The 72,089-nt window shown below is 39.6% G+C and overlaps 2 protein-coding genes across 2 annotated transcripts; one reads left to right on the top strand and one right to left on the bottom strand.

The window, feature by feature from the left end:
* Window positions 1-13,015: 13,015 nt before the first annotated feature.
* LOC131994702 (uncharacterized) lies at window positions 13,016-14,146 on the bottom strand. Its single transcript, XM_059361516.1, has one exon. It carries the CDS (start codon window positions 14,144-14,146, stop codon window positions 13,016-13,018), a length of 1,131 nt encoding a protein of 376 aa, XP_059217499.1.
* A 5,666-nt stretch (window positions 14,147-19,812) lies between these two features.
* On the top strand, window positions 19,813-28,072 carry LOC131995112 (uncharacterized). Its single transcript, XM_059363072.1, has 2 exons — window positions 19,813-19,863; window positions 27,029-28,072. The coding sequence occupies exons 1-2, from the start codon at window positions 19,841-19,843 to the stop codon at window positions 27,891-27,893; spliced, it is 888 nt and encodes a 295-aa protein (XP_059219055.1). The 5' UTR covers window positions 19,813-19,840; the 3' UTR covers window positions 27,894-28,072.
* Window positions 28,073-72,089: the final 44,017 nt, after the last annotated feature.

Genomic DNA, 72,089 nt, shown 5'->3' with positions numbered 1-72,089 from the left:
ACGAGGGTTGGTATAAATATATACATTATACTGGCCTAGGCAAAACTAAGTGTTGCCAGGTGCAATCTGATATTTCCATTGGAAAGTTTAACATTTTCTAGCATAATAGTTCCCAGACCTTTTTGACGCACGACCATCATTTGTGACTTGAAAAAATTTATTTGGCAAGAAATGAAATTACCTTGTGAACATTTTCGTGTGATCATTTCTCACAAATTTCGTCGTGGACTAACACAAGAAGAGTGCATTGATGAATTGAAATTTTATGTGGCCATGAAGCAACATCGTATAACACTGCGATGTCCTTGAGTGCGTCGCGACTGTAAAGTCAAACGCTGTCGGATCTGATGGCATTGATCCTAGATTTGTAAGACTCTTGCTCCCCCTTTATATTCCTCATGTAACCTATGTTTTCAATAGGATTTTGACCACGAGTTACTTTCCATTAGCGTGGAAACATGCCAAAGTCATCCCACTGCCTAAAAATTCCAAGGAATATAGACCAATTGCGATTCTTTGTTACTTGTCAAAGGTCTTTGAGAAATTGTTGTATTTGCAAATGCCGTCTTTTGTCAACAAGAACTCTTTCTTATATGTAAGACAGTCCGGGTTTTGACCTAACCACAGCTGCGTAACTGCCTTGGCAGAGCTCACAGAGAGGATCGGGGTCAATTTGGAGAATGACAAGATAAATTTCCTTGTTCTTCTTGACCATTCTAAGGCATTTGACACTGTGGATCATTCCATGTTATGTGATAAGATGAGACATCTTTACAATTTTTCTTCTACGTCCGTTCGTCTTATTTTGTCGTACCTGTCACACGGCACTCAGTCCGTCAGTTATAAGTCTTCTGTATCGGCACCTCTGCTTGTTCTGGGTCCTCTTCTCTTTTCATTGTACAGTAACGACTTGGCGAGTCAATTGTCTTATGTGTCTGAGATTGCTGAAAACATACGTCTGCTTAATCATGATCTGTCAAGGGTCAGCACGTGGGCGAATGCCAATGGCCTGTGTCTCAACCCTGTAAAGTCCAAGTGTGTGGTTATCAGAAACAGGCTGTCTCGTTTTTCATGTGATGTCGGTATATTCAATAACGACTCTAGATTGGAAATCTTTGCTCATGCAAAGAACTTAGACGTGGTTATTAACAGCACTCTGACTTGGAGTAATCATATCGACTCTGTCGTTGGTCAGGGATATTCACCGGATATTCATTCAGGGATATTCATTCTTATAATTAAGGTGCGGAAGATATTACCCGCACTTTAATTATTTTTGTTCTTTTTATGTTCTTGTTGTGCGGGCTTAAATAAATAATTTGCAAATTAAAAAAAAATTACAAATGTATAATGCAAGACCGTCATGTGATATACTGTGAGAAGCAGACATCATTTAGCATTTCTTTCACCAGCAATCAATAGATTTTGCATGAACACCTGGCCATACAAAATGCGTGTTCTCGTTGGATCAGGTACATGGAAAAGGCTCGTTTGTTTGTTGCAAAGAAATGTTGTCCATAAATATATATATACCGGCCCTCGTATAGCCTGTGGATATGTGAATCAGTATATATTTGTGAGCGTTTTGTGCCAAGATATTGTCGTCATACATAAATACACCACAAGTGTTATTCATTGAATTGTATCACAAGTACAGACCCTTTCTCCTCTGTTCCCTATGTATGTATATGTGAGTGTGTTTATGTATGTGTTTAATTTTTACTGAAATTTTGCCTTACCTAAGTGGATATTGATGAAAGCTTTTGTTGTGCTGTTTTGAGGATTTGAAGAATATTTCAAGTATTGTAAAATACACTTCATTCGTTCTCTTCAGTTATTCATCCATTCATTCATACATGCATACTTACTTAAAGGGGGAAACCAAAAACTAATTAAATTCATTCTAATGAATTCTATTTGGTTTTGGGCTTTGTTTGGCCAGGTAATTGTTTTGAGGCATATGTGTTGGGCTAACTGCTAATACAGGTCTTTGTGAATAGGAATTTACATATTTTTATTGTTTGCTTAATAAATAATTTACATTTTCAAATCATTGATTTCAGAAACGATAATTTGTATTTCTCTGGACAATGGACTGGATGGAATTACGCTTTCAATAATTGAGGTAAGTCAAATTGTACCAAATTTTCAGACTTTTTATATTGGAATTTGTAATTGTCATATCATATATCCTTCAAAATTCGTTTACTTTATGGAAGTTTAAATGGCTGAGATAATGTGTTTACGTGGGAGAAATTATTTCTATACCCTGCACCACTACTGAGGTACAGGTATTATAAGTTAGTGCATTTGTTTGTAAGGCCCAGAAGGAAGAGAGATAGACCCATTGATAAGTATACCGATCGACTTAGAATCACTTTCTGATTCGAGCTATGATAGTCTGTCTGTTTGTGCTTCTGTCTGTCCATATTAATTTGTATACAAACTAAAGATCGCAATTTTCATCCGATCGACTTCAAATTTGCCACATAAATGTTTTTGGTGTAGAGATTAAGCCTGTTGAAGTTGGACCATATATATGATTTGCTGTAATAATGCAATAATCAATGTACAGGTGAATTTCATAGAAATCGTTTCAGATTTAGATATATCTGTCATATATGTATCTCAGTTATTGTGTCCATCATGACAGGTCACTGTCTAATCGCAAACATGCTGACAGACTGAAGGTTGCCAGCAACGACTTTTGCAGAAGCTGTAAGGACAACGAAGTAGAAGAGACTATAGAACACCTTCTATATGTGTGTCCCGCACTGGTTGTCAGAAGAAATTCTACTTTAGGTTCTCATTTCTTTAAGAAACTGTCTGATTTAGCGGATGGGAACATTCGCAAGTTGTAGGGGTTTTAAAAACACAGATATTACTCCATTGACAGAGGCGTTTCTTGGATAGTTAATCGTTTATCAGAGCCTTTTGTAACGTATCTGTCCGTCTGACAGGCCCACCGTATGTAGAGGTAGCGATCCTCGTCAAGCTCCATAGGTGACCAAGCTCGTTCCGGTCCATAGGACCGTTCCCCACGGGAACATCAAGACCATTGGCTATTTAAAGGCGCCAATAACTCGCCTTGTCATATCTATCTTTATTGGCGCTCAGTATTTAAGCAAGAGCCGTTGCCGGCCGACCTCTCATTGATTCCGCTGATATCTCGATATCTCAGACAGCCAGGCAGCCATTAAATCCCTTTAGAGTGTATCTTTGATTTCAAAAACCGCGCTTGACTGTCGTAGATCTTTTCTTTCTTTGTCGAGATGGTTGAAAGTTAAATTTTCCCACGTTCGGGGTGCCGGGGCCCAGAGATATCCCACGAAATTGTAGAGCAGAAAAGATTGCGAGACTACGAACTACATACACATTCCACATTCCAGGGGTACTGGAATCTAGGACTTCAGGATCATGCCCGAAGGCCAACGAATGATAGAGGTTTACAAAGGGGTTCCAAAAAACGTTCCAGAATTATGTAGGCTAGTCTAGACTTCAAGAGGTCTACCGCCTTGCTGTCGTTATACAGAACGGACGTTTCAGTCATTGTGTCCGTCTTGACGGGTCACTGTCTGATCTGAAAACATGATGACAGTCTAAAGTTTGCCGGTAACGACTTTTGCCGAAGCTGTGAGGACATCGAGGAAGAAGAGACCATACACCATCTGCTGTGTCTGTGTCCCTCATTGGCAGTCAGAAGGAATTCCACTTTAGGTTTTTATTTCTAAGTTTTTGGGCTTTTTAACGCGATGAAAGGTAGGAATTAGATGACATCTTCCTTCTCCTGTTCCTGTGGTATCAATAGACGAAAACGTCTAATTGAGTCTGGTGGCAGACTGACTATTCTAACCTTTCTGATGTTTTCGCCAGGATTTGATCCCAGGCTTTCGGCAGACCGGTGACCTCTGTAAGCAAACTGCAGATTTTGCCTCACTAAGGAACAGGGGAAAACTTCTCACATATCAATGAGTGCTGTCCGATTCAAGTTTAAGCTTAATGATAAGGGGCCTCCTTTTTATAGCCAAGTCCTCCTTTTTATAGCCAAGTCCGAACGGCGTGCCGCAGTGCGACACCTCTTTGGAGAGAAGTTTTACATGGCATAATACCTCACAAATGTTGCCAGCATTAGGAGGGGAAAACCACCGCTGAAATTTTTTTCTGATGGTCTCGCCAGAATTCAAACCCAGGCGCTCAGCGTCATGCTAACCTAGGCGCTACGGTGGCCTCCGACCTCTGTAAACAACTAATTACAACATGCACAATTTACGGCAAATAGGACAAGAATTACGTTTTTCGGGCACTCATTAATTCAAATCGGAATATTGGTGTGCATGAGAGCTCAGCCATGCGATCGGTTGATTCGGAACACTCCTTTTATTATATTAACTGACTATTTTGTATCTTTTGTTGTATTTTTTTTAATAATATTTTCATAATGAATATTAGTTTCAAATCGAAATAACCCCTCCTCCCATGCCACAGTAACTTGAGATAAAATCAAAAGTAGAAGCAAGATCCTCAAGTCACTTGCCGGCATCTCTTGGGGTGCAGACAAAGAAACCTTGTTGACAACGTACAAAGCAATTGACCGGTCTGTGGTAAGTTATGCAGCGCCATTGAGGACTGAATATACAGTTCTGTCAGAATACCACCCTTCGAACTGCTACGGGCTATCTCCTCAGTTCTCACGTAAACCACCTCCATCAGGAGACAAAGATCCTACCCGTGCGAAGACATAACTACATGCTGTCTAAGCAATGCGTTCTGGGCTGTTTTCGCAAAGACCATCCAAATCATCATCTTGTGGATATGTATTCACCGCCCAGAAGCCTTAAGGTAGATCTACATGATCTAGAGCGTGAGCTTCAACGCTACAAGAGATCGGGCGGCGTATCATGCGGGCCTAGACAACATTCATGCAGACACGGTGGCAGATGCGGTAAATAGCTTCCGGGTGATATGATCCATGGAGAACGACGGTCCGATTGCATCTGAAGAAATTGACCTTCCCTGGAAAACCATAGTAGTTCTAGCTCAATTACTATCCGGCAGTTGCAGCCGCCTCTATTTCTACAGAGCAAGGATTGATGCTAAAGTGCAGGATGTATGTTCCAATTGTGACCAGGGACCACACGACATAGGTGACTTGTTTAACTGCCAAGCCAGACCCACTCTGCTCAGACCCAGATCCTTCTGGATGCACCCCATCTTAGTCGATGAGTTCCTGCATCTGGACACTCAACAGAATCAAACAGACGAAGAATGGAACACAAATACTGCTACAACAACAACCACATCTGTAATACAATAAATCCATCTTTCTAAGGTTTCAACATCCCACGAAATTCATTAACCTGAACACTGTCTTGTCTGCGAACATTGTCTGTCTGCGAAATTGGCTCATACTCTCGTCACACTTCGTGTTCATAAAATAATAGCAGACCTGCTTGCTCCCACTCGTTGAGGATAAGTTCGTGTCTCAGAATTAGCTCTGACGTTCCCCTTTTGTAAATCACCAACGCCATCTCAACTGATTAAAATCAAAAAAAAAAAAAAAATTAAAAAAGTTTACACTCCATTTGTTCTTGTGCTATGCTAATAGAAGGAGTTATCAATTTACAAATTTTCATAAAGCATCGCGACGTAGACTATTAAAAGTTTTATATTTTTTAATTTATTCCAAAGTTTGGAACTCTTTTCTTTATTTTTGTTTTGTTTCTGTTTTTATTAATTTCCAACGAACCGTTTGTTTTCGGAAGCACCTTCGAAATGCAACGGTGCATCTGAAGAAGCCAAGCATGGCCAAATGATTCGGCTGCTAAAGATGGTGAAAGAGCTGTGTTTGCAGTTACGAAATAAAAATCAGCAACAAACAGAGAACAATGCCATCTACCAAAAGCCTGATCGAAAGGAAATTAACGAGGACTTAAAGTTGTGAGGAATGGCAGCGTGTAGAGCGTAAAGAGAAGTAAAAGCAAAAGTTGAAGCTAAAGCAAAGGCAGAAGTAGAAGTGGCAACTAGTGCTAAACGATATTGTTTACTTGTTGTCATAAAATATCCAAAGTTTTAGTGGAAAGGAGTGAAGAATGCTAAAGTTGTTGAAATTGTTTTTTTATTTTTTTGTACAATTTCTTCCTTATGTCATTGTGCACCTCACTAGTGGTGCCTTACTCTTTACGCTGTGTGATAAGGTGGAGTCATGAACGACACAAATGAATGCTGCTGAATGTTGAAAAACAAGAGAAAAATTGGAACTCTAATGGAAAACTTATCTTCATACAAACAACATAAAGAATGAATTCTTAAAACATCGTCCAGGTTAAATGCTTCCATAAAGTTTTTTAGCTTCACTATTTCGAAAACAATTCCATCCTTGCTTTTTTTCTTTAATATGCAGCATGCAGAAGTACTTTATGGGGACAATAGTCCATGAAGTTGATAATCGTTGGAATGATGAGCTGTCAACTATAATGGAATTATTTATTACAAAACCAAGATGTCTAAGCCATTTCTATGTGTGTTTTCTCCTCGACTGAGAGTCTAAAAGAAATAGTTCTAGTACAGCTTCAAGCTATGATGCGTAAGTAGGAGTTTGTGATATATGGGAGTATGTGTGCTGCATGTACGATACAACCAATATTCGTTGAGGCAAAAATCTATCTTTGACATACGAATACGAGGTGCAGCTATTTAGTGTTCATAATGAACTCGATCTTTGTCAAAGATATCGATGATGCAAATGCAAAAATGAAAATTGGCCAATGAACGTTCTACTGAGGCTCAATGATAGGTTAGGGGAGGTTAGCTAAGAGTGGCAGTCCTTTACAGACTCACTTAGACAATTGTAGGTCCATTGTGATACCACAGCAGCGGCAGACCAAGGCTTCTGGCGGGAATCGAACCCACGACCCCTGCACTGGTAATCCAAGCACGTTACCTACTCGGCTACCGGGGCGCCCTACTCAATGATAAGGGACCTCCTTTTTATGCCACAGTGCGACATCTCTTTTGGGAGAAGTTTTTATATGACTGCCACACTATTTTTTCAAAATGGCATAGTACTTCACAAATGTCGCCTGCATTAAGAGCGGATAACTAACTACCGCTAAATTTTTTTATGTTCTTGCCAGAATTCGAATCCAGACGTTTGGTGGTATCGACAGGTTAGTTGGAAATAACTATTGTCCGGATTTTGTATTCACATAGCGGAAGACCTAGTGCAAATCAGAGTTAGGGTAATAGCCTGAGACCCGATATCAGCAAATTGTTATACATGAAAGCTACATCTTAATATGGTTCCATATGGGTCGTATCTATATATAAAAATGAATTTGTGTTAGTTTGTTTGTTTGTATGTTTGTTTGTTTGTTTGTTTGTTTGTGGGTTTGTACATTTGTTTGTTCTGTATAGACTCAAAAACGGCTAAACCGATTTCTTTGAAATTTTCACAGATTATGGGGTATGGTCCGGAAGGAACAATAGGCTATGTAAGTTTTTGATATCACAAGGGGGGCGGACCTTCCCCCTTACCCCAAAAGTAACAGCCAAAAATAAAAGTGGACCGATTGGGACAATGTGGGACTTAAATGAAAGGTTTTGAAGAGTAGAGTACAAATTCCATATTAAAAATTGGGTCCAAATAATTGGGGGCCGCACCGACCCCAAAAACCCCCCATAAAAAGGTTAATTGGACGATATTGACAAAATGGGAAGCGAATGATAGATATTCGGGTGTAGATTATGAATATGGTCCGGAAAAAGCAATAGGCTATATAAGTTTTTGATATCTGAAGGAGGGGGGGCGGACCCTCCCCCTTACCCCAGAAGTACCAGCCAAAAATAAAAGTGGACAGATTGGGACAATATGGGACTTAAATGAAAGTTATTCAAGAGTACAGTACAAATCCCTTTTTAAAAATTGAGTCCACGTAATTGGGGGCCGCCCCGACCCCAAAAACTCCCCAAAACTTTTATTGGACGATATTGACAAAATGGGAATCGAATGAAAGGTATTCGGGAGTAGATTACGAATATGGCCTGGAAGGAACAATAGGCTATATAATTTTTTGATATCGCATTGGGGGCGGACCCTCCCCCTTACCCCAAAAGTACCAGCCAATAATAAAAGTGGACCGATTGGGACAATGTGGGACTTAAGAGTAGAGTACAAATTCCATATTAAAAATTGGGTCCAAGTAATTGGGGGCCGCACCGACCCCAAAAACCCCCCAAAATAAGTTTATTGGACGATATTGACAAAATGGGAATCGAATGAAAGGTATTCGGGAGTAGATTACGAATATGGTCAGGAAGGAGGAATAAGCTATGTAATTTGTTGAAAGGGGGCGAATCCTGCCCCGTTACTTCAAAAACGCCACCATCTGGCAGTCTTCAACTGAAATTCTTTGATCCAATTGATTTTAGTTGATCCAATTAAAAACATGCCAACATGAACAGACCGAGGGCAGAGTGGTAAAAATTAATCGTCATCATGTATCTTTATTATGACAACCTATCTGTCCTTTGAATAAAGAAAAATAAAATATAGGAATATAAGAAGGATCTAAAAGCAAATTAAAGGTATTTGAGAGTAGAAAACGAATCTGATATCCAATTGCGGAACTAAGTGATTCGTGGGTCACCCCACCACCATAAAACCCCTCAAATCGGACATATTTACCGACCATGGCAATATGGGTCTTACATGAAAGGTCTTTGGGAATAGAGGATGCAATTGACTTTCACTTTTGGGACCAAGTCTCTGGGGGTCCACCACACCCCAAGAAGGACTTTTACTGACCATTGCAATGTGTTTAAATAAGAGGTACTTGAGTGTAGAAAAATCCAAAGGAAAATTGGAATACATTTTTTTTTTTTTTTTTTTTTTTTTTTTTTTTATTGACAATTATACTTATAACTAAATTACAAATATAATGCAAGCTCTGACTACATAGGTCCTAAGCTTGAGAAAAGTAAGAGTTTATTAGCATTATATAATAGGAAATTTAAACGGAACATTTATATAAATATTTAAAGAGAAAAAAAAAAAAATTAAGTTATATTACAAATTTTGCGTAATTCAAGAGAATTATGTGAGTATTTACAAAGGGGAGAATTTAAATAAGGTTATATAGGTTACATGATTTAAGAAAATTAATTAAGTCTAATTTGTTTGAAGGGGCATTGATATTGCTAAGAATCTCCAATAAACTTTTGTTTGGAAAATAATTTGATATAAGCAATTTAATATGTGGGCAGAATAAAAATATATGAGTCGTATCGGAAGTACTGGATCTACAGAACGGACAGTGTTTATCTAAAGTTCGGTCAATGACCTGGTCATGTGTCAAACGACAGTAACCTAATCTTAGCCTTATAATTTTGACTTGATCACTCCTGGACAGTAATTGGTCTTTGTGTAGATAGTCTTGCAGATTTAATTTATTTCTATTCAGATTCTTATACCAAAGCGAGGAGCTGTTCCATATCTCAATTTGTTTTAATGAAAAATCTTTTTGTATATGTTTCTTTATATCATTTGGGGATGTATTTGCGGTGGATATAAGAGGCATTTTATTGGCTTGTTTAGCTACTGCATCAGCAAATTCGTTTCCTAAAATATTAGAGTGACCTGGAACCCAAATTAATTTGATTTTTCTATTTTCTTGGATCAGCAGATCTCTTATTATGGAGGAATAAACCTCAGTACTGTTGTGGTTCGCTATAGAGTCCAAGGCAGATAATGAATCAGAGGCGATAGCAAAATTGCCTTTAGATCTCTTTGCGAACTTGATAGCTTCAAGAATTGCGATTATTTCAGCCGAGAAAACTGAGCTATATTCTGGAAGAAGAGATGTCTTGATAATTCTCTTGTCGGTAACTAGACTATAACTTGTAACATTGTTAATTTTAGAACCATCTGTGAAAATGAAACTATAGTTCTGCAGTTTGGTGCAAATATTCTGAAATTCAGCTACATAAAGATGTGGGATTGTATGCTCCTTTGAATACTTTCGTAGGGATGTATCTAATGTTGCTGGATTGAACCTCCAATAAGGGTTATTCGTCTTGGGAGCGGGGTAGTTGAAAGGTAGGTTGTAGGATTTACAGGCGGAAACAATACGCCCAATAGCGGAGTCTGTTTTATAAAATTTCTTAGTTTTCAAAGCTTTATTAAGCATTTGCATGAGGGGGGTTTTATCATTAAATAAAATTGTTTTAATCAGCTGGGCTGTAGCAATATCTCTATAGTCTTCAATAGTCTTCAGGTTAGCTTCGAATAGTAAATTAAAAATTTTTGTAGTGCGGTGTGCACCTAGCGATAAACGCACGGCAGAATTATATGTAGTTTTGATTTTATTGAGAAGGGCTTTGGAGGTGTATCCGTAAAGATATATACCATATGAGATTTTCGAAACAATGACAGAACGTGTTATAGTGATAAGTGTAGAGGTATCGCAAGAATAGTTTTTGTTTGACAAACATTTAATAATGTTAAGCCTTTTTGAGAGCGATGTGCTTAATTCCTCTATGTGGGAATCCCATTTGTACTTGCTGTTGAAGGTTATGCCTAGTATTTTTAATTTGTTCACTGGACATATAGAGTAGTTGTTGCAGTTTAGAACTGGACTGCAGTTTCGTTTTCTGCAAATGTGGAGATACTTACATTTGTCTATTGACAGTTCCGCTCCGGAATAGTTACACCAGTCTTCTATAGCGCATATCGTATTGTTAAGGTCGATGATCGGTTGGTTCAGCCTGCTAAGTTCCTTTATTATTACAAAATCATCGGCGTAGGATAAGAATTTCAGAGATTTGTCTGATTCGAGTAATTCTGAAAGCTTATTATAAGCGATTAGAAATAAAACTACAGAAAGGGGTGAACCCTGGGGTATACCATTGTGAAGGTTATTGAGTTCGGAGCTGTATGCTCCAACTTTTACTTTAATCTTCCTATTAGTTAAGTAGTTCTTAATGTATTTAAAAATTTTGGGTCCGATACCCCATTCCTCCAATTGATTGAGAATAGTGTGTAAGCCAATCTTATCAAAAGCTTTTGAAAAGTCAAGTGATATTATAGAAATGTGTTTTCTTGTTCTTAGGGAGTTATTTATTATATAATCTAGAAGTAAAAGTGGATCTGCTATACTTTTACCTTTTTTAAAACCAAATTGGTTATTGTTAAGTAGCTTATTAGAAGAGATAAACCACCATAGTCTATTGGCTACAATTTTGTCCAGTACTTTGGAGCAGCATATGTTTAGAGATATAGGCCGATAAGAAGAAACAGAAGTTTTGTCGCCTTTAGGTTTTAGTACTGGGATTATAAGACTGTTTTTATAGAACTGTGGGATTTGTGTGTTCAAGATGTCGTTGTATAATCGCACAATACGTTTCTTGGTATTTAAATCAAGATGTTTTAGCATTTTGTAATTGATTCTATCGATTCCAGGTGTCTTGCCCTTAAGCTTGTTAAGAGATATTGTGAATTCTAAAAAATCTATGTTAGTCTCTATAAGACTAGCATTTTTACTAGGAACTAAGTGTTTCGGGTTCTCTAAAAATTGGCTCTTTAACGATTGGAATAACGTCGGAAAATTAGAATCTTCTGAAAGCTGGGACCAGTATGAACAAAATCTATTTGCAATTCCCGTAGGATTTGAGATCATCCCATCATCGCCGGATATGTATGCAATAGGTGTTTTCGGCTTAACGCCGCAGAAACGTCTAATATTGGACCAAATCTGGCCCGTAGGATATGAATTGTTAATCACAGATGTAAATTTATCTATTGATTTCTGCTTGGAAAGTTTAAGTTCCCTCTTGTATACTGCATTAGCCCTACGATGTGCGACAAGGTTCTCGTCAGTAATATTTCTTCTGAATAAATTTAAAAAATGATTTCTCTCTCGCTTCAATTTATCTAATTTCTTGTTCCACCATGGAACAAAGGGTCTATACTTAGGGGTTTGATATTGCGGAATTGCTTCGTTAGAAGCCATCAAAATTATTTTTTGAATATTAGCAGCTTCTTTATTAATATTCTCACTACGTTGTCTTTCCAAGCAAAATTTCTCAGAAAGACTCTGAAAAAGGGGCCAGTTGGCCTTGCTTGTATTAAATAAAGGTTTGAGTCGAAACCCATTATCTGAAAACTTTTCCTGAAACAGCGTCGTCACTATAGGGAAGTGATCGCTACCATAGAGATCAGTCTCTATATGCCAGTTAGCATGAACTAATAGTGATGCTGAAATTAAAGTGAGATCTATATGGGTGAAAGTCTTGTGAGTAGAAAAATGAGTCGGCGAACCGTCATTTAATATAGCTAGATTTGATTGGGTAATAAACTTTGAAAGAATTTTGCCTCTTTTATTGGTCTTAGCAGATCCCCACTGGGGATGCCAACTATTCATATCTCCTGATATGAGCATGTCATGAGCAGAGAAAGAGAATAGATGTTCCAGGTCCTTGATCGTAAAGGTTTTTGACGGGTTAAGATATGTCGAGTATAAGTAGATATTTGATTTAGCGACAATTTTAACACATACTGTGTCCAAATGGTCATAACTTCCGATGTACTCATGTTGTATAGATTTATGGATTAGTATTGCAGAATTATTTGATGTATAGATACAAAAATTTATTGGTATTGGTATGCTATTTTTAGTTTTGAAGTGAGTTTCTTGAAGAGAAATAATATTGGGTGTGTGCTTCTTTATTAAAGTTAATAATTCATTATAGTTGTTGCAATAACCTTTAATATTCCATTGGAGTAACTTAAGTACCATGATATTAAATAAGAGAAAAAAAAAAATAAAGTGCAGCTGTTAGATAGAAGCAACGTATAAGAGTTTTTTCTAATTGGTATCCACGTTGAGTCGAGAGAAATCAAAACGGTAGCGATGACTCGAGATGAGACCAAAACAAGTCACCGATGACTTGAGTGGAAGCAAGACAAGTCAGACTCTCCCGAGTGACGTCAATCGACTCAACTGACTGTAGTGTTGTTCTTTTACTCGTCGGATAAGTTGTCACTCTCCGTTGAATTTTTGCACAATTTTTTTGGATTGTTGATAGCCGCACTTTTGCTCTTGAGCTCATTTCTTGTTCGTTTCGATATGTTCTTCGGCAGTATGTTGACAGTAGTTGGTTTGTCGCGAGCACTCACTAAAGGCTGCGGAGGTGCGGGGTCTGATGGTTTTGCCTGCTGTTGCTTCTTATTTTCACACATTGCGTAGTTTGTGTTGTTGTTGGAAGTAGTTGGGAGATCGTGATAGCTTACAGTGCTTCTTGTAACCTTGGAATAGACAGTGTCATTTGGATGACGTTGTTTGTATGTTGCGAGAGCAGTTTTGTGATCTACTTTGTCGAGTGTTTTAATGGCCTGTATCTCTTTGAATTTTAGAAAAACGGGGCATTTTTTACTGAGCACAGAGTGGGACTTATCATCTAATTTGTTCTCATCGCAGTTTATACATTTAGTGTTGTTTTGGCAGAGTTCATTTTCTTGTGTGTGAGCTATGTCACCACAGTTAATGCAAATTTTATTATTTTTACACCGTTTTGTTGGGTGTCCATAGTGGAAACACTGACGACACCTCATGGGCAAGGGAATATAAGGCCGCACGCACGTTTTCTCATATCCAATATTAATTTCATCAGGTAAATTGGGTAGAGAAAAAGTAATTATAATGAGACCAGTTTCGATGAGAGAGTCTTCATTTTTTTTTAGAATTTTTTGAACTTCGGTTACGTTTTGTTTTTTTAGTTCATTTAGAATTTCATTCTCAGGGATTCCACGTAGATCATTGCAGTAGATAACTCCCTTGGAATAGTTGAGAGAGTTATGTTCTTTCACTTCGACTTTTATTTCATTTGTGAGAGAAATGAGTTGGAACAATTTTGTGGCTTGAGTTGCAGTTTTTGTTTTAATTAGAATATCGCCACTTCTGAGTTTTTTGCACATTTCAATTTCTCCACATACACTATCAATGACTTTTTTAATTAAGAAAGGAGACACATTAATGAGAGTTTCTTCACTATCTCTTCTTGACATCATGAGGTATTTGGGACCAATAGTGTAATTTTTAAACAATTTCTTATTGTCAATTTCAAAATTGGGTTGTTTGGTATTAACACTCATTTTTTTGTTGTAAGTAGAGAGTTTTGGCTCTGCGGTTTTACAGACGTTCGTTCGTTTTCACAGTCAGAATACGACTGAGGAATACATTTTTAACTATTTACAAGTACGCAGAAATGTTCAAATTTAGAGTACTTCTCTCCAACTTAGCATAATCGGGCGCAGCTGAGCGGGCCAGGCTCAGCTAGTCTTATATATAAAATTCAATTTGTGTTTGTTTGTTTGTTCCGTATAGACTTAAAAACGGCTTAACCGATTACCTTGAAATTTTCACGGATTGTGTAGGTTGGTCTGGAAGGAAACAAAGGCTATATATTTTTTTGATATCGGGTGGGGGCGGACCTTCCCCTTACACCAAAAGTACTACCCAAAAATAAAAGTGGACCGATCGGGATAATATGGGATTCAAATGAAAGGTATTCAAGAGTATAGTACGAATTTCATAATAAAAGGGCGGTCCAAGTAGTATAGGGGGTCACGCCACCCCTTAAAAACGCCATTAGACCCATTATGCCTCTATGATACAAAGCTGAACCGAACTGGAAGGAAACATAGGCAATAAAATGTTTAGACATCGGGTGGAGGCGGATTCAATCATCCACCCCCGATGGGCACAAATGGGCACCAAATGAAAAGTTATGTTATGGAGACTAGAAACCGAATATCGCATTAAAATTTGAGTCCAAGTACCCAGCGGGCCCCCCAACCCCAAAACTCCTCTAAACCGATAACTTGAAGTTCATTCAGTATTAGGCAGTAGATTACAAATATGGCATAAAACATTAGATCCAAGTAAATGGAGTTCGCCCACCCCCAAGTACCCCTCAATGGGCATATTAGCCGACCATGGCTATATAGCACTCAAATGAAAGGTATTAGGGAGTACATTACGAATATGACATTAAAATTTGCGTTCAAGTCTAGGTAGCGCTTTTCCTCCTAAAGTTACGTCAAATGGGTTATTTAACCCATTATGACAATATGGGACTCATACGTATTTGAGATATGGGAAAGGTATTTGAGAGTAGAAAGCGAATTTGATATCCAATTTTGGAGCCAAGTGTTTTGGGGTTCGCCCTAAGCACCCCCTCAACTGAGCTTCGTTTCCGTTGGGAATAAAGGGCGAATTTGAAATCTATTTTCAGTGCAAAATACCGGTAGCCGCCCCAGCCCCAAAACACCCTTCAAACGGTTCATTTTTATCGGCCATGGGAATATGGGGCTCATATTAAAGGGATTTGGAAGTGAAGCACGAATTTGATATCCTTATTTGAGTCGAAATATCTGAGGTGCCATCCCTCCGAGGCCACCGTAGCGCAGAGGTTAGCATGTCCGCCTATGACGCTGAACGCCTGGGTTCGAATCCTGGCGAGACCATCAGAAATAATTTTCAGTGGTGGTGTTCCCCTCCTTATGCTGGCATCATTTGTGAGGTACTATGCCATGTAAAACTTCTCTCCAAAGAGGTATCGCACTGCGGCACGCCGTTCGGACTCGGCTATAAAAAGGAGGCACCTTATCATTGAGCTTAAACTTGAAACGGATTGCACTCATTGATATGTGAGAAGTTTGCCCCTGTTCCTTAATGAAATGTTCATGGGTAAAATTTGCATCCCTCCACTAATGAGAACTTTACCCTAGGAAGAACATTACCACCAGGAACCGAGAAGAGGCAAAATTCTCACACACCATTAGTGCTTTCCGATTCAAGTTTAAACTCAATGACAAGGAACCTTTTTTTATAGCCGAGTTCGAACGGCGTCCCGCAGTGCGACACCTCTTTGGGGAAAATTTTTTAAATGACCATGCATGGCATTGTACCTCGCAAATGTCGCCAACATTAAGAGGGGATAAACACCGCTTTGTCCTATGTTCTCGCCAGGATGCGAACGTGTTCTGCGTCATAGGCTACAATGGCACGAATTCGATATCCGCATTCAATATCTAAAAAGATATTAGAGAGTTAAAGAAGGCGCAGCGGAGCTGGCCCGGTTCACCTAGTTGTGACAATATAACACACTCACTTTAAAATTTTAGCGCAATTGGGTAATAAATTCTTATGGGGTAAAGACTCTTTTTCGGAAAATCGGTAATGTAGTTACAGCAAATATGGTCGAATTTTGCCTACTCAAGAACTAAACCTGTTTATAGAAAAAATACGAGTCTGTACCGAACTACAGCACATTATTTCAGTTTTTAAAGACAGTAGGGTGATTATAACTGTTGTACACATAAGCGGACGGGCAGACAGGCAGGCATACACCAGAATATCTCTAAATCGTATTAGAATTTTACGGTCAGGTTCCGAAATGGTTCGATGGTTTCTCTACTCATCTGAACACTTATGTCGAAGTTCTTCAAAATTGGCTCAGAGTGAAACATTACTTTCACACAATGATAGGTGTAAGGTATTGTATGTAATTAAAAAAAATTATTACAACTGTTTTAACGTGTTTGATGTGACAGCAGAAAATCTGCTGAAAATGGAACAGCAGTAGTTTTTTGCTAAAAAAGCAAAAACTTTTTGCGTTTCATTTCACCTTTAAATATTATTTAAATATATATATTTGAATATATTAAAATTGTATAGTATTTTTTATCGATTTTAAATCATATTAGACAAAATAACTATTTACACCATATTTATTCAGGCTTTAAATCAAAAAGCGTCCGCCCAAAATTGGAGTAATTTTATATTAAAATGAAGCAAGTATTACACTACCGAACTATCCACCCCTCGTTACTATTATTAGAAGATCCTCCTACAACGACTGCAACTCAACGCATCTTTGATACTTTGTTATTACAACTGAAAAGTTTTGACACCTTTTCGTTAGGTAATAGTTGCAAACTCTTGTTTATCCCATAGCTTTAGAGCCGTAAGCGAATGACAACACGGCAGCAACGACACAATAGCTCCTTAAAGTTCCTTCTTTGCTCTACCAAAACTAGGGGTCCTTTCGCAATACTAACATTGTTGTCATTTTGCAGCAACAAAATTGTTGTTGTCATTATTTTTATTATATTTATTATTGTTGTATTGTTGCGTTTAAGAGCTGCAGTTTGAGTTTCTGTTGCTGCTGCTGCTGTCGTCTTTGTCGTCGCTGCATGATTGTTAAAAGTTTGCACTTTCCAACGTTGTTTATGGTTAAGTGTAAGCAGAAAATAAAGCAGCGCCACAGATTTCATTGGAGTTTTACAGGACTAGCTGCAAAGGCCAAAGAAAAGACAACGAGAATGAGAAAGCGAATGAGACGACAACAGCATTAAAGCTAAAGTTTTTGTGAAAACACATTTGGTGTTATCGCCTTTTAAACGCTTGAATTGTAGCCATTATTGTAGGACTTTAGGCACAGTGGGAGTTTAACATAAAGAACAATCATTTTCGACAAAATTGTGGAAATCAAACTTGGAGGACATTTTCTATGAAAATGTGACTACTTTTTCTATAGGTTAAGTTTAAAAAAAAAACTGCGGATGTAAATACGCCCCATGCCACTATTGACGTGAACCTTAGCCAGATATCGGCTTGTTATGCGCTCTAAATACTAAATAGTAACCTCGAAAGAGAAAATAGAAGTCAGGAATTCCGTACTACTTACAAAATCCCTAATTGTTTTCCATAGCAAGTCCCTAAGTTGGTTTATGGCTAATATTATGTCCCCACCTAAGTGCCGATGTCTGTAAGCCGCGAAAACCGGACAATGACATAGGAAATGCTCTAACGTTTCATCATCTTCTCCACATGCCCTACACACGCTATCACCGATTTTGCAAAAGTGAGCTCGTTATCCTATGTGTCCTGTTATGATTGTGAATGCTATTCTGAACTCCTGCTTACTTCCTTTCAGCAATAGCCTCATCTTCTCACAATCTGGATTTCGCCATAAGATTTTCGTCGTCTTACTGTTAGGTTAGGCTGTTCCGGCGTTGGTCGACCACGCCTTTAACTCGGACTGCGTCGACACGAAAGGCTTAGGGTTAACCAAGTTTATTGATGACAGTTCTCTGGCTTTCACTGCCAAACTGCTCTTTCATTCCCCCTGACTCCGCTAGGACACGGCATCCAAACGATGCGGATTGTGCCATGCTCAAAGAAGGCGTTAATCTCCTTCTTACACCCCAAGACTGTTCGTGACCTAACCGTCCTGGTTGTTATTGCCCTGATGGTCAGTTTACTGTCGGTAATGATGTTCATACTCGACGTCCTCGCGTGACCAAAACACCACCTCATGCATTCCGTGATCGCCCGGATCTCTGCCTGCAGGATCGTATTATGGTCAGGCAGTCGAAACCAAATCCCAGTCCCTGGGTTCTCAATGAAGACACTTTGATCCATCTGTATAGCACGATCTCCATGTTGGCAATACCAGAGTTCCCTCAATGCAAGGCTCAAGTGTCAACTCAGGTACCCGATCGGAAACCCCTTCTAATTCATCTGGGTTTCCTATCGTCGCCTCGATTATATCGCGAAGGTATGATCTGCGCCTATCCTCTATCCATTCTCCCATTGCCTTAAGTCCACTAGCCTCAGTGCCTCACACTTAATCTGCATGTCAATGGGTCCGATATCTAGAATAGTCTCCAATGCCCTGGTGGACGTGGTTCGTTCGGCCTATGCCAAGACAACATGTTCTCTGAACCTGTTATATTATCTTTACATTTCACTTTTTATCCATCGCAGTCCAACAAACAACCAAGGCGTAAGTAAGTATTCGTCTTATTACGCTCTTGCAGAGCCACCGGACTACCCTCGAATTCAAGCCCCATTTCGAATATACGAACCGTCTACATAGTGCCCAACATTTATGACCCTTCTCGGTACGCTCTTGAATATGACATTTCCAATTCAGTTTCCTGTCCAAAATCAGACCTAAGTATTTAACCTTGTCAGATATGGAAATCGTTCTATTGGGGAAACCTGGTTCGTCAAATTGGCCCACCTTCGCCCGTTCCTATGAACAGCAGATTTCAGTCTTCTCTGGGTTAATATTGAGACCCCAGGGTCTGACCCAATCGTACGCTATCTACAAGACCCTTTCGGCACTTCTGCATAGCTGATTCGGATCGTTAAATTTTTGAGGTATTAAAGTACGTTATAGGTTATTAATGGTGGCCACCCATAGGTGGCGATAAAATGCCTCCCTATGACGTACCTTGTTTATGTCAGAATGTTAACGCCATCTGCATGTGAAATGGTGTTATCAACATTTTGACCCGTTTATCTATAAAATAGAAGTTAGCTGCAATTCTTGAAATGTCAAGAATCTTTTCCGAAACAAGCATATCCAAGGCTTTAAATAAGATTGGATGCGCAATTAACTTCTTCTTGTTATCCCAACCTTCGATGAACTAACTCTGTTCGTTTAGACTAAGCTCTATAAATCCGTCCACCAAAGCAGTTTTGTTATTTATTGGTAAGAAAACATAAAATCCAAATAAAAGTATATTTGCTATTTCTGCAAATTTATTCCAATTGTGTATGTTTCTATTTCTTTCCAAAACGGCAACGAGGAATTTGCGGTCATATTCTGTGCCTAAAATTCATCAACAATTCGTCTTTCAGAGGGCCTAACTACACCATCCTAGGATTAATTCCAACCTTCAATACAGTCCACCAGACCGAATTTGTTCATGGTCCTTCGAGCCGGATAAGGCAATCCCCGAAAGCGATTAATATTGAAGACCGTGATTCCAATGCCACCACTTCAAAGCTGCAGGTACGTTTGCATACAAGTTTTTGTAAAGTTCCAAATGTTAGGCAGTAAAATTATGAAATAGAACAAGTTGTTAATTAGCGTGCATTCGCTATAAGTTAGACACAGAAACCGATTTAAGGTTATGGATTCATTGCCATCAGATCGTACGTGGAAAACAACAACTAATATGAGTGAATAACCAGAGCATAGCCCGTCAATATTTCTACCGTCATTCCGAACTGTGTCCGTTGGGAAACAACATAAGACTATTTGTCGCAGGAATCTCCGTCATCATCTTATGCTTAGGTACAAGAATATTTCCATTGCGTTTCATTCCCATTGACTCCCACTCCAATCGCGAAACTGCAAGTTAAAGCGTACATGTGAAATTTATGCTAGAGAAGAATTTCATTTCTTTCCTACAATCATTTGCTTTTCGCATGTTCAAGTGATCAAATTTTGGCACAAGGCGCAGAATTGTTGAAGTGTTATTTCTAACTGTACGTTAAATCAATTTTTTTATGAGGAAGAAATATGACCGTGAAGGCTGGTGCCTGAAGTTTTATTGTATAGTGCATGTGCAGTAAGAAGGATCAATGATGTCACTAGTGGGATTATAGAGAAGACTACAAGAGGAGCCACGCCATAATTTTTAGTGATTGTTATCAGGTATGTTGTTCTTCAGTTCCAAATTTGATACAATATGATGAAAAGTGATATTTTTTTAAATGATATGCATGCATTTTGAATTCGTATTGAGATAAAGTGCTTGTAAACACTAATAAAGTGTATGAACTGGTTTCATCATAAAACTCAGACGAGAATATTTTCAGTGCGAATTTTCATTATTTTTTATTTGAAATCTTATATTAATCGAAGATAAAGTATCTTTGCTGTGAATTTTAACGCAGACGGACAAGTGTTTTCATTCGCCATTGATTTACTGTTTCAGAAATTCTACTGGTAACAACAAGTGTATACCCTCTAAAATAATTTCTATTCTGCGAGTTAGCCTTCTTTGACACTCATAGGCAAAGCATTACTTTTTTTGGCTGTGCTTCTGTCACCGCCTATTCTTTTGCTTAGTTACACATGAACGCATGCTACACATAAAAGCAACGTGCTTTACAAATTATATCTTTCCCCCTCGCCATTTCTGAATTTTGCCCTATTGTCATTTCAAGTTTTTTGTTGGGTGCTCTCTTTGATATTTCGCCCTGTTGAGAGTGATATTCTTAATGCTCTTCGCCTTAAGGCAATTTTGTTTCTATTTTTTTCGTACTCTCTCTTTGTATTTCGCTGAGAGTTATGTTATTCATTGCGCCTTAAGATTATGTTCCAGTTTTCGTTCACTCTCTTCAGTTCTGCTCCTACCAATGAGAGCGCATTTTATATTTCCACTTATTTTATAACAAGCATTACATTTTCCAGTCTGTTACATTCTTCTTGAGAATAGTTGAGAGTTTAACATTTTTGGACTGCGGGGAATTTACTTGCTATTAATGGTTTTAGTTCCGATTCCACTTGTTTCAACCTCTCTTCAGCTCACAGCAGTACCATTTTTTTTTTTTTTTGCTATTAATCCGCCTGGTCATCTGCATTCGAGAAGATACAATCTGTGGATTAGATTTATTTACGTTGCATCCATGGGATACATTTGTATATATTTTACATGGCATATTTATAACTGATGTTTTCATTAAGTTTATAAAGTTTTCGTTTACACTGCTATATAATTGATATTTTTCCAATTTTAATTTTAAGGAGAAAAGAGACAAATGAAGTAAATATATAAGTAAATATATACATACATATATTGATATTAATTTCTGCTTGAATTCCTCTCGCCTTTTATGTATCTCTGGTTTCTACGATCGACGATCAGATTGTGTTATTGGTTCTCCGACTGGCTTCATTATTTAATTTGATTGATACTTTATTTTCGAGACTACTCTCTTCCTACAATGACTTCCCTTTCCAATTTTATTTTGATTTCTGATGCGTTGATAGAGTTCAATGCAGATATTTGTGGCGAGACCCTATCCTCTTCAACAGTTCACTCTTTGGAGGTACACAAAGAGGAGTTAAGAAATCTATGGCTACGTGTTAGGCCAGTTTATGAGTCCAGTATGAGCGAGGTCTCAAGATCTGACGAAAATGCAAAGGTTGATATTGAGACGTTGAAAGCTCGATACCAGACTGCATACCAGACATATGTTTCCAGTATTTCTAGGATCTGCGAGCAGATTGAGCTCAAGAGGGCAATTTCGACAGCATCTTCCGCTCCAGTGGTGCAGAATTCCGACATAGGTCTCCATTCTAACGTTCATTTACCCCCTTGCGACATTGAGGCATTCTCCGGTGATTATTCCAGTTGGCCGTCATTTCGTGATTTATTCACCGCTCTTTATGTTCGGAATGCACGATTGTCTTCCGTGGAGAAGTTGTTTCACCTTAATAATAAGACTCGCGGTGAAGCACTGGAAATTGTTCGAAAGGCTCCACTTACGAATGAGGGGTTTGATGTCGCATGGGGGGCTTTACGAGCAAGATTTGAGAATAAGAGGCTGCTTATAAATACCCAGCTAAGGATTCTCTTTAGTCTTGAAAACGCTTCTGTCGAATCCAGTGATTCTATTAAGAGACTTCGAAGCGCCATTAATGGGGTTATATCTGCATTGAGGCTGTATGACGTTGATATTTCAAGTTGGGATCCTGTATTTGTGTATCATTGCAGCACGAGACTCTCAGAGACTACACTGTCACTGTGGGAACATTCGTTGCAGGATAAGAGGGAGATCCCCTCTTGGAATGAACTTGATTCATTTTTGACCAGCCGCTTTCAGACTTTAGAGACAGTATCCGATTTTAATAGGTCATTACCGTCCGCTAGTTCGAATGATAAGCCCAAGAATCAGGCCAAGAGTAACATTCCGAAACGTGTGGGCTCATATCAGAATAGTTTGGCTCCTCCAGTTTGCAAGCTTTGCCCAGATGAACGTCACACTATTCGATTGTGTCCACGCTTTATTTCTATGAATTATTCTGATCGATTGTCGTGTATAAAAAAGTACAAATTGTGCTTAAATTGCTTCTCGAAGGCTCATGGGGTTAGGGATTGCAAGAGTGCTTATAACTGTGGTGAGTGTCAGAGAAGACACAACACTCTTCTTCATAGAGATGTGCCTGAGCCGGTCCAAAATGCCCCTCCAGCCGAGGATCCCACCGTGGGGGACAATACATTGCAGGTTCAGTCTTGTGCCGCGACTCGCATTAACATGGTTCTCTTGGGAACGGTGGTAGTTAATATTGTCTATAATGACGAGATTTTCCCTGCACGGGCCTTGATAGATTCGGGTTCCGAGGCATCCTTCATCTCTGAGAAACTTTTTAATCAATTACGGTTACCCTCTAAATTCGCTTCCACCAAGATATTTGGTTTGAATGGGACTACTTCGGCTCAATCCAAAAGAATGTGTTCGTTGACCATCGGATCTCGATTTGATGCCGAGGTAGTCATTGAGGCAACGGCCATAGTTATTCCACATCTCACATCGGCTTTGCCCACTTTTGGTGTTGAACGGGGAATATTTTCATCACTTCCCGATTTGCGACTTGCTGACCCGGAGTTTTACAAGACCTCACATATAGATATGTTACTGGGTGCTGACTTGATTCCGTTTATCATGCTGGGTGGAGTTCGGCGTAACGTATGCGATTCACTTATAGCTCAGGAGACGGTGTTCGGATGGATTTTGACTGGCCCGGTCAAGTTGTCTCCGATTAGCTCCTTTAACGCCCGTGTCTCCTTTTTCAATGGGGCTTCCTTGGATAGGCAGATATCTAGGTTTTGGGAGGTGGAAGACCTTCCCAGACATAGAGAGATGAGTCCAGACGATTTCATATGCGAAGAGAATTACAAGAATACGACTAGAAGGGACTCCTCCGGACGTTATATTGTATCTCTTCCATTCAGAGAGGGGTTCCCCCACTCCCTTGGCTTGGGACACTCCCGAAAGTTGGCGGTAGCCCAGTTTCTTCGGAGTGAGAAGCGTCTTCTTGGAACGCCCGATGTTAAGGCTCAGTATGACGCTGTTGTTAATGAGTATCTTGAGCTGGGACATATGAGGGAGGTATGCCAGGATCCGGAATTAGGTTATTACCTTCCTCACCACGCGGTGTTTCGTCCAGAGAGTTCGTCTACGAAGATCCGAGTAGTGTTTAACGCTTCAAGCCCGACTAGCAATGGACGAAGCTTGAATGACGTTTTGCTCAGTGGGCCATCCTTGCAGCTCGATTTGACCCTGTTACTCCTACAGTGGCGTTTCTTCCGCTATGTTTTTAACTGTGACATCGAAAAGATGTACCGCCAAATTCTGGTGGATAATGAACACACACGCTTTCATAGGATTGTCTTTCGTGACTCGCCCTTGAATGCCATTAGAGAATACGAATTGAAGACAGTCACGTTTGGGGTCAATTGTGCTCCATATCTTGCGATACGCACGCTCCTGCAATTGGCTGAAGATGTGGGTGAGATCTATCCTATAGCCAGCCACATTTTGAGGACATGCATGTATGTCGATGACGTTTTGGCTGGCGCTCACGATATTGAGGAGGCTATGGAGGCTCAACGTCAACTGATAGGGGCACTTGAATCCGCAAAATTCTCCCTAAGAAAATGGACTTCGAATTCCGCTACCTTCCTACGAAACATTCCGAAGGAGCATCTTTTGAACGGAGACTTTCTTCAACTCGAGGATAGAAGCACTGCGAAGACTTTGGGAGTGCGCTGGAATGCCAAGTCCGATTCTTTTTATTTTTCCGTTGAGAGATTGAGTATTCCTTCCCATCCCACTAAACGGCAGGTCCTTTCGGAAATATCGAAGCTTTTCGACCCTGCGGGGTGGTTGTGTCCTTTTATTGTTTTGGCCAAGTTACTAATGCGGGACATTTGGGTTTCAGGAATTGACTGGGACGATAAGTTGTCCCCTTCACTTCTCGCGAAATGGCAGGACTTTTCCAATAATTATCCAAGTATAGAGCAGATTGTGATTCCACGTTGGATAGACTATTCTCCGGAGTTTGATGTCCAAATTCATGGGTTTTCCGACGCTTCCGAGAAAGCGTATGCCGCTGTGGTTTACATTCGTGTTGAATCACCATCCGGTGTGGTAACGACACATCTTCTGACGGCAAAATCTCGTGTATCTCCTCTCAAGACATTGTCGATTCCTAGATTGGAGCTTTGTGGGGCCGTTCTACTCGCTGAGACAATTTCTTCACTTGCAGGTCATATTCCAATTCAAGACTTTAAAGTCTTCTGCTGGACTGATTCGATGATAGTCCTTGCCTGGCTCAAGAAGCCGGCATTTCATTGGAAGACTTTTATTGCCAACCGAGTTTCGAAAATTTCTGAGCTTGTAAGTGTAGAGTATTGGTCTCATGTTGAATCCGGACAAAACCCAGCGGATATCGCCTCCCGCGGTTCAATCCCTTTGGATCTAATTCCCTCAGATTTATGGTGGTTTGGGCCTCCATGGTTAGTGACCTCGGCTAGTCTGTGGCCTCTTGAGTCTACTTTTTCCATAGACGAAGACATGCTGGAGGCAAAGGCTGTCGCATGTAACTTTTCTTATTTTCAAGACTACGATGACTTATTAGCGAGATTTTCTTCATTTCATCGAGCTTTGAGAGTATTTACTTATGTATTTCGTTTTATATGCCGTACCAGGAGACAGACAACCTTTCAATCCGAACAGCTGGCTTTAGATTCTCGTGAGGTTAAACTTACACAAAACAAACTTATTTTGCTTTCTCAAAAGCTGGTATATCCGGAGGAATACAGATGCTTATCAAGAAAGGAAGTCATTAAAACGTCCAGTTCTCTATCCAACCTCAATCCATTTTTGGACACAAATGGCGTTTTAAGAGTTTGTGGTCGTCTTTCAAATTCGGGGAGTCTTTCTTATAACGAAAGATATCCTATCATCCTCCCATATAGTTGCACATTCTCTCGGTTATTACTGAAGTTTATTCATACCATTACTTTACACGGGCCGAATAGTTTAATGCTTCGTACGCTAAGGCTTTGTTTTTGGGTTCCTAGAGCAAAGAACCTCATTAAGACAGTAATTCATCAGTGCAAGATTTGCGCGATTTCCAAACAAAAATTGCAGGAGCAGTTAATGGCCGCACTTCCTCCTGAAAGGACAACCTTTTCACGTCCATTCACTTATACGGGCCTCGATTTCGCGGGACCGTTTGATATTAAGACTTATACTTGCAGATCCTGCATAATAACAAAAGGTTATGTTTGTGTGTTCGTGTGCTTCTCCACACGAGCTATTCATTTAGAAGCCACGAGCACTCTGTCCACCCCTGCCTTTTTGGCAAGTTTCCATAGATTCGTATCTCGTCGAGGTTGTCCACGATCACTATACTCTGACAACGGCAAAACATTTATTGGTGCCTCTAGAGAGTTAGCGAGGAATTTTCTGCAAGAGTCCCGAAGGTCTATATTATACCAATTTGCTCACCAGGAAATCGTTTGGCATTTTATTCCTCCCGGATCCCCACATATGGGTGGATTATGGGAAGCGGGAGTTAAGAGCTTCAAAGCCCATTTCCGAAAAATGGCTGGAAGTCACAAATATACTTACGAGGAGTTTTCCACTATTTTATCCAGAATAGAGGCTTGTTTGAATTCAAGACCCATTTCGCCAATGTCTGAAGATCCGAATGACCTATTGGCTCTCACTCCTGGTCATTTTTTAGTTGGAGGACCAATCCTATCCATTGCTGAAAACTCTGAATCCGAAACCAACTTATCCATTTTAAACCGTTGGCGTCGAGTAAAGGCAATTTCCCAGCAATTCAGCACTCGTTGGAAACATGAGTACTTAAAAGAGCTCCACAAAAGACAAAAATGGCAAAACCCCCAAAAGAATATTGACGTAGGTGCTCTGGTTGTTATTAGGGACGAAGCTCTGGCTCCTACCGAATGGAGATTAGGACGAGTCTCAAAGATTTACAAAGGCAAAGATGGTTTAGTCCGGGTGGCAGATGTTATCACTCAAAGGGGTACTATTACGCGGCCTTTGGTAAAACTTGTTCTACTTCCTTAATTACCCTATATTTTACATTCATGACCTTTCGCGTATCACATCATGTATTCATATTTCAGAATGCCGTCTACGAAAAAAAGATTAACAGAACCCACAAAAGATCGAATAATTGATAATAATTTTTTATGTCGCGTATGTAAAGGAAAGCATGCTCTTCGAGACTGTCGCAATTTTTTAAGTAAACCGGTTGATGGGCGAATGCGTTTGGTTTTACTTCACGGTTACTGTCCCAATTGTTTGGCCCATAAGCATTCTGCAGGCTCTTGTTTTACCAAAAAGGGCTGCAAAACCTGCGGAAGTAATCATCATACATTACTTCATATAAACGGTGAGCAAAGATCTCCGAAAGCCAGTAAGATTAAAGGAAGATCTGCTAATAAGAAAAATGATACCAGCAAGTCAGTCATTCCAAAGTCAGTTTCCATAACTTCAATAACGACACCAAATGGGGTTGCACTTTTCCCAACGACTGTGGTTACTGTTCAAGCCGAAGCAAACCAGACCCACGTAAGAGCTGTACTGGACACCTGTAGCTCCGTAAGCAAAATTTCTATGTCATTGGTAGAGGAATTGAAACTACCCACTATAAAATTTGGAAATGACACTATCTGTTCGGTTGTTATTCGATCTCGAAAATCTCCTTACGTTACTATTGAGGCAACCATGGAAGTCAACAATCGGATGTCTTTGAAGATCCCAGCCAGAGAAGTGAATTCTGCGATTAGGACTAGGCTGAATAACATTGTATTGGCAGACCCAAATTTTTTTAAGCCTAGCTCAGTGGCTATTGTCTTTGGGGCAGATTTATATTCAAAAATTGTTTTACCTGGATTGATTCCAAGCCATGATGGCTTACCAGTAGCAATGAACACTATCTTCGGGTGGGTTTTATCTGGGTCGTGCAATACCTCTGATGCATCATAATTTTTGTCTTTCTGTTACGAAATCGGCAAAGCCAATTTACACAATCTTGCTCCAAACCGAAATAAGATAGTTTCTCGATTTTTTAGAATCTTAAGACTTTATCACTACAATTTGGAACTAATTGTATGCAAACGTATCACATATTTTATAATTTGAATTAAATAGAATAAGAATTGTACTACATATGAATTTCTTAGATTAACTTTAAAATGAATTCCTTAAAAAAAAAAAAAAAAAAATTTTGCAATCCTTGCAAAGTGGGCCGGAAATGTTTATGTCAGAATGTTAACGCCATCTGCATGTGAAATGGTGTTATCAACATTTTGACCCGTTTATCTATAAAATAGAAGTTAGCTGCAATTCTTGAAATGTCAAGAATCTTTTCCGAAACAAGCATATCCAAGGCTTTAAATAAGATTGGATGCGCAATTAACTTCTTCTTGTTATCCCAACCTTCGATGAACTAACTCTGTTCGTTTAGACTAAGCTCTATAAATCCGTCCACCAAAGCAGTTTTGTTATTTATTGGTAAGAAAACATAAAATCCAAATAAAAGTATATTTGCTATTTCTGCAAATTTATTCCAATTGTGTATGTTTCTATTTCTTTCCAAAACGGCAACGAGGAATTTGCGGTCATATTCTGTGCCTAAAATTCATCAACAATTCGTCTTTCAGAGGGCCTAACTACACCATCCTAGGATTAATTCCAACCTTCAATACAGTCCACCAGACCGAATTTGTTCATACCTTGTGCCACTTTCTTCCTTATTTTGTCATGGGACCCACAATTTATCCACCTGTTCCTTAGCATATAGTTATCTATTCTCTCAGGACCCGGTCCACCCGGTACTGGTCTAAGGATTGGATCAATGTGTTAGTCCGCACATTGTTAAAAACCCCCTCTATGTCAATGCATACCACCAATGTGTACCCCTTGGAATCGAAGGACTCTCCTATTTTATGCACAAACTCGTGCAGACAGTCTTCAACGACGCATGACATAGGCATGCTTTTTGTATTTGAGCAGTTCACTGGATGGCCTACTCTTTATCATGGTATCCACAATACGTTTCATGGTTTTGATTAGAAAGGACGTAAGGCTTATGGGTCTGTAGGCCTTTTTTGTCGCATAACTTGCCTTGTCTGACTTGGGTATAAATACCACCCTTGCCTCCTGCCAGGCTTTCGGCGAATATGTGTTAGGAATGCTGTGAAAATAGTGGCCAGATGGGGCGCCTGATAGTCAGCCTCTTTCTGTAGTAACGCCGGAAATATTCTACGGTTCGGGTGACTTAAATGATTTGAAGCTCCTCAAGGCTTCTTACCATGAATTTTGTAATGATAAGCCTAATTATTCCAAGATTCCGGTGTCTTCGTATGTCCCGTCATATCCTGTGAAAAATGGGTTTTCATGGAAAGCCTCATCACGTCCTCCGTCATCCCCGCTCTCACTCCCATGTCGTCTACTAACGTTTCAGTTTGGACATGGATTTTCGAGAGAAACTTTTTCATCTTGGCGGCGTCATTAAGGCTATCGACCTGTTGGCAGAAAAGCTTCTAGGAGGCACGTTTTGCCGCTCTGATAATTTTATTGTATTCCTTGAGCCGTTTACGATCTACTCTGTTGTAAAGTCTGCGGGCCTCTTTGCCAATATTGCGAATCTCCCCGAATTTCTTTTCTCGAAGAGGGCAACTATCTTCGAAATATCCTCCTATCCCCCTGTTGACATTTTCGTCAATATCTTCAATGCTTGGACAATCTAAATTATCTTTCCCAAGTGTTCTTTTGAATAGTCTTCTGAATTTTGACCAGTTGGTTTACAAATTATTACGAAAGCACATCGGATTCGGCATTGGTCGTTCTTTTCTAAACCCGATTAAGCGATGGTCTTAGAAAAATGCTCCTTGGAGACCCTCCAATGCGGAACCTCATCGATCAGATTTTCCGAACATATTGCCCTAATGCTGGCAACATTTGTGAGGTACTATGTCTTGTAAACATGTAAAACTTTTCTCCAAAAGAGGTGTCGCACTGCGGCACGCCGTTCGGACTCGGTTTTAAAAAGGGGGCCCCTTATCTTTGAGCTTAAACTTGAATTGGACTGCACTAATTGATATGTGAGAAGTTTGCTCCTGTTCCTTAGTGGAATAATCATGGGCAAAATTTGCATTTGCATTGTCACATCTAAAACCTCCTCCCCAATCCTATTAACAAAAGTAACGGTGTTGCCAATATTAAGTGTAATTAGGCCGTTAGTATTCAAGAATTCTGCCAGGGCTTGACCCGATTATTTATGTTGATACTATCCCACGAAATGTGGTGAAAGTTCGCATCGCACCCTATTTGTAACTCTTTTCCTGTATGTTTTGCTTCAAGGGCTGATGAGGAAACCTTTGTAGTTCTGTCGTTGATGGCAGTGTCAGAGAGTAGAAAGGCAGTTATAGTCATGCAATATATGCTCCACCGTCTCCCTGTCTCATCACTGTTGCATCCGTCGTTGACAACTCGAGAGAAAATATATAATTCAAATTTTTATGACAAATAACGCAGGTCTTCGGCCGAGTACCAGTGTTAGTATAGAATAATTGGAAGTTGACATGATTCAGTCCAGAAACTTTGTTCCGGGTCACCCATGGTTCCTGAATTAAGGCAATATGAATCTTGCCATTGCTAATTTTCTCCATCAGAGCGTTTGTAGCTATCTTGCTCCGGTATAGGTTTCCTGTTCGTTAGGCTGCATTGGGTTTCCTGTCACTGCGCTTATTCTAAAATCTCTGATACCAAGTTTCGAGGTGTCTCCCACCACTTTATCTTTTCATCGGGCTTTTGGTCTTTCCGGTTTGCGTATACTACCGTGCTTGCCTTCCAAAGTCTTCTTTGCTGGAGGATTTTCATTCATTCTGACAACATGACCTAGCCAATGCAGCCGTTGTATTTTGATGGTTGTAACTATGATATCGTCGTCATACAGCTCATACAGTTCGTGGTTCATACGTCGCCTATATTCTTCATTAACGCAAACTGGTCCATATATTTTACGAAGAATCTTTCTCTCAAATACTTCAAGTACTGCCTCATTTGCTTTCACAGGTTCCCATGCCTCTGAACCATATAACAACACGGTTAGTATCAGTGTCTTGCATAGTGTAATCTTCGTCTGTCGAGAGATGGCCTTGTTTCTAATCTGCTTACTTGGTCCAAAGTTGCATCTGTTTGCCAGTATTATTCTTCGCTTTATTTCAAAACTGGTGTCATTCGTTTCAGTTACAGCGGTACCGAGGTAGATAAAGTTACTGACTATCTCAAAGTAGTGGTTTCCAACTTTCTCCATTTTCTTTATTTGCTCGGTTGTACAAGGCATTTTGGGAGTTGAAACCATCTATTTCTGCCAGACCTATTTTCACTGACTCTCTATCGATTCTTTCAAAGGCTGCAGTTACTGCTTCCGGTGACCGACCTATGATGTCGATGTCGTCGGCATAGGCGAGTAGCATATCTTCTCTTTTGATTGGTGTGCCATACCTATTCACATCTGCATATCGTATTATCTTCTCCAGCATAACATTAAAGAGATCACACGATAGGATAGGAGAGATTCTTTCCTATTCTTACTGAGGAACGCGTATCAGCAAGTGTCATCCTGCAGAGTCTTATTAATTTTGCAGGGATACCAAACTCAGAAATGGCTTGAAATACCTTTGAACGGAACGGAAATACCTTTGGGGAGGAGACTTATTCCTCTGTAGTTGGCACATTCCGTCCTTTCTCCTTTCTTGTGTACGGGACATAGGATGCTGAGGTTCCAATCATCGGGTATGCATTCTTCTAACCAGATTGCGGATATAAGCTAATGCATACGCCTTATCATCGGGTCGCTTCCGGTGTTAAATATTTCAGCGGGTAACCCGTCGGCGCCTGCTGCCTTGCTGTTCTTTAGTCGGGTCACTGCTACTTGGACCTCATTCTGACTAGCAGGTAAACAATCTATACCATCATCATTGATTGGTTCTGCGCTTTAAGATTATGATCTCTATCTGTGCTAATCTTCCGCATCTTGAGAAAGTCGTTGTTGGTTCCATCGTCGGGTCCCTGTTCGTTGAGCTGTGTTGGGTCTCTTGCCACTGCACTGTCTTATGTTTTAGTATTAGGACCTTTGTTTATCCTAGTCTTCCCAATATTGAGAGAGTTGGTTATTATCTCTTCGTCTGCCCTCTTTTCGTTAAGTGGTATTGAGTGTCCTGCCACTGCACTGCCTGATGGCTCAATATTAGGATATTTGTCTGTCCTTGTCTTTCCAATCTTGAAATAGACGGCCTTGGTTCCGTAGTACGCCATGCCTTCAGTCTTAGCCAAACTTGTCACGGAGATTTGATCAACGCCCACCACAAGGAGAGTTCCTTCCTCGAATTTGATATCCAAATGTAGGACCATGTATTTAGGGCATCACCTTCCCCAAAACACCCCCCAAAGGGTAAACATTTTTCGACCATGCCAATATATGGCTCAAATAAAAGGTATTTGAGATTACAAAACGAATTTGTGTTTGGGGGACGCCTCTTCTTGTAAACTCCCCTAAACCAATGACAATATGGGGTTTAAATAAATGGCATTTGAAACAAGAGCACGATGCTGATATTTTTTCTGGGCTAAGTGTCTGGGGGACCACCTCACCCCCGAAAACACCCCTAAATCAGATGTCATGAGAAGATCGGGCTGAAATTAAGTATTTTAAGAATGGAGTACACCTTACATCCAAACTTAAATACCATTTTTGTGGCATGGTATTTCCCTAGAAGCTCTTTAATTGTCGAAAATATATATTCCAAGGAAACTTTTGTTCCATATAAAGTAAAGCAAGGCGCAGCGGAGCGGGCCCGGGTCAGCTAGTTTTTACTAAAAAAAATCAAATTTTGATGAAAATTCGTCCATAACATCTGTTAAACTTAGAATTGTATCTTGAAGCCATTTTTTGTTCCACCGTTTGTCTTCATCGTAACTTAACTTAGACAATATGGTTGATATGAAAAGATCAGCTTGTGATTACATTGTTTGTTGATGCACTAAAGTGGAGTTCTGCGTACAGTACAAAACTACATGAAACACCTTAGACTTGAGCTTATCCTCAAGGTATGCATCTCCTTCCTCCAAGCAGTATAGCAGTTAGAATTAGAACAATGTGCTTCAACAGCTTGTGGCAGAGTTTTTGTCTTCTCCCTTCACATTAGCTTTGTTGTCCATGTTGTCATTTTTTAACAGTGCGTCGCAAAGTTGGTAGAGTCAAGAGAGGGAAAGTCATCGCTGCAAACATCATCGCTAAAGATGTGCCAACTGCATTTGCCCAAGTTGTTGTTGTTGTTGCTGTGTTATCCTCGGGACCTCTTTGGCTGGACGTGGGATTTTCTTGAATTTACACGCTGCAATATGTCGCTGCGTACATGTGGTATTACGTGCTGGTGATGTTGGTGCTGTTCCCGGTGCTAGTGCAGTGACGTTAGTGTTGTGATGTTCTTGTTTTCCCTTGTTTTGATGCGCTGTTTTGTTGCTTTAGTCAGGTCCGCTTTGTTCCAAAGTAAATGACATTTATGCTCGCTTTGAAATTTCATTTAAGTGGATTTATGAAGATTGCACTTTTGTAATTGAATTTAGAACAAAATGAAATGAAACTAAAAATAAAAATGAAAACTTAAATAAAAAATGGTGTACAGTCTCAAAACAAGGAAGTGATGAAAGAGGAAAAGATGAAACAAAAGCTGGACTTGCACTGGCATTTCAATGAAGATAAACTTTTTAGAAGATATAAAAACTCTAATGGAAATTTAAGCGACAAACTTTACACAATAGCAAATAAACGACATTATACGCTGCTAAACCCTTTAATGTGACATCCACAATGTATTCTGCAGTGGAAAGTTTTTCAACACATAATGGGCTTAAAAAAGATGACGGAAATAAAAAAAACTACAATGGGTTATACTATTAAGAATTAATGTCAAGATAGATATCAGATATCAAGACATTTTGCAGAAGGGAATTATTTAAGAAAAAATAAAAGTTTACTTTTGTTTACTTATCAATTTGGGATATTTATTTTTGGTCAGTCCGTCTAGTCGACAGACAGTTCTAATCACTACATTGTCTCCGCTGTGCTTTCTTTCACTCTCTAATATCTTTTATTTAAGCCCTTTATTCTCGTGGTCGGTAAATAAGTCCTGCTAGGGGGAGTTTTGAGAGTGGGACGGCATTTCAGCGGTTAACCCCGATTTTGAATGTCAAATTCGTGCTTCACTCTCAACTACCTTTCAATAGAGCTCCATATTGCCACGGTTGGTGAATATATCCGGTTTTGGACTGGGTTGGATGGCCCCTAGACGCAAGGCCCTGATAATAGATATCAGATTCGGGCTTTACTCTCATGTACCTTTTATTTGTGCCCCATTTTGTCTATAAATAGTCCAATTTGCGATGTTTTAGGAGTGAGGCGGACATTCAGACACTTGGGGTAATATTCTAGATCCGAATTTTTCAATACGAAGACCTTCTCCTAATTTAAGGTCTTCAGCACATATTACCATTATGACCCGGCACGGCGTAACTATAAGCATCACACAGGCTGGAATTTTGAAAATTAGCAGTATCACTGATAGACATTGTCCATACATTCTCTGTCTTATAATTATACCCAAGAGTAATAGGTCTAGAGGACAGAATTTTTTTTATGCTAGAGGCCTCAGATGTATCATCTTCGTTTTCAAGAGAAGCTTATCTGGGAGCTACCGGGCGCGTCCACAGGTTCCGAATAGTAGAAAGCTCCATACAGAGTAGCAGCCAACAGCAGTCGTGGACAATCAGAGGTATCGCTGATAGACATTGTGCATACATTCTCTGACTTCTTAATACACCCAACCGTAATAGGTCTAAAGGACAAACTCTTTTTTATCCTAGAGGCCTCAGATGTATCATCTTCGTTTTCAAGAGAAGCTTAGCTGGGTGCTACCAGGCGCGTTCACAGGTTTCGTATAGTGGAAAGCTCCATACGGAGTAGAAGTCAACAGCAGTCGTGGACAATCAGAGGTATCGCTGATAGACATTGTCCATACATTCTCTGACTTCTGAATATAACCAACCGTAATAGGTCTAGAGGACAGAATCTTTTTAATCCTAGAGGCCTCAGATGTATCATCTTCGTTTTCAAGAGAAGCTTATCTGGGAGCTACCGGGCGCATTCACAGGTTTCGTATAGTGGAAAGCCCCATACGGAGTAGAAGTCAACAGCAGTCGTGGGCAATCAGCGATATCGCTGATAGACATTGTACATATTTTCTCTGACTTCTGAATATACCCAACCGCAATAGGTCTAGAAGACCGAATCTTTCTTATTCTAGAGCTCTGATATATCATCCACGGAGCTGCAGAATTCCACCCAGGATTTGTTCTGAGCCTTTCTCAACTCGCCCTTATATTTTCTTAGCTCAGCCTTATAGATGTCCCAATCGTGCGGTGCCCTTGTGACTTTCGCCCTATTGAAGAGAGCAGCCCTGTTCTTCTCCCTTGTCGACAGCTGTCTCTAGCGACATAAGCAACAGCTCTTGGAGCCAACTTACTATTGTTCGCCCTTTTGCTTTTAGGCATGGGATGCCCTCCAGGTGACCGCAGGCTTTTGGTTGACTGCGGTGCAGTTTCCGAATCTAGACGTGTAGTCTTTGAGGTAACCTGTGCAGCGAATTCCCGAGCCCAATTTTCATTCGCACCAAGCCTCTCAATAAACCTGAGAGCGATGAGCCTTCTATTATTCCAACCTCTTAAAAAGCGTGTTAGTTTACCGTGGAAGCCCGATGGCCTAGGCAAATTATAAGCATGCGAAAATAGAATAGGTTCGGCTTGGTCCTTAAGACTCGAACCAGGTGTTTTCGTCAAAAGCCCCTGCTGACCAGTCGTCTGTCGGCTAGTGGAGCATGGAGCAGCCGCTCCACAAGTCGAACTCGGCTCGCTCACCGCAAACTACGCCCCAAACGGACATGTACACCATACAGTACAATATGGGGCTAAAACGAAAGGTATTTGAGAGTAGAATATGAAATTTATATACAAATTTGGGTCAATTCGCGGGGGTCGCTCCACTCCATGCATACCAAACGTGACAAGATACGATTCTGGTGAAAGGTATTTAAGATTATAATACGAATACGAAGGGTGTAGCGAAACAAACCGGGCCAGCTAGTAAGTATAAATATTGTTGATCGTTGCAAAATTCGATAACGGTGTAGCGTACGTCTGTCTTTTAAACATGCTATAATCTCTGAATATATAGATATTGAGCTGAAACTTTTCGCAGATTTTTTTGTTCAAGGGCATGTTAAAATAGGTCTCTGTGCCAAATTTCAGCGGGTAATAAATACGTCTTTCATGGGTCCAACAACTTTTATCGGTGGTGGGTATCCTATGTTCGGCCGCGAATGAATTTAATGAATTTTTACTTGTTTTTATCAACCAACACGTAGAGCATGTCCTCCATGATTGCAGTGCGTATAAAATGTTCCCCAAAACACCTCCCAAAGGGTAAACATTTTTCGACCATACCAATATGTGTTTGGGGGATCATGTGTTTGGGGGACGCCCCATCCTGTAAACTCCTCTCAAAACCAATTGCAATGTGTGGTTTAAAAAAAATGGTATTTAAGAAAAGAGCACGATGCTGATATTTTTTTTTCAGGGTCGAGTGTCTGGGGGACCACCTCACCCCCGAAAACAACTCTAAATCAGATATGAGAATATGGGGCTGAATTATAGTACTTTAAGAATGGAGTACACCTTACATCCAAACTTAAATCGTAGTCTAATGAAGTTCATATGGGATTCAGATAAAGGTACTTATATTGTTAAACTGTTAGTTAAGCGATATACTTTTTTCGAAGCATGGTATTTCGCTAAAAGCTCTTTAATTGTCAAAAATAAATATTCTAAGGAAAATTTTGTTTCATATAAAGTAAAAGAAGGCGCAGCGGAACGGGCCCGGTTCAGCTAGTTTCATATATATGAATGGTGACCTATTTCTGAAAAGCGTTGTTTAACAAAATAAAGAAAACAAGAAGTCAAGATCCCAGATCGGTTTATATGGCAGCTATATCAGGCTATAAACCGATTTGGACCATACTTCGCACAGTTGATGGAAGTGATATCAAAACACTATGTGCAAAATTTCAGTCAAATCGGATAAGAATTCCGCCTTCTAAAAGCTCAAGGCCCAAGATCGGTTTATATGGCAGCTATATCAAGTTATGAACCGATTTGAACCATACTTATCACAGTTATTGAAAGTGATATCAAAACACTATGTGCAAAATTTCAGTCTAATCGGAAAAGAATTCCGCCGACAGACGGAATTCCGACAGACAGACGGACGGACAGAAGGACGGAAATGGTTAGTTCGACTTAAATTGTCACGAGGATCAAAAATATGTATACTTTATAGGGTCTTAGACGCATATTTCGAGGTGTTACAAACAGAATGACGAAATTAGTATACCCCCATCCTATGGTGGAGGGTATAAAAAATATAGAGATTAGGCTTAAGGTCAGCAAAGTATATTCCGAAATTGTCATGTCGTCTTAAATTGACACAGGTGCCTAACGGTTGTAAAATCATTGATATGCCAAACATGGCATGTATGTTGAAACCCTTAACAAAAGTGGAAGTGTGGAAGCTGTATCGATTTTTAGAAAGCATTGAACCAAACTTTTCATTGTAGTTCTAAGTCATAAAAGAGGTCAACACTTGATCGGTACATATGGAGGCTACATCCAAATGTGAACCGATATAGCCCATTTTCAATCCTCAATGACTTACATCAAAAACAATAATCTGTGCAACATTTGAAGTCAATTGCTTTATACTCGTATAATGTATTCACTGGTAATGTTTCGTTAGATTAACTCCATTGTCTACCAATGTCCTCTTAGGAGGGCATTTTGCTACGGACAAACCAACTAACATATATTCTCGAAAAAAACATTTTTATGTTTCTTAGCAATCCAGTTAAACAGTTGCGAAGAGAAAATCATTTTATCTTTGCTACTTTTAATTTGGTAGTGAAAGGGTTAAGGGTTATATAAGCCTGGCCCAACTTAATCGGTTTTGATTTGTTTCCATGTTATTTCGAATTTTAGCCTATATTTCAAATATAAGAAATATTCTTTCGAAGTTCCTTTGTAAATTTTCTATCGCATATTTTACCTACAATTTAAAACTCTCACAACTATGTGAATACCGAAATTAAATCATTGCTAATTATTTGCATTCATGTCATCCTTTTGCCGCCATACCTTAAGTGACTCCCTTATTATTCGAAGAACTACCTTGAAAGCCAAGCACTACCAAATTAGCCAAACAAAGCGAAAATGTTGGGCAAACGTTTTTACGATTTGTCTAAATGGGAACTTAATTCGTGTAACTTAAGACAACTCCAAGTGGCAATGGCTGCCAAACGAGTCTCTAGTGGCGGTAATTGTTCTCTGTGCTGTGATGTTCTTCTAACCCACAATTGAATACCGTTCATTGTTTCTGCTCCACTTAAGGCCATAATCCCCATCATCTTGGCCCATCATGCATGGCAGGTATCTTTGCCTCGGGCACTTCTACTCCTCCTGCTCCTCCTCCTCCTGTTCGTCATCAAGTAGTTTTACCTTTGTTGGAATTGATAAACTAATTAGCCTAAGTACTTGGCACTACTGCCAAATAATTATCATTATGGAAATCAGAGAGAATGATTGCGGCGCAAAAGTACGAATCGAGCCGAAAAAAAACGGAAAGAAAAAACCAAAAACAAAAACAACAACATCTGCCAACATAAATTCCAGCCGAAAATAAGAAACATAAAATGTCGACATTGCAATGCCAAAAATGTACGAACCAACCAATTGGAGAGAACAACAACGATAAATGCAGATTTTTTTTGTATGGTAGCTAAATGGGCAGGTAAAATGATTGTACATTAGAGTGTTCCGGGTAATAGTAGAAAATCTGAGAAAATATTTTAAGAAAATCAAATTTTGGGGAACTTTTTTGGAAAATGGATTATAACGAAATTTTTTATGAAAATTAAAATTTCAAAAGTTTTAAGCTACATTTATTCGGTGTGGACATAATTCAAACAATCTGATATTGTCCGTGGGGTTCTCTGTTCATATTACAAATAGGAAATCAAAAATCCTTATATTTAAAGTAAGGCAGAAAATGTGTTGTTGTTAATAGCATTGACTAGTTTCCTAGATCACGATTTCGCCTGGCACCACAAACAGGCTCATCAGTAGGATTTATCAAACTGGCCACACATCTTTTTTCACATCATTTGGTATCTGCGATATGCTTACATTGGAACCTTACTCTTAAGCAACCAATGATTATTAGGCCAGTGTGTACCGTTGTAAAAGTTAGAAAGTCTTCTTTTGGCAGAACTATATGAAGTGGAGTTGTTCTCTTTCTTGCAGCGCTAAAAAAAGAAAATTCTATTTAGAACATATTTGCGGCCTAGAAGACATGACCTTTTCAGTGATTCGCAGTTACCAAGCGATGGAGGCCACCGTAGCGCAGAGGTTAGCATATCCGCCTATGACGCTGAACGCCTGGGTTCGAATCCTGGCGAGACCATCAGAAAAAATTTTCACCGGCGGTTTTCCCCTCCTAATGCTGGCAATATTTGTGAGGTACTATGCCATGTAAAACTTCTCTCCAAAGAGGTATCGCACTGCGGCACGCCGTTCGGACTCGGCTATAAAAAGGAGGCCCCTTATCATTGAGTTTAAACTTTAATCGGACTGCACTCATTGATATGTGAGAAGTTTGCCCCTGTTCCTTAGTGGAAAGTTCATGGGCAAAATTTGCATTTGCAAGCGATGAGCAAAAGACATGTGTTTAGTTTGACAGATGCGACAGACGAAACCGTGATCTAGGAAACCAGCCAAATCGCAATATTAGCGAAATGCTTTATTTAAATCAAAACTCAACGAAATTTTCTTTGAAAATCCAATTTCGAGTAAATTTTCTAAAAAAGTCAAATTTCGACGAATTTTTCTATGAAAATCAGATTTTGACAAAATTGTCTATGCATATAAATTTTCGACAAATTTTTCTTTGAGAACATAATGTTGATGAAATTTGTTGTGCAAATTAAATTTCAACGAATTTTTCTATGAAAATCAAACTTCGCAGAAATTTTCTAAGAAAATCAGATTTTGACAAAACTTTCTATGAAAGAGTCAGGGACTGGTTTAGGGGTCTATTTCGACGCTCTCAACATCGACATGTCTCTGAGACTTCCAGACGATTATACGGTCTTTCAAGCAGACGTCTGTTCCATTACCGTAGCCGCAAGAGAAATTATGATAAGAGATCTACCGCCCTCAAAACTCAGGATTTATGTGGGCAATATGGTGGTGCTCAAAGCTTTGGGTTCGAGGACAGTGAGGTCGAAGTGTGTGGCGGATGGCTTGGAGTCCCTAGATAGGCTCCAGGTATACGATGCGACGCTAATATGGGTTCCCGAGCATGAACCAGTCACCTGTCTTGTCTTTGTGCAATTTATCGAGTTATTGAACATAGTATATGAAATGACCAGAGCGGGATCGGTGGCGAGATGGGACTCAGAGGGTGGTTGTCAGACCGCTAAGTTGCTTTGGCCTGCCATCCACCGGAGGGGGAAAAAGGAATTACTGGCTTCCGATATGAGGTCGCCAGAGGTCATCACATTTAGCCATAGGTAATCCCACACAATATTTTCTACAGGAGTTGTCTTGATGAGGATGAGCAGGAGACTTTTGAGCACTTGCGCTGTTCATGTACGGGTCTGCAGGGAAGCAGACTCTTCTTTCTGTAGAGGCGGTTCGTCTGCGACCTGGGTGATCGAACGAACGTACCTCTGAGAGGTATCCTGAGATTTGTAGACGAGGTTCCGACGGAGAGTGTGATAAGATCCGGCGAAGGGACATACGCGCTTGCATGAAGGATAGACGTTTAACCCCCCGCTCGGATCCTCCACTCTTCCTGTTTCTTTTATTCGTGTATACTTTTACTTACTTTACTTTAATTGGCTATGACAGCACATTTGTTCCACTAGCCGAACATAGAATAGCATTCCAAGCGCCTCGATCTTCTGCGCTCATTCAAAAATGCCTGACACCAAGTTTCGAGGTGTCTTCCACCAATTGATCTTTCCATAGGGCTTTTGGTCTTCGTGTATAACCACTGGATATTGGCCGAGATCTCACATATTTTTTATCTTCTCTTTTCACCGGCGAAGGGACATACGTGCTTGGATGAGGGATAGGCGTATCATCCCTCGCTCTGGTTCTCCACTCTTCCTGTTTTCGTGTATAACCTCTAGATATGGTCCGAGATCTCACAACTTCTTTATCTTCTCTTTCTTTCTAGAGTATAAAAATGGGCCAAACTGGCCTCTGAGTGAACTCACCTATAGTGGGCAACCTATTAACCCTAACCTTTCAATGAAAACCAAGTTTTGTCGAAATTTTTTATAAAAATCCAATTTGGACATTTTTTTATTTATATTCTAACTAAACCGGGTCCGCTCCGCTGCTCCTTTTACAATGTAATATATGAAACAAATTTTCATTTGAATATTATTGTTCGCAAATTTAAGAGATTTTAGTGAAATAATATGCATAATAAGATGAATAACAAAAGTTATTATAAAGGGTGATTTTTTAAGAGCTTTAGGAAAGTTTTCCAAAAAACACATAAAATTCAAAAAAGTTGGATATCATCTCACAATAGCGCTTACCATTCACAGTTACGTTACGGTTCGCATTATCTTTGAAGAAGTACGGTCCAATGATGCCACCAGCCCATAAACCGCACCAATTTGTGACTTTTTCTGAATACATTGGTAGCTCTTGCAATGCTTCTGGCTGATTTTTTCTCTAAAATCAACAATTTTGCTAATTTACGAGCAAAAAATTGAGCCAAATAATGAGAAAAAAATTAGCGCTCGATGAAATTTCTTAATAAAATAAAATTGGTAATAAAATTCAGTTTTTTGCAAGCTTTGTTCGTTTGGTTCAATTATAGATCAAACTGAAGATGTTTGACAATGAAACAACACTTGAAACACTGTTTAAAGTAGTGTTGCCAAATACATAATAGCTAAAAAATCACCCTTTATATATCGCTTGACTAACAGTATGTTACTTACAAGTGTCTTTATATGAATCGTATATGCTCAAAGGGTTTTGATTAATTTTAGTTTAGATGTTTGATTACCCCGTTCTTAAAATCCTCTTCTTGAACCCGGTATTCCCATGGGGTTATGGGAGTGGGATGGCCCTGCCAAAATTTTGCCCCGAATGGGGTTATAAACATTCGTGTCTACTCCCAAATACCATTGATTTGAGCCACATATTGACATGGTCGGTAAATATATCCGGTTTCGTTTTGGTTCTGGATTAGGGTAGCCTGGCCATTTTCTCCGAAAGCGGTTAACAGATTCGTACTCTATTCCTAAACGACTTTTATTTGAGTCCCAAATTGCCATGATCGGTATATATGTCCGATTTAGCGGCAGTTGATGGGATGAGGTATCCTCTTATTGCCATAGTCGGTAAATGTGTCCTTCTTGGGGGTTATCTTGTGGTAAGGTAAGCAAAACCTTAAACCTGTTATTTGAGCCCCATATTGCAATTAGTTTAGAAGTAGTTCAATACCCAATTTTCATCACGGGATCACCCCGCACCATTTTCAAAAGAATCAGTTCAGCCGTTTTTCAGACTATAAGGAGAACACAAACAAATAAACGAACAAACCGACAAGGTTAGGTTAGGAAAGGTTGAAAAGAGGGTGCAGATTTTAATCCTCCCCATGCCATTATGGACATACACTTTTGCAAGTAAATGGCTTTTATGCGCTCTTAATAAAGAAAAAGTAACCTCGAAAAAGAAAATCTAAATTAGGGATTCCGTTCTAATTCCAAACTCCTTAAATGTTTTTCATGCCACGCCCCTAAGTTCGTTGATGTCTGGAGTAGTGTCCCTACCTAAGTGCCAGTATCTGTTAGCCATCATCATCATCGTCTTCCCCACATGCCCTTGATATGCTATCACTTGCCTCACCGATTTTGCATAAGTGAGCTCGTAGTCCTATGTGCCCGTCATGACACCAATAGCTATACTGACCTCCTTCTTACTTCCTTTCAGTAAAAGCCTCGTCTTCTAACTATCTAGATCCCCCCATAGGATTTTCGCCGTCCTACCGACCGTTTCGCTGTTCCAAAGGATTGCATGCCCATTAGTCGCCCACGCCCTTAACTCGGACTGCGTCGACCCCAAAGGCTACGGAAGTTTTCTGCCCTTTACTCCCAAATCGTTTGCTTTTTCATTCCCAGTTACTCCGCTATGGCCCGGCATCCAAACAATACGGATCGTGCCATTCTCAGAGAAGGCGTTAATCTCCTTCTTACACTCCAAAACTGTTTGTGAATTTACCGTCCTGGTTTTTATTGTCATGGCCTGTCTACTGTCCGTAAAGATGTTTATACTCGTCATTAACACCACACAACCTCACGCAATCCGTGATCGCCCAGATCTCAACCTGCCTGACCCTAAGACAGATCTCAGTCCCCGGGCTCTAAATGTAGACCCCAAGACTCATTCTGCTTTTAGCTATGATCCATGGCAACAATAGGACAGATGGCAATAATAGGGTTCCGTCAATCCAAGACTGTGACGCTGGCAGCAGTGCCTCACACTCGACTGTAAGATTCATCTCGGGTATCCGATCGGAAACCTCTTCCCTTTCTTCCAGGCTGCCTATCGTCACCTCGATTATACCGCGATGGTATGAGCTACTCCCATCGTAAATCCATTCTTCCTTTGCCTTAAGTCTCGTAGCCGCAGTGGCTGCCTCAGATATCTAGAATAGTCTCCAGTGCCCTTGTGGGTGTGGTCCTAATCGCTACGCCTGTGTCAAGACAACATGTTCTCTGAACCTGTTGTATGGTCCTTATGTTGCACTTTTTCTCTATAGCAGTCTACCAAACTACTTAGGCGTGAGTAAGTATTGGTCTAACGGCATAGTAGTTTTGTAGACTGCTTTGGAGAAAAAGTGCAACATAAGGACCATACAAGAGTTTTCTTTATTAATCCCTGTTTTTATACCCACCACCATAGGATGGGGGTATACAAATCTAGTCATTCCGTTTGTAACACCTCGAAATATTGATCTAGGACGCCATAAAGTATATAAATATATTCTTGATCGTCTCGAATTTGTGATTCGAACTAGCCATGTCCATCCGTCCGTCTGTCAAAATCACGATAGCGGTCGAACGCGTAGAGCTAGCCGCTTGAAATTTTGCACAGATACGTTATATTGATGTAGGTCGTGTGGAATTGCAAATGGGCCATATCGGTTTAAATTTGGATATATCTCCCATATGAACCGGTCTCCGATTTGACTTCTTGAGCCCATTGAAGCCACAATTTTTGTCCGTTTTGGCTGAAATTTTGTACATAAAGTTCTGTTATGACTTCCAACAACTGTGCCAAGTACGCTCCAAATCGGTCAAAAATCTGATACAGCTCCCATATAAACCGATTTCCTGATTTGACTTCTTGAGCCCATGGAAGCCACAATTTTTATCCGATTTGGCTGAAATTTTGCACATAGTGTTCTGTTATGACTTCCAACAACTGTGCCAAGTACGCTCCAAATCGATCAAAAACCTGATACAGCTCCCATATAAACCGATCTCCCGATTTGACTTCTTAAGCCCCTGGAAGCCGCAATGTTCTATTTTGACTTTCAACACCAATGCCAAGTACGGTTTAAATCTGTGTATAACCTGATATAGATTCCTTATAAACCGATCTCCCGATTAGACTTCTCGAGTCCCTGAGAGCCGCAAATTTCATCCGATTTGGCTGAAATTCTGTACACGGTGTTCTGTTATGACTCCCAAAAATGTGCTAAGTACGTTTCATGATATAGATCTCATATAAACCGATCTCCCGATTTGACTCTGAGCCCTTACAAGCCGTGATTTTTTTCTGATTTGGCTGAAATTTTGCGTATAGAGTTCCGTTATGACTCTCAACAAATGCGCAAAGTACGGTCCAATTCGGTCTATAACTAGATATAGCTCTCATATTTTAGCAGAATCTATGGTGGTGGGTTCCCACGATTCGGCCCGGACGAACTTAGCACGCTTTCACTTGTTAAATCTAATTTCGACTTAAATTTCTATAAAAATCCATTTTCGATAGAACTTTCTATGAAAATCCACTTCTGATTGAATTTTCCATGAAAATCATGTTTGACCTAAATTCACCTGTAAAATCAAGTTCGACCTAAATTCACCTGGAAAATCTATTTTGTAGAAATTTTTACGAAAATCTAATTTCTTTACATTTTAATGAAAATTGATTTTTTTCACGCAAATCAAATTCCGCCGAAATTTTCTATTAAAATCAAACTTTGAAGAAATTTTTTTGGAAAATGAAATACAACTTTCCATGAACATCAAATTTCAGCGAAATTTTCTATACAGGTCACATTTTTGTAAAATTTTATATAAAAATTATGTTTTGAGAAGTTTTCTATAAAAATAAAATGCCTATGAAAATTTTTACATAAAATGAATTTTGACGAAATTTTCTATGGGGACCAAATTTCGACAACAATCTCTAAAAATATTAAATTTTTTATAATATATAATTTTAACTAATTTTTCTATTAAAAAAAATCCATGAAATTTTCTTTGAAAATCAAATTTCGACGTAACTCTATGTTGCTTTAATTTTCAAGAAAAGTTCCGTGAAAATCTAATTTTCAAAACTTATTTTTGTGAACATTTCCCTGGTGGCCCCACCCTAATGTAACTTAATAAATATCAGCTAAGGCACTTTTAAACAGCAATCTAGTTCAGTTGGATGAGTATTTATTGGTATGGCTGGCACCAACTCGTCTTTGTCGCCTTGCCCTTTACACCTGGTCTTTGTTGGCATAATTGTTCTTTAGCCGTTGCTCGGCTGTCTGTATGGTGGGTTATAGAGTGGAGCATTTCAGCTATGCTTGATGATAATTATTATTGGGCTAAGGTAAATTGTAATTGCTGCAAACTTGAAATACCTCAAAATGCCCTGTTCAAATGCAATAGTAGTGGGATCTGGGCGCAACATGGGAAGGGAGTTCCACTTGCATTGTCTTCAAAATAATTAGTTATGTCATCAGGTGAGAATAATGACTCGACAGCAACAACAATGATGACGAAAGACGATGCTGCCGTAGCGAACAAATAAAATCGCACTGCCAAAAGAACATCTTTGAATGGCAATTAAGAGCTAATGATTGCTCGAGAATATTTGTGTAAATACTCCTCGAGAAGTTGCTTAAAGTGAGAAGAGCAGCATCAACGATGCTAATCTTCTTAGGGAAAAATGGAAAAATGTGATTAAGTGTGGTTAGGAAGTTTTTGGTTAATGTTAATTGCCTGTTTGCTTGCTTGTGCTTGCCAGCTATTCGTTTTTTTTGTTGTTTTTGATGATCTGCTGCTATCTTAGAGTTTATTCAAGTGAATCTCTGCAATCTCAGAGCATTGAAATAATTGAAGTCGATGACTGAGTGATGGAGTGGGTGGTGGTAGTGCTGTTAGTTGGCATCTTGTTATGGCAAGGTGTTTGCTTGTTGGTTGATAGTTAGTTAGTTTGCCAAGTATATTTGCATTAAGTTGCTTGTGAGTGAATATTTTTGTCTGTGTACTTCAGCAATTAAATCGAATGGTTGAAGCATACTTTTAGGAGTGCCAAAGTATAACACTCTTCAACAACACTCTTTGATGATACAGTCATGGCTACAAATTAATGTTAAATACGCTTCAAAATATTTGCTACTATTTTTGTGTGCTCACTCACATATTGGGGAGAGCTTGGAAGGGTATATGCAACATATTTAAAGGCATAGAAAGATTTCCATTTTATACAAAAGTATTTAAAATATGTGATTATGATGTTATAATTCATTGCATTTTTATGGATATGAAGAATTCTTAAATGACAATTGATGGAAATAAAGTAAGGTTTGAATATTGTTTTGGAGGAAACTTTAATTTTCATTGTTGTTTTTTAAGAATATTTCATTTAAATTTTATCAACAGAAAATTTTAATCAATATGTTGTCTTAACAGAAATTTTTTAAAAAAATTTGTTTTGGAAAAAATTAAAATTTTGTCTTTTAAAAAAAGATAAAATTCCTTCCAGTTAGAGACCTGGAAGGAAGGGAAGAGGTTCTTATCGGATACCTGGGATGAACCTTGAAGTCGAGTGCGAGGCACTGCAGCCATCGGCACAGTCTTGGATTGACGGAACCCTAGTATTGCAATCTAGAAGGTCATGTTACAGGGATGGATCAAAGCTAGAGGACAGAGTGGGTCTAGGGGTCTACATTGAGAACCCAGGGACTGAAATCTGTTTTAGTCTGCCTGACGATCGGAATGCATGAAGTGGTGTGGTGCTAACCCGAGGATGTCGAGTCTGAACATCTATACCAACAGTAAAATTGCCATAAGGGAAATAACAACCAGGGCGGTAAGGTCGCGAACAGTATTGCAGCGTAAGAAGGAGATTAACGCCTTTTGAGGATGGCATCCAAACGTGCCGGGCCATAACGAAGTGAGGGGGAATGAATGTGCAGACGATTTGGCGGTGAAGACCAGAGGACTTCAATAAACTTGGTTAACCACAAGCCTTTCGGGTCGACGCAGTCCGAGTTAAGGGAGTGGGCGGCAAATGCGCATGCAACATTGTGAAACAACGAAACGATCGGTAGGACTTTACTTATGCGGGGAAAATTATGAGACGTTGGAGCGTTTCCTTTGTCATGGCTCGGCCTTCGCGTCTAACAGATACCGGCACTTAGGAGGTGACACAAAACCAGACATAAACCAACTTAGGTGTATCGTATTTATTGCAAAAACGATACAAATACCACATTAATGACGCTCGACAGCCCTGTCTATTAGCTGTACTTTTCCCAATGCATGTGTTTTCTTGTAATGACAGATTTTTTGTCTGCAACAATTTACACTACTTTCGTGGTAAGCACACGATTCTGTGCATCTGTTGAAAGTTGTATTGATGGCTTCGAACGATAGACAACGACAACGGCTCTTGCTGTTGCTCCATGTGCCCATGTTCAAATTACTTAAATTTTGTTTTTAAGAGAAAAATTTGCTAAAATTTTGATTTAGACAAAAGTTTGCTTAAAATTTGTTTTTAGCGCAACTTTCGCTGAAATTTTGCCCTAAGAGAAAATTTTACTGAAATTTTGATTGTAGAGAAAATTTCGAGGAACTTTAAAAAAAAAAAATTTATATAACAAGTAAAAGTGAGCTAAGTTCGGCCGGGCCGAACCCTCCACCATGGATTGCATTTGTCTACTTCTTTTCCCGGTATCTCATTTTGGACAGACAAAGGTCCGATTCGGACCATAATTGAATTCAATGTAGGAGACCATAGTAGAAGTCATTGTGTAAAGTTTCAACCAATTCGAATAAGAATTGCGCCCTTTAGGGGCTGAAGAATTAAAATAGGGAGAACGTTTTATATGGTTGCTGTTGCAGGCCATAGACCGATTCAAACCATATTTCACACGTATATTGAAGGTCATGGGAGAAACCGTTGTACAAAATTTAGAGGCTCAAGAGGTCAAGATCCCAGATCGGTTTATAGGACAACTATATCCGGTCATGAACCGGTTTGAACCATACTTAATACAAATGTTGGAAGTCATAACCAGACACGTCATGCCAAATTTCAGCCAAATCGGATAAGAATTGCGCCCTCTAGAGACTCAAGACGCCCCACCCTCAATTACCTACAAATAGGCATATCCGACGACCATGGCTATATGGGATTTAAATGAAAGATATTTGGGAGTAGATAACGAATATGACACAAAAATTTGGGCTCAAGTCTAGGTGGCTCTTTCCCTCTTAAAATTACGTCGATTAGATTAAATGACCCATAAATGAAAGATATTTGAGAGAAGAAAACGAATTTGATATCGAATTTTCGAGCCAAGTTTTTGGGGGGTACGCCCTAAATCATCCCCTAAACTGAACTTCATTTCCGACTATAGCATTATGTAGCTCAAATAAACGGTATTTGGGAGTAAAGAACGAATTTGATATATATTTTCAGGGCAAAGCGGCGGTGGCCGCCCCAGCCCCAAAACACCCTCCAAACGTTTCATACTTAAGGACCATGCCAATACGGGGCTCAAATTAAAGGGTTTTGGGAGTGGGCACGAATTTGATATCCATATTTGAGTCGAATTGTCTCTCCTAAAAATCACTTCACATTATTTTAATTTTCAAAAACATCAGATCTCGAAGATTGGTAATGCAATTCGTTCGAAAATTGTTTGCTCACAGTCACCAAAAACAAAACATGGGTGCCGACCAAAACCCTTCAAATGGATATATGGACCCATCACGACAATATAGAGCCATGTGTTTGGGTAGTTGCCCCACCTCAAAATAAAGCTATTTGGGGTGGAAATTGATTGATTTTCGCGAAATTGATATTCATTTTTGGGGCAAAGACCCTGGGGTCCGACCCACCCTCAAACACAACTTATTTACAGATCATGCCATTATAGGGCTCATATGAAATGTTTTTGAGAGTAGAACACGAATCTTATATTTACTTAAATGGCCAAATGACCACCCCCGAAATACCCTCTAAACTTGAAATATTTACCAAGACGTTAATATAGGACTCAATAGAAAGGAATTTGGGGTAGAGTAAAAATTTGCAGGAGCAAACTTCTCACACATCTTGAGTGTTCTCCGATTCATGTTGAGTTTATCAATGATGAGGGGCCTTTTTTTATAGCCAAGTCCGATCGGCGTGCCGCAGTGTGACACCTTTTTGGAGAGAATTTTTTACATGACCATGCATGGCATGGTACCTCGCAAATGTCGCCAGCATTAAGAGGGACAAAAAATGCAAAATTTGCCCATGAACATTCATAGAGGAACAGGGGCAAACTTCTCACATACCAATGAGTGCAGTTCGATTCAAGTTTAAGCTTAATGGTAAGGGGCCTCCTTTTTATAGCCGAGTCCGAATGGCGTGCCGCTGTGCGACAGAAGAGAGAAGTTTTACATCGCATAGTACCTCACAAATGTTGCCTTCATTAGGAGGGGAAAACCACCGCTGAAAATTTTTTCTGATAGTCTCGCCAGGATTCGAACCCAGGCGTTCAGTGTCATAGGCGGACATGCTAACCTCTGCGCTACGGTGAGGGATAACCACCGCTTTAAATTTTGTTTGATGGGCTTGACAGGATTCGAAACAGGCATTCAGCGTCATAGGCTGACATATGATACAGTGGTACGAATTTGATATTCACGGCGAAGTGTCCCCATCCTAAAAAGATTTTAGTTCGGCGGTTCGGCTAGTTTAAAATATAAACAAATTTTGTATTTAATGGCGATTGGCTATTAAGTTTTTACTCTACCACTCGTATATCCCTTTTAATGTCTTTATTTTGAAATTATTGCTGCATATTTAACCACTGTGCTTTCTGGCACGCGTCTTGCCAAAAGTGTCGAATTACACGCTTAAACCATGATATGAACAAATTATTTATACAATCAACATCAACAAAAGATTTGGAAAACATATGCAAGCATTGTTGACGTTGGTATTGTCGTTATTACCAACAAACACAAGACTATTAAAAATAATTACAAACTCTTCAAATCCAAGTAAAAAGAGGCTTACGGCCACTAAACTGTTCAATACCGCCTCCAAAGTGTTAAAACAATTTAAATCCATTGATGTTGTCACACACAAACACACGCATGCCCAGATCACTTGTACTCTGGTGGTGAGTGATTGTTAAAGTGAGTCGCATTTGAATTTTTTTTTATTTCAGTTTTTTTGTGTTTTTTAAGCCAATTATACATGGGTTATAAGGGTTTATAACTGTGATCCAGATATTGTTGACCGATTACATAAATCAGTGCATAGAGGGGGCGTAAAAAAGATTTTGCCATGAATAAACTGTAATTATAAGGTTGCTTTATGTTTTTGAATATTTGTAAAGATAATATTTACAAAATAACTCACAACGAAAATAGTGAGTGTCAGCACTTGGCAACAGATTAGGGCTTTGTTAGTAAATTTCATTCGAAGTTTGTAATTGTTAATAAATTGGTAACGATTGTTCAGAAATACAAATTTTGTGTCCATTATGAAGTACAGCAATACCAAGATTGCATCACATTTGCCGGTTTCTGGTGAGAGTAGGAAGATTTGATTGTATTTAGAGAAAGTTTTCGAGGAAGTATTTTGTTTAGATCGAATCAGGGCGTATTAAGTAAGTTTAAGTGGCAGTCTGCCATCAGACTCATTTAGACGTTTTCGTCTACTGTGATACCATAGGAACAGAAGAAGGAAGATGGCTTCTAATTCCTACCGTTAAACCATCGAGATCGCTTTAAAAAGCTCAACAACTAAATCAGACAGGTTCTCATAGAAATAAGAACCTGAAGTGAAACTCCTTCTGACTGCTAGTGCGGCACACACACACAGAAGGTGTTTTATAGTCTCTTCTTCTTCTATATCCTCACAGCTTCTGCAAAAGTCGTTGCTGGCAACCTTCAGTCTGTCAGCATGTTTTCCGATTAGACAGTGACCTGTCATGACGGACACAATGACTAGGTCATTTGTTCTTGCCAATGACAGCAAAGCAGTAGACCTCTTCACGTCTAGATTAGGCCATATAGTTTTAGAATGCTCACAGCCCCCTCTTTGTGACCATCTATCATTCGTTGTCCTTCGGGCTTGGTCCTGATAACTAAGCTTACATGTCGCAAGAGGCATACCAATAGATTCCAGTTTCCCTGGAATGTGTTAGGTAGTTCCTAGTCTCATAAGCTCGTCCGCTGTACAATTCTATGCGATAACTCTGTGGCCCGGCACCCAAAACAGGTGAATTTTTAAATGTTTAGCCATCTCATTGAGAGATCAGTGACAGTTGAGGGTGGTTTTTGTGTTCAGAAATACGTTCTCCAGGGATTTAATGGCTGCTTGGCTGTCTGAGAAGATATTTATGCCAAATCGTCGTTATGACATTGTCTTAGTTCTTCCACCACTTCCTTAATATCCGCTTGATACACACTGCAATGGTCGGGTAACATTTTCAGTATAAACAGTTCTATTGGGTTGCCCAAAAAGTAATTGCGGATTTTTCATATAGTCGGCGTTGACAAATTTTTTTACAGCTTGTGACTCTGTAATTGCGTTCTTTCTTCTGTCAGTTATCAGCTGTGACTTTAAGCTTGCTTTAGAAAAAAAGTGTAAAAAAAGTATATTTGCATTTACTTTCTTTTAAAAAATCCGCAATTACTTTTTGGGCATCCCAATGGATCTTTAAAGTACACTTCAAAGCCCACCTAGTCTTCTAGATTGTAACTATCCATTTAGAAGTCTATGTAACTTCTATTACCAGGGATATAGTAGTTTCAAACGGTTCTATCAGGTATAGAGTTACAGTACTTTTTATAAAAAAGGGCTCAGGTAGGGTGTAACCTACACTGCCTGGAACATCCGATATTTTATTAAGGATAACACAGAGTACGTAGCCGTCACACGATAAAGAGATAGCTCGCAATTTGGGTAACCACAATGTCCAGAGGCATTAGATGTAGCATTAAATTCAGTGCATCGGATGGTGTCGTCCTCGGTACGATGCACAATCAAGCCATCCTTTGGATCCGGTTGACTATAGAGCAGTAGGTGGGCATTTGAAGCGCCGTCCACCAGACCACAACACCATAAAGCATTATAGGTCTGACAACAGCAGTATATACCCAATGCATGACACGTGGTCTAAACCCCCAACTTTTGCCAATGGCTCTCTTGTAGGTGTATAGGGCAAGAGCTGCCTTTCTTGCCATTTCCAAAATGTTGGATTTGAAGTTCAATTTCCTGTCCAGCAAAACACCCTGGTACAATATTTTGCGGAACATTCTCTCCTCCCAAGGAGAGGAGGTGTCACTATAGGCAACTTGTAACTCCTGCTTAAAAGAAATACTTCTGCCTTGCACCGATTTTCACCTAGACTACTTTCGGTAACCCACATTGCTGTTTAACGTAGAGCTTCTTGAAGTATATCTCTTAGAGTGCTGAGAAACGTTCGCATAACCGCAATTGCCACGTTTTCAGCATATGCGACCACTTTTACACCTTTTTCTTCCAGAGGCAATAGTAATATTGTTAAATGGCTATATTCCAAAGTAGAGGAGACAGTACACCTCCTTGAGGTGTCGCTCTGCTGATCCATCGTTTGAGATCCACAGATCTTAATCCTGTCGTAATGCACCTTTTAGTAAGTTATTAATAAATTTTCATACGGTAGAGTTGATTCCAAGAAACTCTAACTCCTCCATGTTTGACGTCGGGTGTTTCATTATTGCTACCATTGTATAATCCTTGACAACGAGAGAACCCTTTATGTAGTCGACTAGGTCGTGAAGGGCTGTTTCAGTGGATTCGCCTTTACTATATGCATGCTGCTGCCGCGACAGGCGATCTCCAGGGATCCTTGCCCTAAGATATGTTTCTACCAACCTCTCAAGAGTCTTCAGCACAAAGGATGCCAGACTTATAGAACGAAAATCTTTCGCCTTCGTGCGGTAGGGTTTTCTTGCTTTCGGAATGTTAATGACCTTCGTCTCCCTCCATACCACAGGTAAATTTGACATGCGGATACAAGCAGAGTATATCTCCCTAGGCCAAGGAACCAGCCTATCGGACACAGCTTGTAATTCAACCGGTGATATATCATCAGGGCCTGACGACTTAAAGGAGTCGAAACTTCTTATCGCCCAAAGGATTTTCGGCTCAGACACAATTTTTCCTAATAATCTCCGACGAATGCATACCAGTGACAAGCTTTTCTGGCGCTACGTTGTCCGTTGGAATATTTCCCGCGAAATGCGTATCAACGAGTAGTTCTAGTTTTTCCTCACTAGACATTGTCCATACATTCTCTGACTTCTGAATGTACCCCACCATAATAGGTCTCGAGGACAGAAACTTCCATAGCCTAGAGGCCTCAGACGTATTCTCCACGGAGCTGCAGAATTCTACCCAGGATTTCTTCTGAGCCTTTCTAAGCTCGCCCTTATATTTTCCGAGCTTATCCTTTTAGATGTCCCAATCGTGTTGTGCTCTTGTGGTTTTCGCTCTGTTGAAGAGTTTTCTGGAATCCTTCCTTAGACCAACCAGCTCTGGGGTCCATAATGGCGGTCGCTGTTTGCCCCTTGGTTTGCCACTAGGATATGCTGACTCAAGCGAGTTATTCAGGGCTTTCGTGATCCGCTTGACCATTACGTCTATATCCTGCTCAGTTTCCACTTCCTTTTCTGGTCTAAAAGGGATAGTGGTGCAGAATTTGTGCCGAAATTTATCTCAATCCGCCTTTCTTCTGTTTAGCCGAGGGTCCACTACTCCAGTATTTTCTCCAAGGCTAAAACTAATATAACGATGATCAGAGAAACTGTGGTCATCCAACACTTCCCAGTCGCATATTCTTCCACTTCTATCTTCCAATACAAAGGTAATATCTAGTACCTCCTGCCTGTTCCTGGTAATAAAGGTCAGTTTATCCCCTTTATAACAAATTGCCAGATTGCAACTTATAATATATTCGATAAGCAGCTCATCCCTTTCGTTGATTTCAGAACTTCCCCAGATCTGATGATGTGCATTAGCATCACTTCCTATAATGACGCTTTTCATCCCTACAGAAGCTGCTTCAACCAGCGACTTAAGGTTTGAAGGCGGCATCTCAGAATCGTATGCCATATATAGCGAACCCAGCCAGTAATAAGACTTGTTTATATTCAGAGCTTAGCGAAGGAAGAAGAAAAACATTTAGATTACCCTTTGCAAGAAAACAGGCTCTGTGTCTCCCATTCCCCGTACCCTTGAGAAGTTTAAATCCCGGAATTCTTAGTCCACGTACCATTCCTCTACACCATTGTAAGGCCGCTTCGGCAGCACTAAGGATCCTCCTGATGGCTGAGGGATTTGACGCGGTTCTTATTCAGGATACATGGGTCCTGGATAAGAACCACGTCAAACCCCTCAGCCATCAGGAGGACCTTTAGCGCTGCCGAAGCGGCCTTACAATGGTGTAGATTTATCTGTAGAAACCATACCATAGTCAGGATTCAGAACTTCCACCACTTTTGTGTTAACCTCGTCTTCTGGGTCGACCATGAATTCATCCTCACAAGATTCTTAAGAACTTGTCATAATGAGCTTCCATACGCATCCAGGGGCAGGTGAGAAAGCTGTGGAACCACTCTTCCTCAGGACACTGGGCACCTGCGGTGTGGATGATTTCTCCTTGGATTCTTCACTAACTGTTGCTGTCGAAGTACTTTCTGAGTTCCGTGCTTCCCCGCTGGCCCTTTGAGCCCAGTCCAACTTTATGACCCACCCACACAGGGCTTGTCGGGTTCCGTTTAGAGGTGGCAGGGGGATTTTCAGTCTCCTGCAATTCGCCAGACTTTAGCAATGTGGTCGATAGTTCCTCAGGCAAGTGTTCAGCAACAACTGCTGAGTCGTCTCCTGATTTCCCAACCCCTCCGCTTCTATAGACCTTCAGTTTCAACTTCTTGAATAGTAGGATACAACCCCTTCAGACTTGTTGAGGTCTGCGAGACAGCCGGAGTTTAGTACGAATACTGCATGTTTTCGGTCACCATCAGCCTCATCCTCATAGCCTGCCAATCTTTCAGTCGGTGGTTGAAAGATTGGGATTACATTCCCTTAGTCTTCCAAGTATCGCTTCAGGATCTGGGGGAATCCTTCGTATCCAAGCATGCGCCATTAGTCTAGAAGGAATATCTTCCTTCTTGACTAAATCTAGTGCTGCACCCAGATCTCACCAATTTTTTTTTAGCGCACAACGATACATTTCAATTGAGCGTTGATCGATACCAGGCTGCATCGCCACAAACTGGAGGAGACCCACGAAATTCCGCAAGGACATCGGAGTATAGTGATCACAGTCCATTGACTATACCGCTCCAATTATTCCTAGGTATGCAGCCCTGTTCTTCTCCCTTGTCGACAACTGCCATCACCAAACTGTCCCTAGCGACATTAGCAAAGGTTCTTGAACCCATCTTACTGTTGTTCGCCCTAGTTCTTTTAGGCATGGGATGCATACCAGGTTACCGCAACCTTTTGGCTGACTGCGGTGCAGTTTCCGAATCTAGACGTGTTGTTTTTGGGGTAGCCTGTGCACCGAATTCCCGAGCACAATTCGGGGAATCTCTCTCCCTATCAGTGAGAGTCTTAGGATTATTCGCACCAAGCCTCTCAATAAACCTGAGAGCGATGCGTCTTCTATTATTCTAACCTCTTCAAGAGTGTTGGTGTTGGTTTGCCGGGGTATGCCGATGGCCTAGGCAAATTATAGGCATGCGAAGAAGGAATAGGTTCGGCCTTGTCCTTTAGACTCGAACCAGGTGTCTTCGTCAAAAGTCCCTGCTGACCAGTGGTCTGTCGGCTAGTGGAGCCTGGAGCAGTCTCTCCACCAGTCAGTTTCAGTAGCATACAACATGCTGCGGCCTGATACCACCACCGGGTTTTTAGGGTCCTTTCTAAGCCTTCTCCCGGGCTCTAGATCTGCCGCTCCACTGGAAACAGATGCAGATCATCCACCGCCTAATGGGTACATCTGTTGTTGTTGTAGCAGTTTATTGTGTTCTATCTTTCGTCCGCTTGAGTTTCAACACCCAGGAACTCTGCGACTAAGATGGGGTGCGTCCACAGGGATCTGGGTCTGAGTCGAGTGGGTCTGGCCGGGCAGTTAAACAGGTGACGTGTATCATGCGGTCCCTGGTTACAATCAGGACATACATCTTTCACGTCGGCATCAATCCTAGCTTTGTAGGAATTGAGGCGGCTGCATCTGCAGGAACATAATTGAGCCAGAACTACTCTGATTAGCCGGGGAAGGTCGATTTCTTCGGGTGCAATGGGTGGCGGTCATTCTCCAAGGACTACATTCACCCGGTAGCCAATCACCGCATCTGCTACCGTGTCTGCATGAATGTTGTTTAGACCCGCTTGATACGCCGCTTGATTTAGAGGTTCTATCTTGTAGCGCTGAACCTCACGCTCTAAATTATGTATACTACCTTAAGGCTTCTGGGCGGTGGATATCTATCTACAAGATGATGATTTGGATGGTTTCTGCGATAACAGCACAAAAGGTATTGCTTAGACAGCAAGTAGTTATGTCTTCGCTCTGGTAGGATCTTTGTCTCCTGATGGAGGTGGTCCACATGAGAACTAAGAAGACAGCCCGTCGCAGTTCGGAAGGCGGCATTCTGACAGATCTGAATATTATTCCACTGCGTGTCACAAAGTTTACGAGACCACACTGGCGCTGCATAAATTACCACAGACCGGCCAATTGTTTTGGTCAACAAGGTTTCTTTGTCTGCACCCCAAGTGACTTGAGTGACTTGGATACCTCTATGGCAGCTATCCTTGAATGACTTAAATTGTTTTTCCAAAAATAATGACCTAACATTTTTGAAAAACTACGAATTTTAAGGATCAATATAAAGGATGCAAACAGACAAATCAAATGAACCGGCCGGAACTGGCTGCGCTCGAAGTCAATGTGACCTAAGCACAAAAAGCACTTGCATTGACATTCATCGGAATAGTGGAAAGTATGGCTTTCTTCTCTCTTACTGCGCTGAGAAGAGTTAGAGGACTAATCGAACCTTGTTTTAGAACAAAGGCTTGCTCTACACCGTACTTAATAGTCGTTGGATATGTAGGCACCCTAATCAATTAGACAAAGGTGTTGATTAAGATCATGGCGTATCAGAAATCGCGATCTACTATACCAGTCAAAGTGCTTTGAAAAACTGCACACACATGCTTAACTTTTATAAGTTCTTTGCCATGCTATTCAATGAATAGAAAGCATTCAATATGATCTCGAGCTTAAATATGTTCGAAAAATCGCGAAAAGATTTTAAAGATTTAAATAAAAGATCGCAAACAGATAAACCAAATGATCTGGCCCGTCGCTATGCAGTAGGTCAATGTGGCCTAAGCACAAAAAGCACTTACAGTGACATTCGAAGAATGTTCAAGTGCACAAAAAAAAGAGTTTTCTTAGCATTGATGATCAGTTTGTATCGAAATAGTAGAAAGTAAGGGTTTCTTCTCTCTTACTAAACTTAACAGAGTTTTAGGAGTTTTTGAACCCTGTTTTAAAACAAAAGTTTGCTCTACACCCTACTTAATAGTCGTTGGATATATAGGGCACCCTTATCAATTTGACAAAGGTGTTGATGAAGATACATGGCGTATCAGAAATCGCGATCCACCATGCCAGCCAAAGTGTTTTGAATAACAGCACACCCATGCTTAACTTTTATAAGTGCTTTGCTATGCTATTCTTTGCTATAGAAAGCATTGAATATGAGCTCGAACTGGAATATGTTTGCAAAATCACGAAAGGACTGTGTCTTAGAGAACATTTTATTGAAATTTTGTTTTAATGACATTTTTATGCAATTTTGTCTTTAGAGAACATTATACTGAAATTTTGTAGTTAGAAAAAATGTCCTTAAAGTTTTGTCTTGGAAGAAAATTTCATTGATTTTTTTTTTTTTTTTTTTAAATTTCTTTGTGGTTTTGTCTTGAACTCTTCTTGAGATTCCATTACAGGATATTGTCCGGCTTGAACTCTTTTCCTTAAAGAACATATCTTGGACATGTTTGCATAAAAGTGTTGAATCTTCAATATGAAACACCCGGCATTGACCTTTTCAAGTTTTTTATAAAAATTTTTATCTTGTCATGTACTGAAATACCTGGACACGTATGTATTTAAATAATTACGAAACAGTTCTTTATAGTACACTGCCGTCCGTTTTTTGGAAATGATGAATCTTCATTCTGTTATCTGATTTTGATCGAAGGAATGCAAATATTTTTTTAATGTTTCAAAACAAAGATACATGCAAATGTTCTGTCATCATCAAGTGGATGGTAGGTAGCGTTCTTCTGTGAAATGATTTCATAGTCAAAAGTAAAGTTAAGAAAGAGAAGGCCATGAATCATTTCACTTCACCGTTTAAGCGTCATGTGGAAATATTTTGCAAAATATTCCAACTCAACTGTCTTAAGCACGAAAGGGAAAAATATGCCTGTGAAGGATACAACGAATATAGTGCATGCTACTGCATACAAGGAAATAGAGAAGATAAAGTTTTGGAAAATTAACAAAGTATTGAAGATCAAGCCCATAGACACATCTCTACCTATGACATTGCACAAAACATCTAAGTTGCTCTTTAATGTGAGTGATTTCTTCTTGCTATTTTTTAATGTTTTATTTGTAGCCAAGTTTGAATTTTTTAACAAACATAACAAACACCATTCGAATTGAGCTATCGTATTCAAAAAGAATGTACAAGGCTTGCAAGAATTTGGTATTCATGCTATTCCAAATTATGCCCATTTTTAATTTCTCACAAACCTTATACGTGAACAGACAGTGCCTATATTCTTTATATCGCATGCCACAAATGACATGACGATATAAACATATCCTTTTGCTCTTACTGTGCCGAAGGACATAATGGCACACAGATGCACAAGAAGAAGGCACAGACCGAAATAACAAAACCAAAAAACTCCGTATTGTTTAACATAAATCAGCACGTTGGCAATGTCAAGTGTTATTCTTTCGTGCACGAACATCATTGATGGCTTCACTGATACTTCACAACAACGCCCCATAACTCAACACTTCTTCACTTCACTTGAACCAGGAGTGGAATATGAAGTGCCATCACCCAAACCAAAAGCCAAAAAGCCCCGCTCGGAGAGCTCACAAAGAGGTAAAAATGATGAAGTAAGTCAAAATATACTTCAAGGCTTATTTTGTGGACTTTGCCGCAAACAAGCCGGGACATCATGCAAAAGTAAGTTTCAAATTCAAACAAAGACAAAGGAATAATGACGAATAACAAGAAGCAACAACAATGACAGGGGAATGAAAATACAGGAAGTTTATGAAGATTTACATGAAGCTAAGCCGGTTTTTGAATATCCTTTTGAGTTATAAAGAAAAAATGGAAAAATGAAATCCTTGTGCATGGCAGGTTCTTAATGAGTTCCATAGGGTAGGCTTCTGGTATCCAATTTCGCCACTATATCATAGGGACAAGGAATGCTTTCATCAAGCATTAGGGTTAGTAGAGGCAAGCAAGTTGTCGGTGAATATCAGCACCATACCTTGTGGTTTATTTGTGTTTCGCTGTTTTCTTGTCTAAAATCTCATTTAGCGGAAGGATTGTTTCCTATGATCAATGATCCGCCTAAACATTCCGCAAAGACTTACAAGTTTGCCAGAAAAACCTATCTTAATCATGGCCCAAAATCTCATTCGATGTTTTCACTGTCTCAAAAATTATAATTTTTTGCCTTGGCCCATTCTCCTATATATCTTACCCTTACCTAGTAAAGAAATGCGTCGCACAGTGACAGAAAATCCAAAAACCTCTTTGAAATTTCTAATGGTTAGAGCAAAGATGTTAGCACGATCGAGTGCAAAATTTCCGGGTGCCTTTTGGTAGGCTCCTAAAGTTGGTCACCTCGGTGTTTTGAAAAATTGTTGGGGCTGCCAAATCTTCATTTGTCGTCCGATAGTGCTCTGAAATCCCTACAAAAAAGTCTGCTTGAAGTCTTGAAGTACCTGGATTTTTCAGTTAAAAAATGTGAAAAGTGTATTTTTTGCGTTTTTTGGTAATTGATTAGTCTTTACTGAGAAAACTTGCCAAAATTTTAATATTTTTATACCCCCCACCATAGGATGGGGGTATACTAATTTCGACATTCCGTTTATAACACCCCGAAATATTTGTATAAGATCCCATAAAGTATATATATTCTTGATCGTGATGATATTTTAAGTCGTTCTAGCCATGTCCGTCCGTCTGTCCGTCCTCCGTTCGTCCGTCTGTCAAAAGCACGCTCACTTTCGAAAGAGTAAAGCTGGGCGCTTGCAATTTTGCACAAATACTTCTAATCAGTGTAGGTCGGTTGGGATTGTAAATGGGCGATATCGGTCCATGTTTTGATATAGCGGCTATACAAACCGATCTTAGATCTTGACTTCCTGAGCCACTAGAGGGCGCAATTCTCATTCGATTTGGAGGAAATTTTGCAAGAAGTGTTTTGTTATGACTTCCAACAACGGTAAATAACCTGATATAGCGGCCATATAAACCGATTTGGGATCATTACTTCTTAGGCCTCTAGAGGGCGCAATTCTCATCCGATTTGACTGAAATTTTACAAGAAGTATGGCTTTAATCGGTCCATAAGCTGATATAGCTACCATATAAACCGATCTTGGATCTTTACTTCTTGAGCCACTAGAGGGCGCAATTCTCAGCCGATTTGGCTGAAATTTTGCATGATGTGTTTTGCAATGACTTCCAACAACTGAGCTAAGTATGGTTCAAATCCGAACATGAACTGATATAGCTGCCATATAAACCGATCTGGAATCTTAACTTCTTAGGCCTCTAGAGGGCGCAATTTTCATCCGATTTGACTGAAATATTGCGTGAAGTGTTACGTTATGATTTCCAACAACTTTGCAAAATGTGGTTTAAATCGGTTTATAACTTGTTAAAGCTGCCATATAAACCGATTTGGGATCTTGACTTCTTAGGCCTCTAGAGGGCACAGTTCTCATCTGATTGGACTTAAATTGGGCAGGATGTATTTTTTATTATGACTTCCAACAACTGAGCTAGGTATGGTTCAAATTCATACGTAACCTGATATAGCTGTCATATAAACCGATCTGGGATCTTGACTTTTTAGGTCTCTAGAAGGCGCAATTCTCATCCGATTTGACTGAAGTTTTGCGTGAAGTATTTCGCCTGGCGAGACCACCAGAGAAAATTTTCAGCGGTTGTTTTCCCCTCCTAATGCTGGCAACATTTGTCAGGTACTATAAGTAGTAAAAACTTCTTTCAAAAGAGGTGTCGCACTGCGGCACGCCGTTCGGACTGGGCTATAGAAAGGAGGCCGCTTATCATTGCGCTTAAACTTGAATCGGACTGCGCTCATTGATATATGAGAAGTTCGCCCCTGTTCCTTAATGGAATGTTCATGGGCAGTTTTGCATTTGCATTTCGTTATGATTTCCAACAACCTTGCAGAGTATGGTTCAAATCGGTCCATAACCTGATATAGCTGCCATATAAACCAATCTGGGATCTTGACTTCTTAGAACTCTACAGGGTGCAACTCTTATCCGATTTGGCTAAAATTTTACAAGAAGTGTTTGGTTTATAACCTGATAAAGCTAACATGTTAACCGATCCTGGACTGCTTGACTGCTTGAGCCACTAGAGGGCGCAATTCTTATCTGAAATTTGGCATGACGTGTTTTGTTATGACTTCCAAAAACTGTGCTAAGTAAGGTTCAAATCGGTGCATAACCTGATATAGCTGCCATATAAACCGATCTGGGATCTTGACTTCTTTAACCTCTAGAGGGTGCAATTCTCATCCCATCTTTTCATCTATGGTTCTAATCGGACTATAACTTGATATAGCTCCAATAGCCTAACAATTCTTATCCATTATTCTTTGTTTGCCTTAAAAGCGATGCAGCGCAAAGAACTCGACAAATGCGATGCATGGCGAAGGGTATATAAGATTAGGCCCGGCCGCACTTAGCACGCTCTTACTTGTTTCTTCCTTTTTTGTAATGACAACTTATTGCAGATGCATTTTTAGTAAAATTTGATTAAGTTGTATCAACATAAATGTGTGCGTCGCGGCATTGGCGCCCGAGCAGAAAATAGCCTAATGTAAAATTTGATCCATGAATGATGTACTTAATCTTGAAATCGAAATTTGATAGACGTGTCAAGCACACTTAAAAAAGTTCTGGTAGCCTTATGATACTTTAACTAGTAAGGAAAGGCAAAAGTCGGGCGGTGACTGTATAATACCCTACACCTACTCTATAAGTACAAAGTGGGAGCTATATCTAATATTGAACCAATTTGGTGGATTTCGGCAGAAATTTCCAGATGGATTATTAAACAATCCGTATCAAATTTGAAGCAAATATGTTCAAACTGTATAACTACAGTTGACAAATTACAACATTATTGCAAATTTCCCAAAATCTGACGAACATATATATGGGAGCTATATAATACTAAAAGTAAATACTAAAAGTCATAAGGAAATGCATCGTGCACAATTTTCGAGAGAATCTGTTTGCAAATGATCACTTATTACAATATTTCTAAAAATCGGACGAATATATATAGGGGAGTTATATCTAAATTAGAACCCACTTCGACCAAACTCTCTATAGATATTGTGGTAGTAGTCGAGGAAGGCGTTGTACAAAATTTTGGGAAGATTGGGCAATAAATGCGCTTGCAGTGGCGTTAGAAGTGAAAATCGGGCTCTATATATATATATATGAGAGTTATATCTTAATCTAAACTGATTTCTGTTAAAATCACTACCAATGTCGAGAGTCTTAAAATAATCCTTCCTGCCAAATTTCGGGAGGATCGGTTATCAAATTAGCACTTTATTGCAATATTCTTCAAAATCGGAAGAACAAATATAATAGGATTCGTCTCTTCGCCAAAAAAATGTATGTGCCAAATTTGAAGACGATCGGATGAAAATTGCGACTTGTAGGTTGTACACAGTGATTCTGAGTCGATTGGTGTATATATCAATGTGTCTATCCCTCTTGCTTCTGAGTGTTACAAACAAATGCATTAAGTTATAATACCTTGTACCACAGTGGTGGTGTAGGGTATGAAAACAATGTCATCGTTCTTTATTCATTTATATGACTAGCCGAGTACATACCATGTTGAGAGGCAACCAACAAATTTTCATTCCTGGCATATTTTGTCCTCTAGTGGTGTAGTGCATCAAAACAAGGAAGCCCTTTCAGTAACACATAAACATTAAGTCAATTTGAAAAAAATTAACTATTACCCCGTCAGCGTATTTTTACGCCGACAGGGGTATAGGAAGAAGAAAGTATGTTGAAGCAAGACATTGCCTTTATTATTTTTTTTTTTTTTTTTGATAAAAATAAAAAGCCCCAAGCTTAGTAAAACGAAAGAGAAACAAATCACTTAAGATACATTTAGCAATTGCTGTGCTTGTTCTTCTAGCACATCATTGTCGTTGCTGCAGTTGAATTGAGTCGCTTTTCATTTCTCTTCAATTCAAGTGAATAACCGTTTGTACATTCTAGCCGGCTGCAACGTGACAACAATGAACTCTTTTGGCCCCATTCATTGTACCGAAGTTGTAGCAAAAGCAAAACCACTTCAAAAAAAAGCCTGCCTTAAGAAAGGCAATACAGTGAAGACAACGTCTTGGAGTCTTGATTTTTTCGTTTACTTTTTAAGAAATTAACAAAAAACCCTATGGTAACAACAGCAGAACGCCAAACAATCGTCTGACAATGCAAAAACAAAAAAAAAAAGGGTATCATTGTGAACTAGACTTCCTATTGTTTGACGGCTAATTCTGGCTTTTTGTAGCTAAGAAATAACAAAAAGGAATGAAAGAAATTATTAGGAATATTTTAATGGGTGAAAATATGTACAATTTGGAACAATATTTCTCCATACAGACTAACTCTGGTTGTACTAAAAGGGAAAAATAGTTGGGATGAGAGATACTACTACTAAATTGCCCATGAACATTCCATTGAGAAAGAAAGGATAATTCCCTTATATACATGAGTGCAGTTCGATTAATATTTAAGCTCAATGATAAGGGGTCTCCCTTTTTATGACGAGTCCGAATGGCGTGCAGCATACCATCACCAATCGGTAAAGAAACTTTAAGATGGCAGCATACCTATCAAATGTAGCCAGCATTATTAAGGGGATAACCAACGCTGAAAATTGTTCTGATGTTCGCACCGGGATTTGAACCCAGGCGCTCGGCGTTGGCCGCCAAGAGATGAAGGATATCTTTTCGAAAATTAGAAACTTGGAGAGGGTGATGGATGCCGTGACGGGGTTCTTCCCAATACTAAAATGCGGTTAAATGGGCATACTAAATATTTTTGAGTGTAGTAGTTTGAGGAAAGCTTTATGGGCCGCATCAACGTAACAACCTCACTCCACATGTAACTCGAACTTTATATAACCCTAGCTGGACAGGGCCCGCTCCTCTGCGCCTTCTTTCACTCTCCTATTTTATCTGAGCCTTATACTGGCACGGCATTGAAATAAGTCCTCTTTGGTGTGTGCTGCTATGGTCTTTTAGATATTTCACCCCAATGTGGGTATCATATTGGTGCTCTACTCCCAAATACCTTTCATTTGAGGCTTCTATGGGCGGTAAATATGTCTGGTATGGGGGTATTTTTGGGGGTGAGGTGGACAGTCGTATTTCAGATTCGTGCTCTAGTCTCAAATACCTTTCATTTGAGTCACATATTATCATTATTGGTTTATATTTCCATTTAGCTGGACTTGGAGGTGATGCGGCCCCCCTAGATGTCCAACCCTAAATAAGGATACCAAATTACATTTTTTGAGTTATTATAAACAAACTAAATTTTGCTTAAATTGCCCCAACCATCTCCGACATATGTCGTTTTTAAAAATAAGTTAAGGGGAGAGTTCGTCCATAAAAGATTGGATGCTCAATCTTCTACATTCTCTTGGTTTTGGTGGCAGATTGGAGTAGCCAAACCCTTTGACCCAAAAGTGGATATCAGATTCATACTCTATTCCCAAAAACCACATTTGAGCCACATATTGCTATAGTCAGTATATATGTGTGGTTTAGGGTGAGTTTATGTGAGTTGTCCCTGAAACACTTGGCCATACAGCAGATATCAGATTTTAGCCCCTTTTGCCGTAATCCACAAATATGTCCTGTTTGATGGGTATTTAGGGTGGGGCGGCCGCCCATGTACCACAGAGAGGCATTTCATCGCCACTACTATGGGTGACCACCATAAATAACCTATTACGGATGCTGACTGAGGTGGGATTTGAACCCGTCTGCTACCCAGACGTTGTTTTAATACTTCTAATGGGTAAGAATCCGTTCCAGATACGCAGATGGCCCGAAAGGGTCTTGACTGGTCCAGACCCAGGGGTCTCAATGTTAAGCCAGAGAAGACTGAATATGCCTGTTCACGAGGAAAACGAAGATGGGCCAATTTAACACACCACGATTCCTCAATCAAACGATTTCGATATCTGACAAGGTCAAATACTTAGGTGTGATCTTGGGCGAGAAACTGAATTGGAAATGTCACATTCAGGAGCGTACCGAGAAAGCTCATAGATGGTGGACACTATGTAGACGGGTCGTAAACTCGAAATGGGGCCTGAATTCGAGTATAGTCCAATAGCTCTACAGGAGCGTGATTAGACCAACACTAACTGATTTCTCAGTAGTTTGGTGGACTGCGATGGAGAAGAGTGCAACGTTAGGATAATACAACAGGTTTAGAGAATACGTTGTCTTGGCACATTCGGAGCGATGAGAGCCATACCCACTAGAGTACTGGGGACTATTCTATATATTCGACCCATAGACATACAGATTAAGCGTAAGGCAGCCATTGCTGCTATAAGACTTAAGGCGATGGAAGAATGGATAGAAGATAGGAGCAGGTCATACCATCGAAGTATAATCGAGGCGACGATAGGAAACCTGGAAGGAAGGGAAGACGTTTTCTATGGGGTACCTGAGACGACACTTGAGGTCGAGTGCGAAACACTGCTGCCAGCGGCACAGTCTTGTTTTGAAGAACAGTGGTATTGCCATCCGTATGATCATGTTACACGGATGGATCAAAGCTAGAAGACAGAGTGGGCCTGGGGGTTTTCATTGAGAACCCAGGGACTGAGATCTGTTTTAGATTGCCTGACCATAAAACGATCCTGCAAGCAGAGATCCGGGCGATCGCAGACTGAGTGAGGTGGAATGGTTTTCAAGCGAGGACGTTGAGTGTCAACATCTTTACTGACAGTAAACAAGCCATCAGGGCAATGACAACCTGAAGGATAAGTTCGCGAATAGTATTGGAGTGTAAGAATGAGATTAATGCCTTCTCAGAGGATGGCAAAGTCCGCATCGTTTGGGTGTCGGACCATAGCGGAGTAAGGGGGAATGAAAAAGCGGACGATTTAGCAGTAAAGGCCAGAGGACTGCCGTCAATAACATTGGTTAACCCAAGACTTTCGGGTCGACGCAGTCCGAATTAAGGGCGTGGGCTACGAACGCGTATGCAACACTGTAGAATAGCAAAACAATCGGTAGAACGGCGAATATACCATGGGGAGATCCGGATCGTGAGAAGATGATGATATTGATGAAAGGAAGTAAGAAGGAGGTCAGTATAGCTTTCGGTACCATAACGGGACACAAAGGACTCACTTATGCAAAATCGGTGCGGCAAATGTTGGTATGTGTAGGGCATGCGGGGAAAATAATGAGACGTTGGAGCATTTCCTGTGTTATTACTCGGCTTTCGCGGCTAACAGACATCGGTACTTAGGTGGGGACACAATACCAGACATGAACCAACTAAGGGACGTGGTATGGAAAAAAATATCATTTTTGTAAGTAGCACTTAGATTTTGTTTTCGAGGTTACTTTTTAATATTTAGAGCGCATAATAAGCCGATTGCTGGCTTAGGTTTATGTCCATATATATAGGGGTATATTTATTTCGTCATTCAATTTGTAACACCTCGAAATATTCGTCTACGACCCCATGACATTTTAAGTCGACGACATTCATGTTATTTTAAGTCGACGACATTCATGACATTTTAAGTCGATCTAGCCATGTCCGTCCGCCCGACTGTCCGTACGTCTATCTGTCGAGATCACGCAAACTTTTGAAGGGGTAAAGCTAGGGGCTTGTAATTTAACACAATTACTTCTTGTTAATGTAGGTCAGATGGGGTTGCAAATGCGCTATATCGGTCCATGTTTTGATATAGCTGCCATATACACCTATCTTGGATCTTAAATTTTTGAGCTTCTAGAGGGCGCAATTCTTATCCGATTTGGCTGAAATTTTGCAAATATCATTTTAGTATGACATCCAACAACTGTGTCATGTATGGTCTAAATCAGTCTATAGCCTGATATAAGTGCCATATAAACCGACCGTGGGTCTTGACCTCTTGAGGTTCTAGAGGGCACAATTCTTATCCGATTTGGGTGAAATTTTGAACATATCGTGTTGGTATGACTTCCAGTATGGTTTAAATTAGTCCATGTCCTGATATAGCTGCCATATAAACCGATATCCCGATTAGACTTCTTGAGCCTCTAGAGGGCGTGGTTGTTATCTAATTTGGCTAAAATTTTGCACATGTCATTTGAGTAATACTTCCAACAACTATGCCAAGTATAGTCTAAATCAGTCTTTAACCTGATATAGCCGCCATATAAATCGATCACCTGATTTGTCTTATTGAGTCCTAGACGGCGCTATTCTTATCCAATTTGGCTGAAATTTGCATATGCCGTTTTGGTATGAATTCCAACAACTGTGCCATGTGTGGTCTTAATCGTTTCATAACCTGACATAGCTGCCATATAAACCAATCTCCCAATTTGACATTCTGAGATAAGACGCAATTAATATTCAATTTGCCTGAAATTTTGGAGGTGGTTTTTTATATGCATTGTACGGTTTGACAAGTACGGTCCATATCGGTCAATAACTTGATGTAACTCATATATATTTGAAAAAGTCATTCAAAGAATTTGACAAACGCGATCCATGGTGGAAAGTATATAAAATTTAGCACGGCTGAACTTGGCTTGCTTCTACTTGTTAATCTTACTTTACCTGATTTTATTATGCCCATTACGATAGGATGGGGTTATATTCATTTAATCATTCCGTTTGCAACGATTCGAAATAGCAATTTTCGGACTGACAAAGTATATTTATATCGGATCGTCGTAAAATTCTAAGGCGATGTGACATTGTCCGTGTGTCTGTCCATTTGTATGTCCGTCTGTTGTAATCACTCTACAGTATTCAAAAATTGAGGTATTGAGCGGAGACTGGGCACAGATACGTCATTTGCTGTACGCAGGTTAAGTTTTGGAACGGGCCAAATAGGACCATCTTTGGATGTAGCTACCATATAGACCGATCTGCCGATTATGAGTGTGAAACCCATAAAAGCTGCATTTATAACCAGATTTCGCTGATTGTAGAATCAATAAGTTGTTTTAAGCCGACTGAAATATGATTCAGATTGGACTATATTTTGATATAGCTTCCATATATACCGATGTGCCGGTTAAGGGTAATAACATTGGTTGATAAATATATCCATGGTGGGTGGGTTTCCAAAGTTCGGCAAAGTTTTGGAATGTCTTAAAGACCGATTTGCTCTTTTAAGGCTTTGAGACTATAAAAATCACATTAGAACACGTTTTTGCTAAACATTTCAACAGAATGTTTCACTAAGCCTCTCCTTGTCCTTGTTAAGTGTTGTTTAGATCGATTCGTATTTGGATATATATAGCTGCCATATAGACCGATCTCCCGGTTTAACGTACCGAACTCCTAAAACGGTTGACATTCTCTCCCAATATGTTCTAGATTTGACAATATTCAGATATTGCTTTTATATATCCAATCCTCCGATTTAAGGTTATGAGTTCTTACGTTTTCAATTGTTTAACTTTGCTTTGATCTACAAACACTTTCAATATATTAAAACCCCAAAGCAACCAAAAACCATTTTGCACTTTAATTCCCCCATTTTAAGCTTCAAAGGTATCAGTGTCAATTGTTTAAAGTAACTCATATTTAATTGGCAACAATTTGTGCTTCCTTCGTCTGCCAAATGCCATCTAGAAATGTAGATTTTTTGAAATGGTATTTCAATTAAGAACGATTTCCATTTTCCATAAAAGACTAACCATTTCGAAGAATCGAAAAAACAGAACAGAAACAAAATATAGAAGAAATAGGTTTTAGTTTTGGTTCTTTATCATTCCGTCCATTCATTCATGCATGCTTGCATGCTTTTCGTATCAGAAAACGTTCCCTTTTGTATATGAAAGTAAGTACACTTTTATGGTTAGTTATTGTGGCCTGTTGACCTTTTTTTCGTTGGCTTATTTTGGTTTTATGTCAGCGTTAGTCACCAATTTATTCCGCCATTGATTTGATGTGTTCCCTGCATTTTATGAGTATTGAGAGCTTTGAGGTGGATGATGGTGGGGCACATGGTGGCGGAGGTTGTGTTCAAATAATTTCATTATCGATTCTATGTGCTTATCGGCAGAAGTGTATTCAATGGTGGTTCTTTGCATAGAGCCTAAAATAGGCAATTTACTCGTACTCGTACTCGTGCTCGTACCATTTCTAATACTACCTACCAAAATTCCATATTTGTATTATATTGACCCACTGAGCAGCAGTCGACTTTCATTTGGCCATAGGCTATGTCATGGACGGGGGGGAAAATAATGAATCAATATTAGAGGTGTGTGTGTGTGTCTGTGAGTGTGTTTATGCATTGGTTTATGGGATCTAGTGTGGCAGTGTAGGGGTTTATTGCCTAAGGCTTGGTTTCTGTGTATTTCTATGTGCTGGTGCTCTGTTTTGTTATAAGGCCAGAAAATACATAGATTTTCTAAATTTTGCTGATTTATGGTTTTATAATGTTGACTCACCACTCTTGAGTTTGAATTTTATTTGTTGACGGTTTCTGACCACCTCCCACAATCTCAACCTCTTGTTAAAGTCAGCATTTGTATTTAGCGGACAGACATTCATTTGGGTATTGTTGCACAGTATTGAAAAAGGATAAATTTTCATTAAAAGAAATATAAATATTGGGTTGCCCAAAAAGTAATTGCGGATTTTTTAAAAGAAAGTAAATGCATTTTTAATAAAACTTAGAATGAACTTTAATCAAATATACTTTTTTACACTTTTTTTCTAAAGCAAGCTAAAAGTAACAGCTGATAACTGACAGAAGAAGGAATGCAATTACAGAGTCACAAGCTGTGAAAAAATTTGTCAACGCCGACTATATGAAAAATCCGCAATTACTTTTTGAGCAACCCAATAGTTTCTATATAACATTTTTAAAGGTATAAAAAATTAAATTTAATTACAAAAAACAAAAGAAACAAAGTCGGCTACAGCTGTACATTATCCTGATAAATTTATAAATTAAATATGTGTTAAAATAACTCAAATGAAAGGTATTCGGAAGTTGATTACGAATAGGGTCTGGGGCAAACAATAGACTATATAATTTTTTGATATCTGAAGGGGGCGTACCCTCCCCACTTAACTCGAAAACATAATCTAAAATCAAAAGTGGACCGATTGGACCAATATGGATATCAAATGAAAGGCATCGGAGAATAGGATACCAAAATGGCATTAAAAATTGGGTGAAATACTCACATAGCGGACCACCGACCGGACCAATCTGGACCACACTTCACAGGAATAGCTAGGGGTTTACCAGAACTCACTGTGCCAAATTTTATCGAAGTCGGATGAAAAAATACCAATTTGTTGCCTCACGACTTTAAGTCTGCTGACCGGTCTATATAGCAACTATGTACAATATAACTAAATTCCGATTTTATGAAATCAGAAGTTATGTTTTATATAAAAAAATAAGAAATTAAAAAAAAATGGTCCAAAACATTTTCAGTTACCATGCTATCTTAAATTTAATAAATACCATAAAAAGCTTTTAATTGGGTAAATACCCGTTCACTTTGACTTCACTGGAATCCACTGGAATCCACTTCCGTTTAAATGCCTTCCGTAAGATTAACTTAGGTCTGTTGTTGTTCAATTCAATTGAAATCGCTCAAGTGAAATATCGTTCAACTGAAAATACCGCTTAACTGAAAAGGATTTTAAACCCCAAATATCGCTTTAATGTGAAACTTAAGGTGCTTAAGTGAAAAAGACATTTCTATCGGAAATTATCTGGGATTGAAAAAATTGGCATCTGCAATAAAATTTGCAAAAACATATCTTATCTCTGACTTTTCAAGATTGCC

The sequence above is a fragment of the Stomoxys calcitrans genome, chromosome 2 (genome assembly GCF_963082655.1).
Source record: "Stomoxys calcitrans chromosome 2, idStoCalc2.1, whole genome shotgun sequence".
In the NCBI taxonomy this organism is placed as follows: Eukaryota; Metazoa; Arthropoda; class Insecta; order Diptera; family Muscidae; genus Stomoxys; species Stomoxys calcitrans.
The sequence above is the reverse complement of the archived record's forward strand: the minus strand, read 5'-3'. Positions and strand labels throughout refer to the sequence as shown.

Coding starts and splice junctions, on each gene's coding strand:
- LOC131994702 (XM_059361516.1), bottom strand. CDS start 14,146: ATGAGTGTTAATACCAAACAACCCAATTTTGAAATTGACAATAAGAAA.
- LOC131995112 (XM_059363072.1), top strand. CDS start 19,841: ATGCCACCACTTCAAAGCTGCAG. Junction 19,864..27,028: donor CCACCACTTCAAAGCTGCAG/GTACGTTTGCAT, acceptor TTCATATTTCAG/AATGCCGTCTACGAAAAAAA.